A 60,948-nucleotide genomic window follows, 5' to 3' on the forward strand; every position below is an offset into this window, starting at 1 on the left:
ATTGTCGTATGTTCAATTTTTTCACCAGATTGCTGTGGTTTTTAATCACCCGGCAGCTGGCAGAGATATAGGCAGCCGCCTCGTGTTTTTAAAACAGGCGTCACGCAAAGCCGCTGCCTATGCACTCAATTTCCACACCCTTGCCGCTGGTAGCGGGTGGAGCGACCCTGCCTTGTTGACTGTGTACCGCCTGGGTTGAATGACCGGCTCCAAATGGAATTAGCATGCCGAGGAGAATCGCTGTCACTGGAGGACTACATTCAGCTCTCCATCACTGTGGACAACCTGCTTCGGGACTGTGCTTATCGGAGCCCCTCTGTCGTCCACGAGCCTTCTACGGTTCTCAACCCGCCCAAACCCATGACTTCCGAGCGCTCTTCCACAGCCGAGCCCATGCAACTTGGTCGCGCTCCACTAACCCAAGCAGAACGAACCAGACAGTTGACACTGAATCTCTGCCTGTACTGCGGCACCCCGGGTCACCGCATTGACTCCTGCCCAGCCGGTCCTCGGCGTTCCCTCTCCAGAAGCCAGGTGAGAACATCTGTCTTTCTCAACGTTACCCAGAAACAAGTCTGCCTCCCAGTAATGTTGAGTTTTAACGATGTCTCCTTTTCTACCCCAGCCCTAGTGGATTCCGGGGCAGCGGGAAATTTTTTAGACGATGGCTTGGTCCAGAAGCTATCCATCCCACTCAGTCCGGTCGTCCCCCCCTCAGAGTTAACTCTCTAGATGGGGCACCCCTCGGATCGGGCCTCATTTCCTTCCGGACCATGCCATTGTCCCTCCAAGTGGGCTTATTTCACACGGAGCTAATCCAATTTTTTATAGTACACTCACCCAGAGACCCTGTAGTTTTAGGCCACCCCTGGTTGGCGCTTCACGACCCCCACATTTCCTGGCGCACAGTGGAGCTGTTGCGCTGGACCGACCACTGCCTATCACACTGCATTTCCCTTCCTGTGTCCTCCACCTCCGTAGAGAGCCCCGAAGTAAACTCCTCTGTCACCATCCCTCCTGAATACTCTTCTTTTGCTGATGTGTTCGAGAAGACCCAGGTTAGTCTCCCCCCCACCGTAGCGTGGACTGCGCCATCGAGCTCCTTCCAGGGTCCCCACTCCCCAAGAGCCGAGTCTACCCCCTAACATTACCCGAAACTAAAGCCATGGAAGACTACATTGACGAGGCACTCAAACTAGGCATCATCCGGCCGTCCACCTCCCCGGTGGCGTCCGGCTTCTTTTTCGTGGGCAAAAAGGACGGCGGGCTTCGCCCCTGCATCGATTACCGGGCCCTAAACAAGGCCACCGTGAAGTTTGCCTACCCCCTACCTCTCATCCAACCGTCCCTCGAACAGGTCAGTAAGGCGAAGGTATTCACCAAACTCGATCTCAGGAGTGCGTACAACCTTGTGCGCATCCGCAAGGGGGACGAATGGAAGACGGCGTTCATCACCACCAGGGCGCACTACAAGTATTTGGTGATGCCGTACGGCCTCGCCAACTCCCCTTCAGTGTTCCAGTCGTTTATGAACGACGTCTTCCAAGACATGCTAGACCTCTTCCTCATCGTCTACATCGACGACCTGTTAATATACTCCGCTACACTCTCTGAACACACCGTCCACGTCTCGAGGGTGTTACAGAGACTACGAGAGCACGACCTATTCGTGAAGGCAGAGAAGTGTGCCTTTCACCGCCCCTCCGTTTCCTTCTTGGGTTACGTCCTGTCAGCAGGAACTATGGAGATGGAGACCGACAAAGTTGCCGCAGTCCTATCTTGGCCCGAACCTAGTACGCTCAAGGAGCTCCAACGGTTCCTGGGTTTCGCCAATTACTACTGGCATTTCATTAGAGACTTCGGCAAAATTGCCGCACCCCTCACTTCTCTCACACGAGGCAAACCGAAGTACCTCACCACTCTCCCGTTCGTGGTAGAGGTAGATGCCTCTGAGGTAGGGGTGGGGGCTGTACTCTCCCAACCACACGGGACTCCTGCCAAGTTATACCCGTGTGCGTTCTACTCTCACAAGCTGTCCTCCCCCGAACAGAACTACGACGTTGGGAATAGAGAGCTGCTGGCCATCAAGCTGGCCCTGGAGGAATGGCGCCATTGGCTGGAGGGCTCTAGGTTCCCCTTTGTCGTTTTCACCGACCACAAGAACCTAGAGTACCTCCGCACCGCCAAGAGGTTAAACCCTCGACAGGCCAGGTGGGCTATGTTCTTCACCCGATTTCACTATACCGTGACTTTTCGTCCGGGCTCCCAGAACCTCAAGGCGGACACACTTTCTCGCCTGTTCAGCCATGGCTCGGAACCCCCTGAGTCAGAAACCATTCTCCCCACATCGTGCGTCGTTGCACCCGTTCAGTGGGAACTGACGGAGGCCATCCTGCAGGCTCAAGGTGACGAGCCCGCACCTCCTCAAACCCCCCCCAACAAGGTATATGTCCCCACCATTATTCGCCCTCAACTGATGCAGTGGGTACATACTTCACTTTGTTCTGGCCATCCGGGAATTACCCGGTCTACCGAGCTGCTCGCTAGGAGATATTGGTGGCCCTCACTCGAAGACGACATTCACGACTTTGTCCTCTCATGTCCCGTCTGTGCCCAGTCCAAGACGCCTCGTCACCTTCCTGCAGGTCTCCTCCAGCCGTTACCAGTACCTGACCGACCGTGGTCCCATATTGCTATGGACTTCATCACGGACTTTCCCCCCTCCGACGGCCGGACCGAGATCCTTGTGGTCAGACCGTTTTTCAAAAATGTGCCGCCTGATTCCTCTGCCCGGGTTGCCCAACGCGACACAACTGGCTGACCTGGTGATCACCCACATCTTCCGTAACTTCGGTATTCCCGAGGAGATCACCTCTGATCGGAGTACCCAATTCACGTCTCGCTTCTGGCGAGATTTTCAGCGACAGGCTGGGTATCCAACTCAACTTCTCCTCGGGATACCAACCCCAAACCAATGGCCAAACCGAGCGTCTCAATCAAGAGATAGGCAGGTACCTGAGGGCCTACTGCACCCAAAACCAGGGCAGTTGGCACACCTACCTCCCCTGGGCCGAATACGCCCAGAACAGCCTTGTCAGCTCATCGACACACCTCACCCCCTTCCAATGCGTCCTGGGCTACCAACCACCTCTGTTCCTGTGGGAAGCTGACCCCAGCGACGTTCCGGCGGTGGATGCCTGGGCCCAGAGGAATGCCCAGGTCTGGAGAGCCACCCACGACCGGATACAATGTTCCGTCCAAACCCAGAAGGCTAAGGCAGACCGCCGACGCCGTCCTGCCCCCCTGTTCCATCCGGGTCAAAGGGTTTGGCTCTCCACCCGAGACATCCGTCTCCGGCTCCCGTCAAAAAAACTCAGTCCCAAGTATGTCGGCCCTTTTAAAATTATGTCACACATTAACCGTCACATACAAATTACTTTTACCACCCCGCTACAAAATTTGTTCTGTGTTTCATGTTTCCCTTCTTAAACCAGTGCACTACAGCCCAATGTTTCCACCCACGGCAGCCCAGATACCCCCTCCACCACACGATGTCGGTGGTCAACCCGCCTATACGGTCCGGGCTCTGCTGACTCCCGACGTCGGGGAGGCGAACTGCAGTACCTGGTTGACTGGGAGGGCTACGGACCTGAGGAGCAGTCGTGGGTACGGTCGAGAGATGTCCTGGATCCAGCTCTTAAGCTGGACTACCATCGCCAGCATTCCGATGGTCCCGCACCACTTCCCAGAGGTCGCGCTCCTCGCAACCGAGCGCGGCCGTCAGGAGCCGTCCGTAGCAGAGGGGGGAGTACTGTAACGAACCCCGCTCCTTCGGTTCGCCCCGCTCTCTCGAGCTCACACGCTCGTTCTGCTCCCTCGAGCTCACACGCTCGTTCTGCTTCCTCGAGCTCACATGCTCGTTCCCAATCTCCCCCCTCGGGCTCACATGCCCGCTCCCAATCGCCAGAGTATTGAATACACCTGCACTCGTCTCAATCACCCCTTCATTGTATACACCTGCACTCGTCCCATCACCTAGTTATTCGTTTCACCTGCACCGCTCATTTGTTCCCCTATATTTATCACGACCCTTTCGTCTCACTCGTATTGGTTATTGTTTAGTTACCCCTTCGCTTTGCCAGCTCTAGTGTTCCCCTAGCTCCCCTGTTTATTCTACCTGTTAGTATTACTCGCTATTCTGATTCTGATTACCCGGCTTCGACCTTACGCTTTCCTCGACCACTCTATTTGTAGATTTGCCCCTTTGCCTTATCCTGATTCCCCGGCTTCGACCTTACGCTCCCCTTGACTACTCTTCTTCTGGATTTTCCCTATTGTACTTTTGCCTGCTCTTAATAAAAGCAGTTTTCATCTACATTGTGACTGTCTCTTCTTGTGCGGGTTACAATGGGGGATGCAGCTTTTCAGTATATTCAGTAATTCAGCATAATTTGGTTGAATTCAAGGTACATGAACATTTGGAAGCAGCATGTCAATTTCTCATGTGATCATGTTGGACATTCAGCCACAACACTATATCCTTATGGTGACTTTTGCACAATCACAATCCACAATTTCTTCATAAATTGCTAAATTATAGTTTCCATATTGTATTATAGTATATTTTCTGTCCCAACAATTGTTTGCTTTTGTTGCTGTGGCTTTGTCGATCATTGTATTTTTGCATATGGAAAAAAATAACCACTGCATGGAAAGAAATAAAGATTGCCTAGTTTGTCCAATTCACTCAAATTGTTAATTTCACACAAAATTCCCCCTATTTGAGCTAAGACGTCATAAGTTCCTGTGCATTCTGCCATGGCATATTCGTTCTGAGTCACTGTGATGCCAAGATCTTCAGAGCTCTGGTCTTTGGTACTGACCTAAAGAGAGAAGGGACAGCAGAACAGCCTTCCAGTCACCAAGCACCCATCTTAAATCTTACACCCACACAGTGAATGTACAGAGAAAAATTACCCTCCTGACTCCACCCTATGTTTACCACAAGGCACAAGTTTCCTATTTGTCCCTCATTCCCTTAAATTTTCCAGTGTGGCCAGAACACAGATTTTGTGAAATAAATACTTTGATATCTTCTATTTTTCCATTATATTTCTCTTTCTCCCTCTCACTCTCTCATTCTCTCTAAGTCTCAAATATTTTCCACAACAGCTCGCCACCGTCCTTCACAAAGCTGTCATTGTGGAGTGATGATGGCGTGAGAGGGTTTCATGAATGCCCCCCGTAGAGTCAGGCCACAGTGGACCGCTCTCACAGCACACAAACACTGACGATGACTCACACTTCCGAGGCGACCTTTTGCTCTCAAAGCATTGTTTATTCTGTACATCATCTTCAAATCTGTTCAAAGGGAAGCTGAACATGTCAGTGTCTCCAATGTGCATTACATTTTGCATTAAATAAATAATAATCAGGTAATATTGATATACTAAACGTCTATTACAGTGCCTGCAAGGCAGCACTGTGTTGATATTCTTCAAGGAAACTGGTTCAGGTATCTTCTAAGGCCCTAACCCCAGGTATTTTACTTTAGGTGTCCTAGCAATGTTGCAAGCAGTAGCTTTCCTACAGGAAATGCAAATCTAGCTTTTTTTCTTTTTGTCTTGTTTCACACAATGATGTGTTCTTTATGTTTTATGTTTTGTGACCCATGAAATGTGTGTCTTCATTTATCCAATATAGAACCAGCAGACAACCACCTGGTCATTATTGCGTAAACATGCCTCAGACATGTGCAGAGTGCCAGAGGAAGCCTGAAAAATCTGCGTAAATGCCCCCAGCCAGTCATGGCATTTCAACACAACATGATGCAACCTGCTTTCTGGGGACACAGGAAGAGTGAACGTGACAAAACCACAGAGAAAAAGGAAATGGAGAAAAAATGGATAAAGAGAGAATGAAAAGCTGTACCGCTCAGTCAGGAAAGGTCAATTACGACCCTAAACCACAGGGGACGTGTGTTGCCCAGGAAGTCCCTCCCGACCCCCAGCACAGGGAGGGTGCACCACAACACTCACAACCCTCTCGTTGCCATGGCAGCATGACATTTGTCACCATTCAAATGAGGCCCGGACCTGGCTAAACAAGCCAGGCCAAAAGCCCTGTCTCATTTTGCCTAAATAAACCTAGAGCAGAATATAAATTATAGAATTATAAAACCATTATAGCAACATGAATTAAATTACAACCAATAAGCAGTATGTAATGTGGGTGGTGTAATGAAGGTGTTTTTCATAAACTGGCTTTAAATCAAAAGCAATTAGTGAGATTTGTTTTGTAAAGTTCAAGCATTCATGGTGCTAACAGAGGAAACAACATCAAACACACACAGACTCCAAATGAGTCATTAAGGAGTGCCAGAATCACAGAGATATAAATATAATGAGACCATCGGGTCATAAACACCCATATTCCACCAATTACTGCAGTAAACATATAATTATGCTGATTGTATTGGCACATAAAATGATTCTAGGAAAGAAATTTGTTAGATGAGTTTGTCATTATGGTTGTATATCCAGGTGGTTTATTAAGCGTTAACTAGATAATTTAATTTAAATAATGCAGTAAGTATATTTATTCTGGTCTCATTGATTAATGTTTGAACTGTACACAACAACACAGTCAGAACAATTGAGGACTATGTTCAAAATGTAAATGATGACCTTGTTGCCCATTTACAGAAATGTTCCATCTAAAAGTAAACGGACCAGTAATAATGCAAACCTTTTTCCTCACCTTTTATGGACATGAAGATCATGAAAAAACAATATTGCCATCTAGTGGTGACGAAACTTTTACAGTACATACACTGAATATGTCAGCTGTAGCGTTAGGGATATTATTATGTGGTGCGATTTTATTTTAAAACGTTTAAATGAGACTTTAACTAGTTTAAAAAGATATACAAACAATGTTGTACAATAGTATAAAAAATTAGGCATCTTTTAAAAATGTAGTTTAAAAAACATGTATCAAGTTAGTAGAAATGTAATATTTGTGAACATGTTGGTTTCATACATTTTTGAAAAACATTTATAGCCTTTTCTATAAAGTGGTGTAAATTAACCATCTAGTAAAAGCATACTTTACTTGTACCAACTTTTTACACAACAAATGTTCAAGCATATTTTTCAAAGTAATTTTTTTTTCATTATTGTTAAAACAAATCTTATTTAGTGTTTTTTTTTCTTCAAAATAATAAAAGAGGTCTCCATGCAGTTACACCACTTAGAGATATTTTTTTGTGTGCTTTAACCCCCAGAAAAAAAAAGAAAAAAAAATATAATATAATAATAATAATATATATATATATATATATATATATATATATATATATATATATATATATATATATATATATATATATATATATATATATATATATATATAGCATAAAGCATGTTCATCATAGTATAACTGTATTATTAATTGTAATTAATAATTAATAATAGTTTTGTGTATATTGCCTTTTTGTTTTTGAATGACAAAACAATTAACATTACATAATTGACCCATACTGTATATATACATATGCACAATCAGTTTTAAGCAAAGGTTTTTGGACTGATTTTATTTTATCTCAACAGATTAAAACAATGAAATTATTTTTTCAGTTTGGTCAATTAGGTAGAAAGACAGACTTCATAACATGAATGCAGTTACTAGTAGGTGTCAGGTAACATTATGTGAATATAGAAAACAAAGCAAATTAATTATCAGACTGCAAATCTATGAGTATGTCAAAAAACAAACAGCTGATATGTTTATCATTTTTCTAACAGTATTTTGAAAAGCTTGTGTATCATTTACAAAGCTATGAAGCCATAATTACAATGGTTATAAAGTTGTATCATATTCAAAAGGGCTGTAGCTAACAGGGTAAATGGTGGGGTCGATTCTAGGTACCCACAGGTGCAGGGGCCCACTATAAGGGCCCAGAGCAATATACAGTCAAAGGGCTCAGAATGCCTAGCTATGACCCTGCATTTTACACAGAAACACAAATAATGTCTTTGATGCTGTATGTTTGTCTATAACTGCATGCTTATCCATTCACATGATTTGAACTGCTTGAGCCAGAGACCCAGATCAGTCAAGCAGACCTCATGTTTTTAAGAAGTGCACTCATGATTGAAAAATCAAATTAAGCACTCTTTTCAGACAAATGAATGCCATGAGTCTGTTTAATTATATTGTCTTGTTTGTTTGAAATCTTAATGAAAAAAAACTGTACTGGTTTCTAACAGTTAATGTGCTTGCAGGTTAGAGATTGAAATAAAGCTATGCCACAAAATACTGTTCATGTGTTTGTGTGTGTATGTAAGCATATGTTATGTCTTTTAACTATAAAGAAGCTTAACGACCAGAAACTTCCGAACAAACCATATGAAAACATACATAATGACACCCCATTTCTTTCATATGTCTCAGACAGCATACATTAGTTATACATCCAGAATGCATTCAAACTCATCTATTCTCTGCTTTGTGTTTCCTCTCTTAATCTTCCTGTAGCTTACAGTGTTGTACCTGCACATAGCAGGCAGTTGCCGTTGTTGGTTGTTTTCTTCCTTCTCGTATTCCTGGATTGTCATCTGAACAGACGGGAAACTCTCCATATCTAATTCATCCAATCCATCCTCCTCTTCCTCTATCATTTCCTCATCTTCCTCCATGACTTCCTCCTCTTCCTTCTTATTTTCCACTCCATTCTTTTCTGAATCATTCTGACTTATATTTGTTGCCTCTGCAGATATTTTACTCTCTTGGGGTGCTTCTGTTTTTCCAGCTGTTTGCTGTTCCTCAGCTTTTACCGTGTCCTTGCTGTTCAGCTCCATGTGTATACTGTGATTGCAGTGGCTGTTGATGATAAGGAAAAAGTGATGCTTTAAAGATTGACACACATTATTCTTCAGTTTTACATATTCTTTTCTATAAAACATCATGTGACTTCAATTAATTGTATTTTTTAACCTTTAAACATAAAGACCGTTGGTCTTTAGTGACCCGGGATCTCATTCCACCCCTTTCTGCTTCATCTATTTTTTGGAGTTGTGCCCGCACTTTTTTAAGTATTCCCCAATCTTTGTCTTATAAATGGTGTAACATACACACACACACACACACACACACGCACACACAAACACACACACAAATGCCAAAATTGCTAAAACTATTTTTTATTATGGCTTAAGTACCAAAAGTGTATAAGGTCATTAAAAACCCTAGGTATATTACCATTATTTTTTTTATTATTTTTTGCACTTCCATAAATTACATTTTTATGATTATTTCATATCTGTATAAGTTTAGTACCACATGATATCTATTTATTGATTACAAGATAAATCATTACTATATTCATACAAATAAATATGATATCATGCTGATTTTCTGTGCAAAAATGATGAATTATCAATATCCCATGCGTGTACACACACATATTATACATGATAGTGATTGACTTGATTTACATGTGACATTGCTATTTTATGAAGAAACACCATGGAAGAAAACAATAGCAAGTGTAATAAATGAACAGTATGATTTGGCTATTGTCATTTGGGTTACAACTGAAATTATGTTAAGTTGTGAATCTATTTAGACTCAATAAGTGCCTGGGAAAATGCAGCTAATTTTCAATAAGTAGCTCAATATGTGTTTGACATCCAGTTGTGTCTCAATTTCAATGTGAAAGCAAATTACGAATATGTAATAGTGTTTGGTGAAATTCCCATGCATATAAGAGTTAAACTAAACACCCCCAAATATAATGCACCAAGTCCAGTCCAATTACTCAGTGCATGATAAAACTAAGCTAAAAAAAAAAAAAAAAAAGTATCTCTCACATAGCATATCTACAATCATTCATTTTTCCGTATTGATCTAATAATTGCTTACTGTCGTAAGCTGTTACCACAAATATCTATTTCTACTTGATTTAACACATAAACATAATTTTTTTATATATTTTTTGCTGGTTTAACCTACATTTTCAGTCATTCAATTTTATAAAACCAGTTAATGAAGATCTTTCCAGACAAACAATTCTTACAATGTAAGTTTCCGTATTCATTCAAAATTGGCCATAAAACCAAACAGCAGTCACTATCTGTGATTTACTGTAGTTTAACCCAATGGTTTGTCATGTTCAAAATAAGAAAGGACTTAATTCTCAAACAGGACAGGACAGGACTTGGCAAAAGATGCAAAGTTGTTTTGTGGAATTTTAATTTGATTTGACTAAACAAAGTGGCTGACTCCTATGCTGGAATGAGCACTGCCAGTACACAATTCTTCCTTTAAGTTCCAACAATGAGACACCTTATATAACATGCCTGAGGTTGTGGCTTGTGGTTACATAAATGCAGAAATAAAACTCATATTATTGTACACGATCTACTGTGGAGTTTGGACCCAAAAAGTATTTGAATACTTAAGCCACACTTGAATACAACTCGTTACAAAACAAAATATTAAAGCAATTGCCATTTATTGTTGGAAAAAACCAGCAAAAGCACACCTTCCAACCAAATCTTTTCACAAAATGAAGTTTGTTAGGTTTGAAATGATTAACTAAAGATATAATGTTCAAAATAAAGACAACTAATATTTGGACACTTTCTGGTTTTCAAACTTTAGTGGAACATGCCCATAGTAAATATGATGAACTAAACCTGTGGTTACATTGCTAGAACACTTAAAAGTGTGAACCTCAAACTGACATCCATTAAATCCACTGACATCCATTAAATTGTTCAATTGCAAAAATGGCTCAGAAAGTTACGTTTGTTATTTAATGCAATGACATTCAGACATTTTATGTGGGATATACAATATATGACCAAAGACTTTTTGAGACTAGTGACATACAATGATTAAAAAATTATATTTAAGAAAGGATTTTTGATTGTTGTATTTATTATATTATTTATAATTGTATATTATATAGAGTATTATTCCTGCTCTCTTTTAGGCTGTGTAATTTTGCTTAGCAGTAGCCTATCAATGAGTAGTTTTCCCCAACAAACAGACAACTCTTGATGTTAAACATCGTATTATATTGTAGTTTGAAAAAGTAAATTGAACCACCTGAGAGAGAATAGTGAACATGCCATTTGCATTGCCAGTACAAAGGCAGAAACCAAACACCACTACAACGCAACCTCAAAAACCCTTATTGTTCTTATTTAATATTCCTTACCTTGTTCAATTTGGCTCTGTAGGGCTGTATGAGGTTTGATTGTGGGGTCTGACTCCGGTTCCTGCGATTGGTGAACTAGAATGGACCCTGAAGGAGATAGATGCTCAGAAGTAGTCTCCTGTGGCAAGCAATCTGTGCATGGCTGTGTCTGTTCCTCCCTCTCTCCACGACTGAACGGAGCCTGGCTGGCATTGGGTGACGCAGCCTCATTCTCATGCCTATTTGCAAAGCCAACGAGATTCTCAACCTCATTGTCTCTTTTGACCCCAAATTGTGGACGTGAACTTTGGTTTGCAGGATTGATGGGCTCATTAGTAGAGATAACATATTTTTGCTCCTCTAGTAATGGGCCCAGATGGTCAAATTCTAAAGCGATGCACTCTTTTTTTAAGGTCAGAGGGTTTTTTCTCAAGGGTTACAACCTTTGCCTCAGTTTGGAAATGTTCTAAATTTTGAAAATGTGAGATGGCTTTGGCTCTCGTCTACTGCAAAGTTGTGTTCACAGTAGGTTGATTCACAGCCAGACTGGTGGATGTTAGTTCTTCCCATGTCTTCTCTCTCTGGTGTGCCAGTTGCAATATCTTCCTGTACAGTGCTGATTCCATCATCATCATCCGGCTCAAATGAATGTGTGTCCTCTTTATCGCTGTCATCCTTCATGACAGACATGTGGCTTCCAGAATGTTTTCCAAACTTAGGATGTCCCCAAAGCCACCAAGTACTCCTGAAGCAGTGAGCTCCAGACTCTCTAAAATCTCTTTGAGGTGCCAAAATAAGTTTTTCTTTTGATGGGGTTTTTCACTTTTCTATACTAATCTTAGCAGTATCTTTTGCTAATCGTGTAATCGCCTACTCAAAGTATTGGGATTCAGCCTTGTGTACTCCAAATATACAGTATGAGCAAAAGTGAATTGTCCTGTTGTTGATAAACCATTTAATTTAAGTTAGGGGAGGCCATGGCCACACCCAGAATTATTTAAATAACCAATAAGTTTTTAATCTAATTGGGTCCCCTTGAATATCCCTGTTGTGATACATTAGTGAGGGTCATCTCAAAGGAGCTTTTCATTAAAGACCTGTGATTGAAAACTAAACCCTCTTAAAAGAACTTTAGTTTTCTTAAAATGCCAAAACTGTGTGTATTTTTGTTGGGGCTACAGAAACAAAAGGCACCATTCACAAAGTTAAATCTCATTACTTTGAACATGCAGAATAAGTTGTTTTACTTCAATTTAACCAGTCATGAGAAAATACCACACTCTTCAAAGTATTATACCAGTAATGTGTAATTGGATCAACATTCCCAAGATTATTCAAATCTACAAGCTTACACAGGCTCTAATATTTTACATCAATCTGGTTGAGTTTTACACTGACATCGAACAAACACTCATGGAGCACTTTATTAGAAACACCTACACATCTGTTATTCATGTGATTATCTAATCAGCCAATCATGTGGCAGCAGTGCAATACACAAAATCATGCAGATACGAGTCAAGAGCTTCAGTAAATGTTCACAAAATTATGATCTCAGTGATTTCAACCGTGGCATGATTGTTGGTGCCAGACGGGCTGGTTTGAGTATTTCTGTAACTGCTGATCTCCTGGAATTTCCACACACAACAGTCTCTAGTTTATACAAAATGGTGCCAAAAACAAAAAAACATCCAATGAGGGTCAGTTCTGCTGACGGAAATGCCTTGTTGATGAGAGAGGTCAACAGAGAATGGTCAGACTGGTTCGAGCTTCGGTAGCTCAGATATCCACTCTGTACAATTGTAGTGAGCAGAATAGCATCTCAGAATGCACACCACGTCCAACCTTGAGGCTGATGGGCTACAACAGTATCGGGCACTTTATTAGGACCATAGTGTTCATAATAAAGTGCTCAGTTAGTGTATATTGTGAAGAAGTTATAAAACTTCAACAAAATCTTTCACTAAGAACCTAAAGACTGTGCGGTAATATCAGGGTTTCAATGAGGTCAAACACAGAATGAGGTCTCTGTTAATCAAGACATCTGTCAGTTTTATAAAGTGATGAGCATGCTACGATTTTGTCTTTGAGAAAGGATGTACTGTTAATGACGTGTCATTTCCTGCCAGAGTTAAGATCTGTGTGGTAAAATGTGAACTGCATCCGTTTTTTTTACCCGACTGTGATGATATCTGGGAAACCTACATGATCAGCAGATGAAAACAGCACACAAATCAACTTATGCAAACCACAGCCTACAAGATCAAGTGAACTGTAAAAAACAGCCAAACTGAAACAAGTTTGTTCTAAAAAACACTTCAACACTTTAGGAGTTTCTTTTAAAGCTTTATTAATTTGACAGAAAAATAATAAATAAAAATGTTATTTTTTAAAAATATAAAAACATATTTTTTTGCAAAATATACTGTACATAAAATAAAAAATGTTGTATAGCAAATAATAAATAATGATACCACTAATACACATACTGTACACAAATGCAGTACAATAATACAAAAAGATTAAAAATGTTTTTAAATTACTTTCTCTCATTCCAGCTTAAATGAATGTTACAGGTTCATACAAGTTAAGCTCAACCGACAGCATTTGTAACATAATGTTGATTACAATTTACCACAGAAAATAATTTCGACTCGTCTCTCGTTAATTTTCATTTAATAATCAAAAATTGGTTACAGTAAGAAACAATGGAATTAACATTATACAACATGTTACCATGTATTTTAACATGCATTTTAGTGTGATAAAATATCTGTACTACATGATTTTAGAGTAATAAAACATTACTTTGTCATGACAACAAAGTTGTAATATTGGATATAACATTACACAAGGTCAAGTCCACACTAATACGTTTTAGTTTGAAAACGCAGCTTTTTCTCTACGTTTTGGCCTTCCGTCCACACAGAACATTCTTTTCTTACAGTGAAATCAAAGCTTTTTGTAAACACTCTTTCAAGTGGATACATTTGAAAATGCCGTCTTCGCGTTGTAGTGTGGACAGGGAAATGGAGATATCTGAAAATGATGATGTATATGTTGTCATGTGACGCAGTCATGTGATCCATTCAACCAAAAACAATCAAGATGGCTGCCCATGTTGTGCCTGCTACTTTGATAGCACTGTTAAAGTTAAATGTTACTTTGTACAACCTTCACATTGCATTCCTTCAAAAGGCAGCAAGACGTTTACTTGGAATTGCTGTCCGGCACTCGAACAAGAGGACAACCCTTACAAAAATCGAGAGTTCATTGCAACTTTGTTGCAAACTTGCCGCAAATTCGCCACTGATCATATTCACATGCAAATAAGATTTGCAGCAAACTTGTGGCAAATTGTCCATTGTTGCCAAAGGTTTGCTGCAGGTTGGACACTACCTGTGAAGAGATGTAAACTTCTGGCAAACATTTGCAGCGAATCACAAGCTCATTTTCATGTGAAAATAGTGAGTGGCAAATTTGTTGCAAGTTTCTGGCTAGTCTGCCAGAACTCTAGATTTTTTGTAAGGGAATTGCTTTTCAGACCGTACATGGAATGGCAAATTTTGCATGTGCATTAAGGAGATTTAAGAGGTTTTATACGTTTCAATATGGACAAGCAAAATACTTGAAAATGGCAGAGCGTTTTTTTTTTTCAAAGGAGAGCGTTTCGAAAACGATAGTGCCATTTTAAAATGTATCCGGATTTATGTGGACGTAAACCATTTTAACACCTAAAATGTTACATCTTGTGGCTATACTTTTGAAACTGTGAATTTTAAAGTGTATGGACTGGCCCTTTTCACATCCACTGTAACAGTGTTTTGTTTTTAAATACACACGATGAGTCGAAATAATTTTCGATGGTAATACATGTTATGCCACAAATGCTGTCGATTAAGCTTAACTTGTATTATATTTTTGTAGGGTCATTCATGAGCAATTTGTAGGTTGAATCCAACACCGTTGTGGCTGTTACTTTTGTAAAAAGATCTCTTGTAGGGACCTTGATTCTTCTTGCTGGTCTCCCACAAGTTCCATTTTCAAGTCTGTACAGGATAGTTCTGCCATTCTAGCTGCCTCCTTATCAAACAGTACCATCAGCAGAGGGTATCAGGGGATCCTGTAGGATGGTAGGGGGTTTCTGGATGCCTTCCATGGCACCTGAAGGCAGAGGAAGAATCATTTTAATCCACTTTGCTTGAATATAATAGAAGGACTTTGAATTAAATAGCGATGGTTTGTAAACTGTAAACATTTTAAGTAAAAATTTAAAATATAAGTTTATTACTACAGTAGGTGCTAGCTTTACAACAGTTTCACTTGAGAAAAGGGTTTACAATTGTCAGCAAAGCATCTTTCTGTAAAAGTAGCTTTTTTTCATATCAGCACACTCACTGCCCACATTGTTACCACACACACTTGAACATCTTATGATGCCCTTGTTGGGATCATGAGGGCAGACCATGATTTAAGGTGAAACAATCTGCCATTCTCACACACACGACCACACATTAACTCACCTCCTTGCAGACGCACTTCCTGTGTGATAATTGTCTGAAGCTCTTCATGTTTCTCTGTAAGCTGTCGCTGTTGTGTGGTGTGAAAGTGTGGAGGAAACACAGAGAAAGGGAAAAAAAAACTGTTAAGCATGAGAAAACTGAGGCTTCATTCACAATTCACACATTTCCCCAAAAACAACACATTTACCGTAAGGAAACGCGTTTGCGTTTTACTTTATGACAGCTAGAGTAATAGCTCAAAACAGAGTCAGGACAAGAAGGATTATGAAGCGTTATAAAAGAAGATTGAAAGGGCCCAAGAAAGGGTGTAGTGTATTATTACTGTAAGAAGATATTTAAGAAAATCACCTGCAGGAGATACAGCTTCCCAAACAGTTGTCTATGTTTTACTGTAGCACCCCTGATAATCTCCATCCTACAGTGAATATAAGAGAAGACATTCTGTTCAGACAAAGAAGTGTATTCAACACAACCTGATACAAAACTGTACTCTTGGTTATTAAAACTGCTGCTACAAAAGTTTTTAGACTGCAAATCTACAAAAAATGAGATAGGAACTGTTATACTGACAACTAATTGGACATTATCTTACAAACTTTCCGATATAAAGGCTTGAAATGACTGAAAATACTGTTTTGTAAACAAATATAAATAGTGCCAAGGCATGAATCATTTATTTTTAATAATGTTTTTAATACACTAGGAAAAGGAGCCAACAAGTGCCCAGCATACATGGAAACTCCTTCAATACTGTTTAAAAAGCAAGCTACAGTACAGTAGGTGGCACCTTATGAAATTGGTTGAGAGTATGATTAATAAATGCTATAAAAGTATTATTTATTTTTAGTTCATTTAACTAATGTTCTTAACGAATGTTAACAAATGGAACCTTTTTGTAAAGTGTTACCATTTTGATGACTTCTATTTTAAAATTACTATTATTTTAAAATGTGAAGCATTGCAATAAATTTAAATGTTTAGGCGTGTAGTAGTGTGTATCTGTCCAAAAATACGCTAAAGATGACAACTGTAGTTAAAAGCAGCAGTTAATTGTGTTTAGTCTTACTTTAAGAGGCAGGACTTTTGAATCAGATCCTTGATCTGCTGACAAGGGAATCCTGTGGTATGCACACTGTTGACTGAGACAATAGCATCACCTGAGAGGTGGGAAAGAGAGAGAGAGAGAGAGAGAGAGAGAGAGAGAGAGACAGAGAGAGAGAGAGAGAGAGAGATAGGCTTGTAGTAATAAGTATGACATTGGTGCTAGACAAAGAGCAAGGCAGGTGTCTCGATAACTCACCTGTTATTAACCCATAACACTCTGCGAGACTGTTCTCTTTCACCCAACACACACATGTGCCCAAATCCTGCTCTGCACTGACCGTTCCCTCATCACTGCTTGTCTATGGACAGAGAGTAAAGATCTAATCATCTGCGATCTAATTATCCTGTGTAATGTCCTAATGACTGGTGAAAAGAGGATGAGTTGAGAGAGAGAGAGAGAGAGAGAGAGAGAGAGAGAGAGAGAGAGAGAGAGAGGTGTAATGAGGTTACCTGGATGTCAAACCCAAAAGTTTCATTTTCTTTTCTTCTTAAAATGACACTTTTCCTGTTAACAGGTAGAGAGAGAGAGAATTTTAAGAGATATACAGTCTGAATTTGAGTTTTGGTTGTAGGTTAAAAGAAAAGACAAAATAAAAATGAAACACTGAGTTTCTTTACCATATGCAATGCTCTCTATTGTCTCTGGACTGCTGTATCTAAAATATAATATTACATTTTGTTAATTCAAACTGTTTTTAGGAGAATAAACATTTCAACAACATTAAATAGGTATAATGAATATTTCATTTGAATGAGTCAATGAGAAACTGAATGAAAATTTTGTTCACTTACGTTTCGTTTATGAGTTTCATCTTTGTTTTTGGTTGTTTTGTGGTCATTCGTGCTCTTCTGTGTTTTGTGTCCAGTGTTCAACAAGTTGTTTGTCGCGCAGCTACCCTTTCCCAAAAGTTTTCTGATGTATTGTACAGATGCTGTCATCTTCGGAGCGCGTGCTGACATTTCTGATAAGAGTTTCGCTCCTCCGGCTTCTTTTACGCGCATTTCTGAGCGGATGTCACGTGATGATAGTGAAGTCCCTGGGGCTAATCTGCAAACTTTTTACTTACTGTTAATCTGTCAGCGTTGTGAAGAAATTTGACGCTTGATTGAAGCAAACAAATGATCAATCAAAACATAGGCTTACATATAATATTAACGTTTCAAACAAAAAGTGGCCAGCTAGCCTGCTGTGAGTGTGTGTGTGTGAGCGTGTATTTATCACTTTGTGGGGACCAAATGTCCCTATAAGGATAGTAAAACCCGAAATGTTTGACCTTGTGGGGACATTTTGTCGGTCCCCATGAGAAAAACATGGGGACCGACAAAATGAGTTTTTTGAAAATGTAAAAATGCAGAAAGTTTTCTGTGAGGGTTAGGTTTAGGGGTAGGGTTAGGTTTAGGGGATAGAATATAAAGTTTGTACAGTATAAAAACCATTATGTCTATGGAAAGTCCCCATAAAACATGTGTGTGTGTGTGTGTGTGTGTGTGTGTGTGTGTGTGTGTGTGTGTGTGTGTGTGTGTGTGTGTGTGTGTGTGTGTGAGCGTGTATTTATCACTTTGTGGGGACCAAATGTCCCCATAAGGATAGTAAAACCCGAAATTTTTGACCTTGTGGGGACATTTTGTCGGTCCCCATGAGGAAAACAGCTTATAAATCATACTAAATTATGTTTTTTGAAAATGTAAAAATGCAGAAAGTTTTCTGTGAGGGTTAGGTTTAGGGGTAGGGTTAGGTTTAGGGGATAGAATATAAAGTTTGTACAGTATAAAAACCATTATGTCTATGGAAAGTCCCCATAAAACATGGAAACACAACATGTGTGTGTGTGTGTGTGTGTGTTATTAATATTAAACGATTACGTGTGCGATATAGCTTTTTGGAAATTTTAAGTAAATAAAATTAAATGGTTCAAACAAAAAGTCGCCAGTTAGTCTGTTATTTCTTCTCTGCCAGCAAAAAAAAAAAAAGTTCTTAAATAAGCCATATAGCATCAAGCACTCGCTCTCTTCACTGCTCTTAACTAAAGACATTTTCAAGGCACTCGACACTGTTTTGAACTAGTAGTGGCAATCCCTTACGACTCAGTACACTCGACATTGTTGAGTGCCTTCTTACACAACCTAATTGAAACCTCTCTACAATAACTCCAATATTCTAATTTTGGTTATGGTGTTTGAGTCCCGCCTGTTTTGGCGAGAAACTGTCCGCTATAAAAACTTTTTCAAACTTTCTTCTTTCAAGACAGCGTTTGTCTAGAAGCCCTCTCTAGCTTTGTTTCAGACCAGCATGAGAGTTGCATTTTCTGTCTCTCATGGAGACAGACTGTCCTCACTGTGAGTCTCAAGTCGCTTCGCTCACGAATCGCCCTCATTCTGAGGCTGCTGTGATACCCAAGGATTCATAAGAGGAGGCAAGGTGGGGCCTCGAGGTCGAGCAGGATTCGTTTGAGGTGGATCTCGTGCTGGCACATGCCCTGAGAGCCCCTCAATCTACACGAAGTGCATGTTTCCCGATACGCTATGTGCGAGACGAACTCCAGCCCTCTGAAGGAGCGTTCGGCCTCATCTCGTTCAGTGGATCTGAAGCTGGGGACAATAAGGAGGATAATGACAATGTCATGTCTCTCGCTGCATCAGGCGAGTGATCAGTGGATAATGCTACCACCCCTCCCCCAAGCGAGGGTGAGGACTGTGTACTCGCCCTTACAAGGGCGGTCGAAGAACATAACCTTGTGTGGTCTCCCCCAGAGGAACCTGAGCAGTCTCACCTTGATGTGTGGTTCTTGCAGTCCGGACACCATCAATCGGCCATGTTCCACAGATCTGATCCTTTTTTTCCTAAGTTCATAGCAAACTATCTAAGTCCTGGCGCACGCTACGGGATGCTACATACTTAGTGCCACGAAAGTCACACCTCAGGCCATCGGCAAGTCCATGGGCAACCTGGTCGTTCTGGATCGGCATAGATGGCTGACTCTCACGGAGATGAGTGACAGAGAGAATACCTCTCTGTTGGATGCTCCAGTGTCTCCAGCTGGCCTCTTTGGCAGCGCAGTGAGTACGTTTGCAGAGTGTTACGTCACTACCCAGCAGCATTAACAAGCTATAAGACACTTTATGCCCAAATGGAGCATAGCACAGATGACTTGCCCTCGTTCTGTTTCAAGCCAGCAGCTGGCTAAAAGACCCATACCTGCTACCTCAGAGCCAGCACCTGCCACCACCAAGCCATGGCCCAGATGGAAGCAACCATACCAGCACCCACCTTGCACCGACGCAGCAGAAGTGCTCCTGATGGGCAAAATGCTTCAAAACGGAAAACGGAGCCTGTGGTTCCCATCCTGTGCTCCATATAAGTCTTGATTAGAGACACAGAGCACTGTTCCCCATCACCCCACTGCTGTTTTGTTTTATAAAATGGAGTATTGTTGTTCACAATGTTTTGTAAAATGTTGTTCCTGTGTCCTATGCAGTAAAAAATACTAAACAAAATGCAATCAAGAATACAGCACTCGTTGTAAATGCACAAGATGCTTATACATTCACAAAAAAGAGCACTTTATTAAATGGAAAAAGCACACATATTATGCGCAACCGCTCCCCTATAGTGAGTGTCGCATCATATCATACGTGAGCAAAACAAATTGCCTTCTGTCCCATTATGCGGACGTGTGGCAAGCCCTAACGGGTATTTCAGATTGGGTGCAAAAGACGATCAAACATGGTTACACGATCCAATTTGCTCCAAAAGATCCAAAATCTCATCATGAAAAATATAAGTTTGTACCAAATTGTCAAGCAAATTATTTACAAAAAGGGTTTTACAGCCATTATTTTCTTGTTCTAAAGAAAGACGGCAGACTTCGGCCAATCCTAAGACATTTAAATTATGCACTCACAAAGTACCCATTCAAAATGATGACTCAGAAATGGATCTTATCACATGTACGCCCACGATTGGTTTGCGATGATAGATCTGAAGGATGCGTACTTTCATATCCAAACTGAATGATATCACATGATTTTTTTTAGATATGCGTTCGAAGAAACAGCATATCAGCACAAAGTCCTGCCCTTCAGACTGTCTCTGGTTCCTCGCACATTCACAAAGTGAATTCACGCAGTTTCGCCCCTATAAGACTGACTGGTGTACGCATCTTGGACTACCTTGACGATTGGCTGTTACTGGAGCAATCAGAGTCTCTGTTATGCCAGCACAGAGACTTACTGCTTCAGCATCTTCACAGCTTGGGCCTCAATGTACTGGGCGAAGAGTTCAGTTCAAACTGGGGAGAACACTTCCACTGAAGCTGTTTCATATATCTTAGGGATTTATGGCGGTGGCATCCGCCATCATCGCACATGAGACCTCTTCATTGTTGGCTGAAGCACCATGTGCCACAATATGCTTGGCACAAATGGGCGCATGCACATCACTATATCCCACTGCTATATTTTACCAGCGAGGTGTCATGCTGGGGCAAGTTGTCAGGTGGAAAGTGGTGAACACGGATGTTTCCAACACAGGTTGGGGGGCAGTGGATAGGTGCGAGGAGGGTGTGGGACATCAACCGCCTAGAACTATCAACTGTATTTCTAGCCTTAAAGGCTTTTCAGTCAGAAATACCAAGCTGTCTTGTCCTGGTTTGCTCAGACAACATGACAGTTTTGGTATATATAAACTGCCAAGGCGGAATTAATTCACCACCACTGTTGAGACTGACACGTTGTCTCCTCCTATGGAGTGTGCATAATCTCCGACATATGTCACAGGCCAACTTAATTATGAGACGGACCTACTGTCACGCCAAGGGGCGAATGGAGACTTCATCCTCAAACTGTATTGAGGATTTACGAAATATTCAGCAAAGCAGAAATCAATCTATTTGCCTCAGTGGAGAAAGCCCACTGTCCCCTCGGGTACTCGAAGTCCCAAGCCCCGCTGGGAACTGACACAATGGCACACAAATGGCCAGCAAAATGCAAATATGCAAAGTCCAAGAGGACAAGCAAACAGTTCTAAAAGTTGCGCTGAAATGGCCCAGCCAGCCATGGTTTCTGGAAAAGATGGAGATGCTGTACAGTTCGCCATGGGAAATACCACTGAGAAGGGATCTCCTCTCTCAGGCGCCAGGCACAATCTGGCATCTCCAGCCCCAACTATGGAACCTGCATGTGTGGCCCCTGTACTGGGTTCACTACACGTGCCAGAACTGATACGTTCAGTCATAAACACCATTTTACAGGCCAGAGAACCGTCCACGAGACGCCTCTATGCAGTAAAATGGAATATGTTTACTGACTGGTGTCTCTTACATGGCAAGGACCCAGTAAACTGCCCCATACATGAAATTGTAATATTTCTTCAAGAGCGATTAGATGCAGGACTCACCCCATCAATACTCAAAGTGTATGTGGTAACTATATCTGCATATCATGCACATGAAGCCGGCACCTCTATAGAGAAGCATGACTTAATCATGACTTAATCATCAAAGTTTCTTAAGGGAGCAAGGCGATTTAACCCACCTCGGCTGGCTACAGTCCCGACTTGGGACTTAACTATAAGCTCTAGCAGGGCTCCCCTTTGAGCTTTTGGACTCTGTTCATTTGCGCATGCTCTCCATTAAGACATCACTACTGCTGGCTCTGGCTTCAGTAAAACAGTTAGGTGACCTGCATGCACTATCAGTCGACAATTCATGTCTGGAATTTGGCCCCAGACTTTCAAGTGCCACTGTCAAACACAGGAAAGGCTATGTGCCTAAGATCCTAACCACGCCCTTCAAAGCGCAGGTGGTTAAACTTCAGGCCTTCTTCCCTCCTCCAGTTAATTCGGATGAGGAACAATCATTACATTTGTTATGCCCTCTGTGTCATGCATAAGTTGAGCATACTTGCCAGTTCAGACTGTCTGATCAGCTCTTTGTATGCTATGGAGAACGCACAAAATGAATGTCCGTCTAAAAGCAAAGACTCTCGCACAGGATTGTCAATGCAATTGCCCTGGCTTATGAGTTGCAGGTTAAGACTTGCCCAGTTGGAGTTAAAGCACACTCAACTAGAGGCATGGCCTCCTCATGGGCATGGAAAAATGGTGTGTCCTTACAAGACATATGTTTTGCAGCAGGATGGTCCTCTCAAAACACATTTGTAAGGTTTTACAACCTAGACGTATCATCTCTTTCTTCACAAGTCTTGCTATTCATTGGCCAAATATACATACTTAATATATTAGTAGTAGTATACTATATGAACTATAGTTCATAGATTCGTTATGAGTGCTCCCCTCCTGGCCAACAGGAGGATCACTCACTGCTGCATGCTCATGTTGGTCGCCGTCCCACAAGACAGCGGTGCCACGTTTCCTCTATTATGTCATGTAGTGCAGTGTGATGGGATTCTGTTCCCCATATGCGTTACTATGCATTGTGAAATGTACTGAGTCGTAAGTGAACGCCTCGTTATGTCCGTAACCTCGGTTCCCTGAAACGACGGGAATGAGACTTTGCAAACGCTAGCCACACTACAAGGCACATCGTTCTTGAGGCACGAGCAATGCACTCCTTGATCTCAGTCAGAAATGATGAGGAAATGGTGTTTGTGCACCTGTTCTTATAGCGGACAGTTTCGCGCCAAAACAGGCGGGGCTCAAACATCATAGCTAATAATAGAATATTGTTATTGTTGAGAGGTTTCAACAAGGTCATGTAAGAGACTATTTAGCAGAGACGGGCCAGTTCCCAACTGCAATGTACATGCTTATTAGCCATACAAACCAAGATTTATTTATTTTTTGCATAATCTGAGGTAAAGAAGCCCAGTTTATGATCAGAATCAGAATCGGAATGAGCTTTATTGCCATGTGTGCTCACGTACACGTACCAAAAAAGGAACTTTTTTGTTGACAGGAGAAACATTACAGTGAGACACAGAATATAAAACAAGGTAAGAATACCCACAGTTTTTCTGAGCAACAACTGGTCTGCATTATGATAATTCTACTTGCCTGTTTTGTATTTCAAAATGTGCGATACGGAGAAGAATGATAATGATATTATCTTATCTCTGACCATTGCTTCATGTCATCTACACACTCAGATGAGGCACTGTCTAAAGAAAAAATTGTCATATCTACCATTATTGACAATATCGAAAGAATCGGCATGTTTTTTTTGTGTTTTTTTTTTTTACAAATGTAATACCTTAAACATTACATTACCTGCAAAGAATGCTGATGCGAGTGAAAACACTGGAGACCGGAAATTGAAAACAGTCGAATCGTGGAACACTATTGTGTTCAGGAAAAAGGTGGATAAATAGACATATAACATAGAATGGCATATATGCATGTGTAAGTGGTAATGTATGTCCAAGGTAGGTGTATGTACAATAATTTAATTAAATATGAGTGAATTTACATGTGTACATGAGATATTTATTTACATTATTGCACTATGGGGAGTCCTGAAGGCAGTTTAATTGTTCATGTAGTAAATTGACTGAGGGTAAAAACTGTTCTTCTGCCTGGATGTCCTGGCGCTGAGTGCTCTGTAGCGCCAGAGTTTCCTTACTCTGGATACGTACAGGTCTTGAAGGGTGGGCAGGGGGCACCAATAATCCTCTCAGCAGTCTATAATGCCCATTGTAGTTTCCTTCTGTCTAATTTGGCAGCTGAACTAACAAACCAGTTATAGATGTACACAGGACAGACTTAATGATGGCTGAGTACAACTCAGAGTCAGCTTGAGTCAGCAGCTCCAGTGGCAGGTTGAAATTCCTCAGCTTGCGAAGGAAGTACAACCTATGCTAAGCCTTCTTCACTATGGAGTCTATGTAGGTGTTCCTCTTCAGGTCCTGAGAGATTGTAGAGCCCAGGAACCTGAATGACTCCACCACTGCAACAATGCTGTTCAGGATGGTGAGGGGGGGGGGGGGCTCTCTTATCATTAATCTGGGAGATTTAGGGGGCCTGGGTAGCTCAGCAAGTTGACAGTTCATTTTGTTGCTGAAGGAGCAGATATTCACCAGATGAACAACTGGCAGCAGCATCCTAAAGCCGCGTCCTGCAAAGCTTCACAAGCATGCTGACTCGCTTTACCCGCTTGTATCTCTTGGAGCACTTGTAGAACACCATTGCACCTCCATTTAAGATGTCTAATAAAACGTCAGAATACTCAAACACTAGCAAAAAAAATGATCAGGTATGCTCTGCCGAATATTCAGCAGTTCGTCCCTGGCGAAACTGATTGGAAAAGAGTGACAAAAAACGTGACAAACAAACAAAAGTAAAAAAAGGAGCATGGAGGGCGTGGCCGGGCCTTAGGGGGATAAAGATGAGGTGGCAGTTCGAGAGAGAGACAGACACACGCGGCCGCTGTTCAGTTATGTCATTAAAATTATGTTGTCTGTTCTGCCAGTTCCCGCCTTCTCCTTGCCCATCCTGTGAATCCCTTTACAATCAAACAATGTAACACCAATGACATTTAAAGGAGCACTCAGTTATACTTTACACAGAAAAGGTTTGTAATCTATTTTATGACACAAAATACATTTTTACACACATATCCTTTATGTCTTGATGCTATAATTTTGAAACAGTGAGTATTTTAATGTTAGCCCCATTCACTTCCATTGTAAGTGCCTCACTGGAATGCAGAAAAGGAGGGACGAGTCAAAATAAAATGTTTGTGGTAATCAATATTATGGCACAAATGCTGTCGATTGAGCTCAACTTCAGAACATTCCTTTAAAATGTAAATTATAACCTTTTCAACATTGTGGGAAAATCACTATATACACATTTGAGCAGCCTTGGAAGATCTTTTCCACAACAGTTTGTATTTTCAAAATTCATATTTTTAACATTGATAACTCCAAAGACATGTCAGTGACACGTTTTTTAAAATTATTATTTAAATTATTAATTATTATTAATTAGTTAGTTTGTTTTGCTTTTTCACACACTTGTTAGGCCTTGCTTGAACTGAGAAATCAAAATGAGTAAAAAATAAACATTAATAACTGTAAATATCATAGATGTTTTGTACCAGATGAAAGGGACAAGGATTTTTTTCAGGCATATAATATAATATAATATAATATAATATAATATAATATAATATAATATAATATAATATAATATAATATAATATAATGATTATGCTAAATATTATGAACGCAGTCGCCTTCGTAATTAGTTTGTAAGAAATAAAAACATACCATCCTAGTTTATCAACACTTAATCCCTATGTCTTATGTCTCAAAAACCATGGCATGTCATGCAAAGACTTGTGCTTCTCATGCAAATTCTGAAGGAGCTGTGTTTTTCCACGTTCTTGAAGATTAATCCTTTTCCAGTAGGCGGCAGTATCAGGAGTCTCCCGGATTAGCATGCAACAGTTCCGTCTGATGAAGAAGAGGAATCTAGGCGTCCCCCTTCTGTGTGCTGAACAACGCAACGTAGGCTTTGTCTTTTCCTCCATGAACTATATATGTATATATATCATTGTATATCTATCATATATCTTTTAGTAGCTTTAGATATATATATAAAAAAAAATAACAGATCGATTTTGTGAAATAAGAATTGCTCTAAATATAATTTAAAATCCGCAATATCTGTGATTTCTTTAGAATCAATGAGAATTGGCTTGATTTGCTTTGGTAATGCTTGTGGTCCTGATGCTGCTTTTGTTACTAGGCGACCAGGCTGATTTACGAGCGAACGATGAACAAGATAAAAATCCTAAGAGAATCTGCTAGAAATAACCACGCTGTTTCAATATAGTTATTGATTATAGCATAATATCTGAATTAAGACTTTTCGCTAGTCAGATGGCGGCAGATGCAGCACTCATGCCTAGTGCTAATTGTCGAGCTGTTAGACAATTTCGAAACGAATTGAATGACTATAGGCCATCTTATTAGAGTAAATGTAAAAACGTAATCAATATATAATTCCTAATATTGCAGAGACATCTTAACATCACTGTCGACGAAGACCCGAAAAATGGATGCCGAGCCCAACTACCGCCGGACAAAACCGGGTAATGCCCATTCTGAGCTACACCGCTATCTCCTTCCCATCTGTATTTATATCTGTATATAAATGCATGCTGGTTTGTTTTACCATTATACACCATATCTTTTATTTTCTTCTTTTTTTGTTGCTGAAAAATGTAATTAAGCAAATAATTGTTTAGGTATATTTTTTGACTGTAGGTGTTAGGTCCAATCAACATGAGAGTACAAACGGAAGCTCTGGACCCGCATCACAGATTCCGGGTTTGTCAGCAAGTGCCGATATTACACCTGAAGAAAGAACTAAAGGACGCCGTGTAGGAATTCAGTCCACTGACTCGGACTATGTTAAACTTGCAAAACAAGGGGGACAGAAAGGTAAATTCACACCTGTGTGGAATATCTTTATTTTATGCTTGCCATAAACTTTTCAGTGACTTGTTTGTAATGGTATACTACATAATACTCTACTATTTTTGAAAGGAATGCAGTATGTAGTACTTATTTGCATGAAACATCCGGATGAAATGCTGCATTTGCCATAATGTGCTGTAAATGTCCAGAGACAAATTAACCAGATCCATTCAGCCACGCCCTTCTTGAATAATTTGGATAAATATGACTAGGCCATTTTCTCATATAGAATAATTGAATATTCTTTTAACACATTTTGAAGGATACTAATTTAATATAAGCACATTCTTCTGTCAGCTTGAGTGGTGCACTTAATTAATACTGTAAAATATTTCATGCAATCTTTTGTTTTGCAATTAATCTCTTGCTAGGCGTGGCTAATATGAAAACAGGCACAGACATTAAGGGATATAGGCACACGCCAATGTAAAACCAGTCTGACCTTTTTCACTATAAAGAACTGGTCTCTACAGTCCTGTTCTTACAGAATGCTGACTCACTGTTGCTATGGCTATGAGCAAATCACTCAGAGGATCTTTGATCTGTGGTTCTTACCCCTGCCCAATCATCTTCATCATAAGATAAACAGGAAATGGAGTCATCTTACCACAATCAGTCATTTTATTATTTTCCTTCATACTTCTTTTGTGACTGGGTATGGCACGGGACCCATCATTTTGGTGGTAACTCGTGAAAGGAACAGTGGCACGCTCCTTCCATCCGTAGTGCTAGGGTCTTTTCCTTGGGCAAGATAAGAATAACCCTTAAGCCTCCCTTAATAGGGTTACAACCTTCTCTTCATTTTACTTTGATACTCATCCCCTGTGAGGACCCAGGGTAGAATAGGTCCCCAGCACACCCTTGCCGTAAGTTGCAACCCTTGTCTGTGGAGGAAGAGGTCCTGGTACTTGAGGAATGCGGTTATTTGTGGCTTTCCCAGGTCCAACGCAGTGCTTTGGCTCTAACTTCATATAGACGGGAGGTTGGAAGGGCCCAGTCCAATCAAGCTGCTAGTCATGACTTGCCCTGGATAGTGTTTGGCATTTCAATCAGCCATATCTTCGAAGGCGATGGCTTAGGGTCAGTCGAGTAAGTTCTTGCTCGAGTATATCATCTCTGTATATCTGGTGCATATCTGCAGGAGATCCGTGGCTCTGTGCATCCCCCTGTTGGGCTCCGAGGTAGGTGGGGAACAGAGATGATGAAACCCAGTAATACTAACATGGCTAACAAACAAACCCCAAAAAGATGTATGTTGGATCAGAAATCGGATGATGATTCAGAGAATGGTTGTGTGTTCTCCCAAAAAACTGTAAACTGGCTGAGGTTTATTCTACTTTAATCTTTATCACCTTATGCGCCCCTTACCAAGTTATCCCCTTTCGCAATACAGAAAGGAATCTCGGGTATAGCAGGGACTGTCAAAGTGGTGAAGAAGTTGAGGTCTGGTCAAATCCTTGTGTAATGTGCAAAGAAAGCTCATGTTAATAATCTAATGCGTGCTAATATTTTGGCTGTGGTTCCTATGAAAGTCTCTTATCACCCACATCTAAATAACAGCAGAGGAGTAATCTGTACGAGATCTTCAGGATATGGATAAGGTCGAAATAGCCTTAGAACTAACACAGCAAAGAGTAACATATGTGAAGAGAATCACAATTAAAAAAGAAGAACAAATAATAAAAAGGTCGAATTAGCCTCAGAACTAACACAGCAAAAAATAACATATGTGAAGAGAATCACAATTAAAAAAGAAGAACAAATAATAAAAACACGTATATCATGACTCTTAACAAACCCAACTACCAGAAAGAATCTGACTAGGATATTTGAGTGTTCCTGTTGATAGCTTCTTTCCTAATCCTTTAAGATGTTTTAATTGCCAAAAGTTTGGTCATGGCTCTGCTGGATGTAAGAACAAGCCAATTTGCTGTAATTGTGGAGAAGGACATGCAACTTGTTCAAAGCCATCAAAATGTATTAATTGCAAAGTCAAACATCGAATAGGGCTGGGACGATTCATCGGCGTAGTCAACGTCATCGATTACAGAAATACGTTGTTTGCATAACATGCGTCGGTGCGTCACAATGGAATAATTAAATAAAAACGGCCATGCAGCCCTCTATATTGCGAGTAAATCACTCGCATATGCGAGTAAATGTCACACTATGCGACCAAAAACGTCTGTTATTAGCCACTGGCAAGTACATTTTAACATTTCACTCGCCAGTGAGTGCGGAGGGAAAAGCACTTGTCTCATTCACTTGAACTCCAAACATCTCAGGGAACCGCACCATGGATGTCACGAGCAGCTCTCTTGAGAGTGTGTCAAGATGAACCACTTCTCAAGCGCTCTGATGTGCACGCAGTTTACAGAGACGTGCGCAAAACTCCCGTGAAAATATAAACAAGGTATAAATGGATTCGTTTTATGAACGCAAAGCGATCCAGTTTCACTTTACGGCCATGTAATGTCAAATATCCGTGGTCATTGTGGGTTTATTCACACAGTGTTATAACATGCAGTGAGACAAAGGAGATGCCCTGCCCAATTTCTGTGGAGATGATCAAATGCAAGAAACAGAATCTCAAAGTCTTCCTTCATGAGAAGTAAGGGCTTGTGAGTTAACCAGAGAACCTTAAAATAATGTGTGAAAGTGAAGAATTTAAGGCAGATATTTTTTACTATTGCATAATATAATATAATAGCTATACAGGTTAGCTGGGTTACAAAAGAAGCAAAAGAAAACAAAACATTGAAAGTCCAATGGATCAAAAGTCAATCCGACAAATAAGAAAGATGTATTAGTTATTTAGACATATTTTGATAATTAAAATATTCTATGAATTATTTAATAATTTTATTTGACTGTCATTCATATGTTTTTGAAGCCTGAAAAGGAAATCATATACCCTTATTTTATTACATGACCCAAGCTAAATTTGTATAAATTACTTTGTTGTGTGCATGAAGCACACATAGTGAGTTTGTATGATAAATAATCGTCATATTCGTGAAACGCCTAAAACAGACAATTAATCATCGTAGTCCTAAAACAGTAATCATAGTCATAATCACAATTATTTGTTTGACAATTCATTTTCAGCCAAATTTCACAGTCGTGACCCCTAATTTTCATTATTAGGTTCCTACCTTGTGAATAGTTTTTTTTTTAAATGTTTCTGAAAGTTGATTAAGAATGCAAGTTTTAGTTATTCCTGTTAGAAAAACATTTAAGTGTTACTCAAGTTGCACTAATTTTACTGTAAAATAATTTTATGTTGGACTGCTAAAATCGAGGTTGCACAATGTTTTGATATTCCCCATGAAAGTGACTTGAATTTTACATTTAGTTTAATTTATTTTGTTGTTGGATTGCTAAATGTAGAATGCACTTTCCTTTTACTCGGAGGAATATCAAAACATTGTGCAACCTCGAGTTTAGCAGTCCAACATATAATCTCTCCAAAATAAAAATTAATGTTGGGCTGTAAAATGGAGATTACCAGTTAAAACAGGGCTATTTTTGTTGCTGAATAATGCCCTGCAGTGCACACTTTGTTTCTTGTACATTTGTTTGTGTTTAAGAGAAGATAATTTATAAAAATTTTGAAATATTAATGAGACAAGTTTTTTTTATATTTATTTTGGTTTAATTAATTTTTATATTAATCAAGAAATAATAAAAAATCATTCGAAAAATTGGTAAATTAGTCTTTAGATTAATCGACTAATCGGAAAAATTATTGACCGATTAATCGATAAAAAAAGAATCATTAGGTGCAGACTTACCATCGAGCCTCGTCTAAAGATTGTACTATATGGATCAAAGAAAAAGAAATCCAAGAAGTAAAATGCCTTAAAAGATGAGCTAAGTGGAAGCATGCAAAGAGGTTGAGAGGATGACTAACTTCACATTTAAAAAATCCTTTGCCTCTGTAGCTCAACTGATGACAAATGCGGTTGAATGCTAAACAGATATCAGTTGGCATGGCACTTGCTGTCTGTACAAGTCAAGTCAAGTGGTTTTTATTGTCGTTTCAGCATACGATAGCATCTTGCAGTTGATGGAAATTTGTGGGATGCACATCCAGGGCACGAAGCTCCCGTTCCACCACATCCCAAAGATAATCTATTGGGTTGAGATCTGGTGACTGTGGGGGCCATTTTAGTACAGTGAACTCATTGTCATGTTCAAGAAACCAATTTGAAATGATTCGAGCTTTGTGACATGGTGCATTATCCTGCTGGAAGTAGCCATCAGAGGATGGGTACATGGTGGCCATAAAGGGATGGACATGGTCAGAAACAATGCTCAGGCAGGCCGTGGCATTTAAACGATGCCCAATTGGCACTAAGGGGCCTAAAGTGTGCCAAGAAAACATCCCCCACACCATTACACCACCACCACCAGCCTGCACAGTGGTAACAAGGCATGATGGATCCATGTTCTCATTCTGTTTACGCCAAATTCTGACTCTACCATCTGAATGTCTCAACAGAAATCGAGACTCATCAGACCAGGCAACATTTTTCCAGTCTTCAACTGTCCAATTTTGGTGAGCTCTTGCAAATTGTAGCCTCTTTTTCCTATTTGTGGTGGAGATGAGTGGTACCGGTGGGGTCTTCTGCTGTTGTAGCCCATCCGCCTCAAGGTTGTGCATGTTGTGGCTTCACAAATGCTTTGCTGCATACCTCGGTTGTAACGAGTGGTTATTTCAGGCAAAGTTGCTCTTCTATCAGCTTGAATCAGTCGGCCCATTCTCCTCTGACCTCTAGCATCAATAAGGCATTTTCAGCCCACAGGACTGCCGCATACTGGATGTTTTTCCCTTTTCACACCATTCTTTGTAAACCCTAGAAATGGTTGTGCGTGAAAGTCCCAGTAACTGAGCAGATTGTGAAATACTCAGACCGGCCCGTCTGGCACCAACAACCAAGCCACGCTCAAAATTGCTTAAATCACCTTTCTTTCCCATTCTGACATTCAGTTTGGAGTTCAGGAGATTGTCTTGACCAGGACCACACCCCTAAATGCATTGAAGCAACTGCCATGTGATTGGTTGATTAGATAATTGCATTAACTCTTTCCCCGCCAGCGTTTTTAAAAAAAAGTTGCCAGCCACCGCCAGGGTTTTTGACGATTTTTAATGGCCCGCAGAATATTTTCTTCCATGAATATATGAAGATGCTATATATTAAAATAAAGATCTGGGCCTCTGCTTTTAGGCAAAAAAAAAAAAACGATTTTATTTTATCTTCATTTGTTCTTTTTTTATTGCGACTTGAACAGAGGTAGGTTTTGTCAAAAACAACATTTCAGACAAAAAGCTGAGAAAAGGCATGTTTATGTCTGATATTTTGAGCTTCTCATACTCCACTTCTTCATGTTTGAGACGATCGCAGTCTGTTTCTTTGATCAAAGAGTTGCGTACTCTTTCAAAACATGCGTCTTCCTTACCGTATAACACCTAAAACACGGAAACCCGGAAAATTCCGTGTTTGGCGGGGAAGCGTTTTTTCATAAAACACGGAAAATTCCGTGTTTGGCGGGGAAAGGGTTAATGAGAAATTGAACAGGTCTTCCTAATAATCCTTTAGGTGAGTGTATATATATATATACCTAGTGCATGTGCAAACATGTGCAAAAAGTACGGGAAAAATAAATTTCTGACAATAAACAGGACAATAGGCACAGTGAGAGACAGTGCAGCGCTGACCAGTACACAGTAGTGCAAAAAGATGACATTTTCTAAAAACGTAAACATAACATAGCAGTTATTGAGGTAGCAGACAGTTATAAAGTGACAGTAATTAAAGTGCAACTCAGGACACGTGTGTGTGTGTGTGTGTGTGTGTGTGTGTGTCAAACCAGTCTCTGAGTATTGAGGAGTCTGATGGCTTGGGGGAAGAAGCTGTTACACAGTCTGGCTGTGAGGGCCCGAATGCTTCGGTACCTCTTGCCAGACGGCAGGAGGGTAAAGAGTTTGTGTGAGGGGTGTGTGGGGTCGTCCACAATGCTGGTTGCTTTGCGGATACAGTGTTTTTTGTAAATGTCTTTGATGGAGGGAAGAGAGACCCCGATGATCTTCTCAGCTGTCCTCACTATCCTCTGCAGGGCTTTGCGGTCCAAAACGATGCAAGTCCTAAACTAGGCAGTGATGCAGCTGCTCAGGATGCTCTCAATAGTCCCTCTATAGAATGTAGTGAGGATGGGGGGTGGTGGTGGAAGATGTGCTTTCCTCAGCCTTCGAAGCAAGTATAGATGCTGCTGGGCTTTCTTGGTGCTAGAGCTGGTGTTGAGGGACCAGGTGAGGTTCTCCGCCAGGTGAACACCAAGGAATTTGGTGCTCTTGACGATCTCCACAGAGGACCCGTCGATGTTCAGCGGAGAGCGGTCACTCTGTGCTCTCCTAAAGTCAACAACCATCTCTTTTGTTTTGTCGACATTCAGGGACAGGTTTTTGGCTCTACACCAGTCTGTTAGCCGCTGCACCTCCTCTTTGTATGCTGACTCGTCGTTCTTGCTGATGAACTTGACGATGTGGTTCGAGCTGTGCACTCAGTCGTGAGTCAGCAGAGTGAACCGCAGTGGACTGAGCACATAGCCCTGGGGGGGCCCCAGTGCTCAGTGTGGTGGTGGTGGAGATGCTGTTCCCGATCCGGACTGACTGAGGTCTCCCAGTCGTTCAGTGCATCTGGAAGGGAGGCATCTTTGTCACAGGCAACTGATGTTGTCCTGTAGTTGGTGATGGCCTGGATGCCCTGCCACATGCGGCGCGTGTCACCGCTGTCCTGGAAGTGACTGTGGATTCTCTGGGCGTGTGCGCGCTTTGCCTCTCTGATTGCCCGGGACAGTTTGGCCCTAGCTGTTCTTAGGGCTGCCTTATCGCCTGCTCTGAAGGCGGAGTCTCAGGTCCTCAGCAGCGTGCGCACCTCCGCAGTCATCCACTGCTTCTGGTTTGAGCGTGTGGTGATGGTCTTGGAGAAAGTGACATCATCAATGCACTTAGCTGATGTAGCTGGTCACTGATGCTGTGTATTCCTCCAAGTTGGTAGAATCGCCATATGTTGCAGCCTCCCTGAACATGTGCCAGTCAGTACACTCAAAACAGTCCTGAAGAGCAGAGATGGCTCCTGCTGGCCAGGCTTTCACCTGCTTCTGAAGCGCTTTTGTGCGTCTGACGAGCGGTCTGTATGCTGGAATTAACATAACATGGGGTCTGAGTAGCCGAGGTGGGGGCGGGGCTCCGCCCGGTACACGCCTGGGATGTTTGTTTAAACAAGATCAAGCGCGTTCTCCCCTCTCGTTGCAAAGTCCACATACTGATGGAATTTAGGGAGCACTCTCTTGAGATTCACATGGTTGAAATCTCCGGCGACAATAAACAGTCCGTCGGCGTGAGTGTTCTGCAGTTCGCTCATAGCCCCATACAGTTCACAGAGCGCTTCCTTAGCGTTAGCGTTGGGAGGAATGTAAACTCCGGTTATAATAACAGTGGTGAATTCCCGTGGTAAATAAAAAGTTCTGCATCTAACAGTCACAAGCTCCAACAGTAACTAGAGACTTCCATAGAGTTCTTGCACCATTCCATGTTGATGTAAACACACAAGCCACCACCACAAGTCTTCCCGAAGAGAACTGTATTTCTGTTGGCACGAAACGAGGCGAGCCCGTCGAGCTGAATGGCGCCATCCAGAACTCTGTCGCTGAGCCACGTCTCCGTGAAAACAAAGACGCAGCAGTCTCTAAACTCATGCTGCGTAGCCTGCTGGAGTCGGATATAGTCAAGTTTATTGTCCAGGGAGCAAACATTTGAGAGCTGGATAGACGGGAGAGCCGGCCGCTAGGGTTTGTTTTTAGCCTAGCATGGACCCCCGCCCTCTTGCCCCGCTTCCGCTTCGCACTTCCGCTTCGCACACTGCTTACGACGTCCTCTCCCCCGGCCACCGGCATCAGGCGACGCAGAGGACTGGAGGCCTAGTCTCCGCAGCAAGCCGAGTACGCGTAGCACCTCCTGTAAGTCACATGCAGCTTGGTTTTTGCTTGGTTTTTGAGTCTTATATTTCAGTAGTGTCTGGTGATGGTAGACACGAACACCGGTTGCTCCGATGTCCATGTGCCGCAAAAGTCGGGCTTATTTAACAAAAATAGCACCATTTTGAATCCGGAGTGGCCGCTGCGTGCTACCGATCGGCCTGGTTAAATAGAGACAACCCACAACTAATTATTAAAAGTTCAACGTCCTCAAAAAATAAAGTGCATGAAACCCAAACTTCAAGTCAGACTCAAACCAGTGAAGATCAAAACTTGATAATAGAGAACTCTCTCTTCAAAAGGAAAGAAGTCACAGCATGGCACAAGGGCACATTAATCAATGGCCAGTCAGGAAAGTAGGTCTCGGAAGATTGAACGCACAAAGGACATTGATATGGAGGGACTATTAGCCCCCCGTAGCCATAGTGCTTCCCCTAAGGATAGGAGTAGAGGGCATATTCCCATTCTACCCACCTGATGGGTAGTCACATTATTCAGTGGAACTGCCGAGGAGTAAATTTTGCAGAACTTAAGAATCTAACTGCTTTACTTAATCCTCTTGCTGTTTGTCTCCAAGAGACACACTTATCACCAAACAGGACCTAAATTTGATGACATGTCCTCCAAGTAAACAGCCTTGATTTCTGTTTTTGAAATCAGTGTGTTTGGGGTCGTTATCATGCTGGAATACTGCCCTGCGGCCCAGTCTCCGAAGGGAGGGGATCGTGCTCTGCTTCATTATGTCACAGTACATGTTGGCATTCATGGTTCCCTCAATGAACTGTAGCTCCCCAGTGCCGGTAGCACTCATGCAGCCTGAGACCATGACACTCCCACCACTACACTTGTCTTTGTACTCCTCACCTGGTTTCTGCCACACACGCTTGAAACCATCTGAACCAAATAAGTTTATCTTGGTCTCATCAGACCACAGGACATGGTTCCAGTAATCCATGTCCTTAGTCTGCTTGTCTTCAGCAAACTGTTTGCAGGCTTTCTTGTGCATCATCTTTAGAAGAGGCTTCCTTCTGGGATGACAGCCATGCAGACCAATTTGTTGCAGTGTGCGGTGTATGGTCTGAGCACTGACAGGCTGACCCCTCCACCCCTTCAACCTCTGCAGCAAAGCTGGCAGCACTCATACGTCTATTTTCCAAAGACAACCTCTGGATATGACACTGAGCACGTGTACTCAACTTCTTTGGTCGACCATGGCAAGGCCTGTTCTGAGTGGAACCTGTCCTGTTAAACCGCTGTATGGTCTTGGCCACCGTGCTGCAGCTCAGTGTCAGGGTCTTGTCAATCTTCTTATAGCCTAAGCCATCTTTATGTAGCGCAACAATTCTTTTTTTCAGATTGTAAAAAGACAGGCAAAACTGCTAAAAATACATAGATTTGCCCCTTGAAGGTCTCTGCGTTGTTCTGTCTTTTCTGAGCACTGACTCCAATTTTATATTAATCTGACTCCAATTTTAAGTTGACCTCTGATTTAGATTAAAGTTCTAAATTCTTTCTGATTATTCTTTTATTTTAATCATTTAAGTTATTGATTACTCTGAATCCTCTTCTATTCATTTACCTTTTGATCAGTTTCTAATGAGATTCAAACTGATAGTCTTTAAGTGGCTTCCTCCTACATTAAAGCTTCAGTTATGATAGAAATGATTCTTAAAATGGGATTCTCCTGCTCGGTTCCTCCAGAGCGGTTTCTCCTATTTTAAAGACCCAGTATTGATATAAATGATTTCAGAGGAATACAGAATAAATCAAAAAGTAACAATTTATTTGCCAGGTAGGATTTAAAACACAAGTTAAAGAAACAAGTCAAAGAACATACCTGGCAGTTGAGAAAAGTACATGTAATTGCAAAGCATGGGAAATCTGAATGCAGATTCCTATTATTACAGTTACACACATTGAGGTGTGGGATCATCTGACTACAGAGAACCTTGAGCTCTGGGCCAGCCTTCCTTAAATATCCAGACAGAATACACATTGTGTACCAAATGGTATTATCCTTTGTTCAATGAGAATTTGGGGGTGAAAGGGTTCTTGGCTTCCTGGTGTTAAACCTTCAAGGAGGGGATAGGCCTCCAGAATTATTCAGTATTTGGCATAGACCTTATAACTTTGTTGTCATTAAGTTTTATAAAGCTGGGGACAAAACACTATACCAGACGCACTCGAGACATTTTAAATGATACCAAACATGTTACAAAAGTTACATTATTTGTATACATCAGATATGGTGCATACAGATCTTAGGTGAGTTTGGGGTGATTCTGGGCTTAAAGGGAATGGATGAGGAGGAGGAGAGGGAGAGAATGGGACAGATGTGGAAGGGCGACAATGAGGTGTGATTTTTCAGTCTTCGCTCAGTGGGGTGTGGTGCCTCAGGAAGCATTTGCTATTTGCCTTTGAATGCAAACACATTGGCACCCCGCCTTACAAGATCCTCAGAGTGTTCTTTGCCATGAGGTGCCATGTTGAACTTCCAGTGACCAGTTTGAGGGATTGTGAGAACTATGACACCAAATGTAACACACCTGCTCCCCATTCACACCTTAGACCTTGTAACACTAACGAGTCACATGACACCGGGGAGGGAAAATGGCTAATTGGGCCCAATTTGGACATTTTCACTTAGGGGTGTACTCACTTTTGTTGCCAGCGGTTTAGACATTAATGGCTGTGTGTTGAGTTATTTTGAGGGGACAGCAAATTTACACCTGTTATACAAGCAGTACACTCACTATTTTACATTGTAGCAAAGTGTCATTTCGTCAGTGTCACATGAAAAGATGTAATCAAATATTTACAAAAATGTGTAGGGTGTACTCACTTTTGTGAGATACTGTACGTCACACATAAAACTCTGAACCCTCAACGAAAATTCTTGGATCTTAACACACCATCAAAAATCATGGGTTTGTGTCCCCATCTTCCACCAGCAGGTGGGTGTGTCTTTAAGACCAAGCCTATACAATCTAGAGGGGGTCCAATAGATCAATTTCCTTCAGTGGCAGCAAACACATTAAACTGTGATTCTTACAAACATAATTCAGTGGAGAAACTAGTTTTGTACCTGAGGGGTAGGGGGACAGGCCTTTTGAATGTTTGTGCAACACAGGATGCGATCACGCGATTTGGATCGACCACTCGCTTTATTGTCAGAAATACGTGTATACAACCATTGAATAGTGATTAGATCTTTGTTCAAACATCAGCCAAAACTGTTGGATACTTTCTTTATAACAATAAGGATGCACTTCCAAAGAAAAAATTTAACTCCTCATCTCCTACAGCTGAAGCAACTACATCCAATACGTTTTCCTTTGTTAATGAATCCTTATAAAATGTAAGTTAAGTGATTACTTAGTTTCTGCACAATTAAGCTTGTCATTCTTCGTCATTACAAAATTTACCAACAACATGTGGCATTGCGTGCATGATTACATTTGAAAGCACACTCAGCTGTGTATATGTGTAATGCTGTTACCCCTTTAGACCGGTTCTCTGTATAATATTGTATAATATGCAGTTTTATTTGGTTTTAAGCCTATTTGTAGTTAACTGTAATTCCCCGTCTGTCGCTCAGTCGACGTTGTGTCACTGAGTTGACACTAGGGGTCGCTCCTGCGGAGCCCGGAGATCTCTGATTTTGAGAAAAGGCCAATGAGAATTGGCGTGTGGAATTTGCATGCCATTCCCCTTGACATACGGGTATAAAAGGAGTGACGCTGCAAATACACATCACATGTCTTCTTCAGAGCCGAGAGAGCAGTCACAGAGCTGAATTCCTCTGCTGTTTCATTCATCTCTAGAAGCTGTTGGTTCTACGGCGCTTTCCAGCGGTCCTCCCCCTCGCATACTACGTTGTGCTGAGCACACACCCCTGGGCGCTTCAGCAGCTGATAAAAGAGCTTACGGAGTGAATAACTTAATTTATATATATTTATATTCTACATATACATATATATATATATATATATATATATATATATATACATATATATACACTCACCAAAAGGTGAGTGTATACACAGAAGTTTTGATGCATTTGGCCCAAGTATACATTGTCTGTCTGGCAGGGTGGGGTATTAAGACAGTCAGATCATAATAGACACCCACCTACAAGCAATGGGCTTACGTATAACTCTCCATAAAACTATTACTTTGTGTTCAATTTATATACCCCCTGATGTTACCATGACCTTACAAGACATGAACATATTGGCTGATCAGTTGCCACTCCCTTACATCATTATGGGTGATTTTAAAAGTCATAGTCCATTATGGGGAGGAAGAGTTGAAGACTTTATTAGTAATAACGCTCTGTGCCTCTTCAATTATGGTTCAAATACTTACACCCGGGATATGGAACATATTCTGCCATTGACCCGAGATATTGCTTGACTTCTCGTGCAAAACTTGGGATGACCTATGTGGAAGTGACCACTTCCCTTAATACTCACTAGACATCCAACAAAGAACCCCAAGATGGCAACTCAAAAAAGCCAATTGGTTCATGTTTCAAACCATGTGCTATGAAAAATTTAACATGAGGATTAAAAATAACCAAGACCCAGCAAAAAGCTTTACAGACACTTTCATTCAAATAGCAAATGAAACTATTCTTAAGACATCATCAAAGCCACATAGTAAGTCAAACCCATGGTTCAACGACAACTGTAAAAAGGCTATCAAATCCTGGAAAAAAACAACAGAGAATCTTACAAAATGAAAAAGGTGTCGGGCACAAAGAATCATTAATGAGGCAAAAAGACAAAGCTGGAGAAATTTTGTATCAAATCTTACACCATCCAAAAAGATCTGGGATTTGATTCAGAAGATGGAAAATTGGGGAGGTGGTCCACAAGTTCAACTTATTAAACATCAAGGCACCCTATTAACTACAAAACAGCAAATAGCAAATAAACTGGCAAACTAGAGTCTTTTGAGAAGAACTCCTCACTAGAAAACTGTCAACATAATTTAAATACAATAAGAATACAACAAGAACAGAAACCCCTTGATTACTCCTCAAACAATATGGAACCATATAATCATCCTTTCACAGTGGGCTTTAAAGCACAGAGAGCTTTAAAGCATGCTCATAATACAGCAGTTAGACCAGAAAAAATTCAATATGAGTTTTTGAAGCATATGCCGCCTACAGTACTAATGCTCCTTCTGAAAATGTTTAATACCATCTCGAAAAAGGGAAATGTTCCTTCATCCTGGCAAGAAGCAATAATTATACCCATACCGAAACAGGCAAGGACCATTCTGATGCTAACAATCACTGCCCAATAGCACTGACCAGCTGCCTCTGTAAAATTATGGAGAGAATGGTCAATGACCATCTAGTGTGGATACTATGAGCACAAGATCAGTAAATTCCTGTGTGGGTTTAGAAAAGGAAAAAGCACATTGGATCACCTCATTAGACTGGAATCAATTGTATGGGACAGCTTTATTTACATTTATTAAAAGAACATGCTGTAGGCGTTTTGTTCGACCTGGAGAAGGCTTATGACCTATATAGTGGAAAAATAAATGATTTAGAAAAGTAGGGTACAAAAGAAATTGGAAATGCAAAATGATCATGCTTTTTTCCATATCATTCCTTGATGTAAATAATCATCATAGTGAGGTCATGTGACAGTGTTCCAGTTTAATAGGTTTATTGTTAGATTAAAAGTTTACAGTAAATACTGTGCAGTATAAAGTAGGTAATGCGTTAGCATTTGATTGCAAACATTCTCATAATTATAATCCTGCTTCTCTTTTATTGTTCTGTAGGTTTGCTGAGCCACGATGACCCTGTGGAAGCAAAACCCAGTTCCTACCAACCTTCTAATTGGTTCTCTGGCTCGCCAGATGATCAAGAGAGGTGAGAATTAGTTAGCCCATATGATGCGGATATGTTCGAGGCCTTGGATGAATGTCATCTAGATTCAAAGAGTGATCCTAGTCCTTTTATAAGGGATCTTCTGAATTTATTGCCTTATTTAAGGCAATACATTTACAGTAAAATGTTATAAGGTCATGGCCTGGTGAAAGAAGATATAAAGTTGTCAAATAGACCTGGTATTTAACGCTTTCTAAATATAGCATGGCATGTTCCTTGCGCTATCATGCAAAGCTGTATATGATAACCATATCTGGTCCATATTTAGGGTGACATGATAAAGGATGTAAATTCTTCTAACAGATGGATTACAGAGATTGTTTAGAGAGATGCAAGGATCCACCCCAAACCATCCAGTATGGAGGTGTAAAACTGGGGTTCAATCGTGTGATTTTATGCTTGCAGCGGAGGTAACGCAACTACCCCTGATGGATTCAGCAAGGGTCAGTTTAAAGGGGCCGCACAACAGCTGGATCCCCCTTTTGGAACTGATGAATGTTCAACCTGGGAGAGGGAGTCTGACGATAGCAAGGTGAATGGATCGGAACAAACAGTGACTGCCTGCTCATGCACGGCCGTCACTTAAACAAATTTCCCCTACTTCCTTCTGCCACCATATTATAAACAGTCTTTCAGTTGCCATCATCCTTTTAAGTTTTTCAAAATGTTTACCATGCATCTGTAAAATTCAAAAAAACTGTAACTGGGTGGGCACCAAGATTCATGCTGTCGTTTTTGTTTTTCATTGTTGTGATTTTTGTTTTTAATTTTTGAATACTTTGAATAAATATGACTAGGCCATTTTCTCATATATAATATTTGCATAACACATTTTAAAGGATACTAATTTAATATAAGCACATTCTTCTTCCTATTTCATGCAATTATTTGTTTTGCAATTAATCTCTAGTTAGGCTTGGCTAATATGAAAACAGGCACAGACATTAAGGGATAAAGGCACACGCCAATGTAAAACCAGTCTGACATTTTTCACTATAAAGAACTGGTCTCTCCGGGCCTGTTCTTACAGAATGCTGACTCACTGTTGCCATGGCTATGAGCTCACTCAGAGGATCTTTGATCTGTGGTTCTTACCCCTGCCCCATCATCTTCATCATAAGATAAACAGGAAATGGAGTCATCTTACCACAATCAGTCATTTTATTATTTTGCTTCTTAATACTTTTATGATTATTTTTTTATTTTTATGAAATTGGATCTGTTCCAAAACTTAGTGAGCTGCCTAGCTGTCTCCTGCCTACATTGGCAGCTGTCTTCTATGGCAGCATCCTTACTAAAATGATGCCTCGTAAGAAAGAAATTTTGAACACTTTTCATAGGCGGCAGCTCTGGGCATACAGTGTACGCTATGCGTAACGCGACTCGCAACTGATTTTTTAATACAGGTGACGCGATACTCTAATGAGCATAAAAATGCATAGTAGACACACATTTGTGGTAAAATAGCCAGTTTTCTATTAAACTAAACGATTTTAACGATACTTTTCAGTATTGAATGAATTGTAATATTTATAATCCAAATTTCTCTTGCTTCGACTGCCATCTTTGATTTATTTTCCACCGAGCTCATCACTGTGCATTTTGGGATCGCCTACCTGGGTGAAGGAGAAAAGGATATAGCTGCAAGCAGAGCTCCAAAAAGGGGCGGGAGCGCTAAACCGCCATTAAAGATATAGGGAGCTCCTAATTTAAACCTTTCCCTACCTTAACCGTGATTGAAAGTGATGCCCCCTTTTTGGAGTTGTCGCAACCCCCTTTTGGGATAACCACACCCCCTTCTGAAGTAACCCCACCCTCTTTTGGAGATTCAACCCCCATTTGGAGGTCTCTGGCCTGCAGCTATACCTACTTGGGGAAGAATATATATAGAAAAATAAAGTAATTTCTATGTTACTACATTTGTTATGAACAATTTTTATTGATTCCATGCAGCAAATCAAACCACATGAAATCATAACTTTTCCACCCCACACAAACAAGCACCTCAGTGGTCAAAAGCCAAATGACAAAGACACACAAATAGACAATAAAACAGCAGAAAATACTTAGAAACATAAAAAAAAGAATATTAAAAGCATACTTTCAAAAACAAAAAGTTTGCAACCGATATATCCAAAACCACTAGTCTCTTTCCGCTGCCCCTCCACGAGAGCCTTCCAAAAAGGCTAAATAGCTGCCCCATTTCTTGTTGTACAAATCCGGGTTGCCTAGCCTTCTACATGCCTTCTCCTCAAATGCCGCTACCCTGCCCATCTTCATGTACCACTCCTGAAATGAGGGTGCTCCAGCCGACTTCCATCCCCTAAGGATGACCGGTCTACCGATCATAACTTAAAATACAAAGTCTGGGGCAAAAAATTATTTGATTGCCATATACAGTATCTCACAAAAGTGAGTACACCCCTCAGATTTTTGTAAATATTTGATTATATCTTTTCATGTGACAACACTTAAGAAATGACACTTTGCTACAAAGTAGTGAGTGTACAGCTTGTATAACAGTGTAAATTTGCTGTCCCCTCAAAATAACTCAACACACAGCCATTAATGTCTAAACCTCTGGCAACAAAAGTGAGTACACCCCTAAGTGAAAATTTCCAAATTGGGCCCAAAGTGTCAATATTTTGTGTGGCCACCATTATTTTCCAGCACTAAACCTGTGCTTCACAGGTTGCCACTGGAGTCCTCTTCCACTCCTCCATGACAACATCACTGAGCTGGTGGATGTTAGAGACCTTGTGCTCCTCCACCTTCCATAGGGTTTAGGTCTGGAGACATGCTTGGCTAGTCCATCACCTTCACCCTCAGCTTCTTTAGCAAGGCAGTGGTCGTCTTGGAGGTGTGTTTGGGGTCGTTATCATGCTGGAATACTGCCCTACGGCCCAGTCTCCGAAGGGAGGGGATCGTGCTCTGCTTCATTATGTCACAGTACATGTTGGCATTCATGGTTCCCTCAATGAACTGTAGCTCCCCAGTGCCGGTAGCACTCATGCAGCCTGAGACCATGACACTCCCACCACCACACTTGTCTTTGTACTCCTCACCTGGTTTCTGCCACACACGCTTGAAACCATCTGAACCAAATAAGTTTATCTTGGTCTCATCAGACCACAGGACATGGTTCCAGTAATCCATGTCCTTAGTCTGCTTGTCTTCAGCAAACTGTTTGCAGGCTTTCTTGTGCATCATCTTTAGAAGAGGCTACCTTCTGGGACGACAGCCATGCAGACCAATTTGATGCAGTGTGCGGTGTATGGTCTGAGCACTGACAGGCTGACCCCTCCACCCCTTCAACCTCTGCAGCAATGCTGGCAGCACTCATACGTCTATTTTCCAAAGACAACCTCTGGATATGACACTGAGCACGTGTACTCAACTTCTTTGGTCGACCATGGCAAGGCCTGTTCTGAGTGGAACCTGTCCTGTTAAACCGCTGTATGGTCTTGGCCACCATGCTGCAGCTCAGTGTCAGGGTCTTGTCAATCTTCTTATAGCCTAGGCCATCTTTATGTAGAGCAACAATTCTTTTTTTCAGATCCTCAGAGTGTTCTTTGCCATGAGGTGCCATGTTGAACTTCCAGTGACCGGTTTGAGGGATTGTGAGAGCGATGACACCAAATGTAACACACCTGCTCCCCATTCACACCTTAGACCTTGTAACACTAATGAGTCACATGACACCGGGGAGGGAAAATGGCTAATTGGGCCCAATTTGGTGTACTCACTTTTGTTGCTAGCGGTTTAGACATTAATGGCTGTGTGTTGAGTTATTTTGAGGGGACAGCAAATTTACACCTGTTATACAAGCAGTACACTCACTACTTTACATTGTAGCAAAGTGTCATTTCGTCAGTGTCACATGAAAAGATATAATCAAATATTTACAAAAATGTGTAGGGTGTACTCACTTTTGTGAGATACTGTACGTCACACATAAAACTCTGAACCCTCAACGAAAATTCTTGGATCTTAACACACCATCAGAAATCATGGGTTTGTGTCCCCATCTTCCACCAGCAGGTGGGTGTGTCTTTAAGACCAAGCCTATACAATCTAGAGGGGGTCCAATAGATCAATTTCCTTCAGTGGCAGCAAACACATTAAACTGTGATTCTTACAAACATAATTCAGTGGAGAAACTAGTTTTGTACCTGAGGGGTAGGGGGACAGGCCTTTTGAATGTTTGTGCAACACAGGATGCGATCACGCGATTTGGATCGACCACTCGCTTTATTGTCAGAAATACATGTATACAACCATTGAATAGTGATTAGATCTTTGTTCAAACATCAGCCAAAACTGTTGGATACTTTCTTTATAACAATAAGGATGCACTTCCAAAGAAAAAATTTAACTCCTCATCTCCTACAGCTGAAGCAACTACATCCAATACGTTTTCCTTTGTTAATGAATCCTTATAAAATGTAAGTTAAGTGATTACTTAGTTTCTGCACAATTAAGCTTGTCATTCTTCGTCATTACAAGTTCTGAATTTACCAACAACATGTGGCATTGCGTGCATGATTACATTTGAAAGCACACTCAGCTGTGTATATGTGTAATGCTGTTACCCCTTTAGACCGGTTCTCTGTATAATATTGTATAATATGCAGTTTTATTTGGTTTTAAGCCTATTTGTAGTTAACTGTAATTCCCTGTCTGTCACTCAGTCGACGTTGTGTCACTGAGTTGACACTAGGGGTCGCTCCTGCGGATCCCGGAGATCTCTGATTTTGAGAAAAGGCCAATGAGAATTGGCGTGTGGAATTTGCATGCCATTCCCCTTGACATACGGGTATAAAAGGAGTGACGCTGCAAATACACATCACATATCTTCTTCGGAGCCGAGAGAGCAGTCACAGAGCTGAATTCCTCTGCTGTTTCATTCATCTCTAGAAGCTGTTGGTTCTACGGCGCTTTCCAGCGGTCCTCCCCCTCGCATACTACGTTGTGCTGAGCACACACCCCTGAGCGCTTCAGCAGCTGATAAAAGAGCTTACGGAATGAATAACTTTATATATATATATTTATATTCTCATATACAAATATATATACATATATATGCACTCACCTAAAGGATTATTAGGAACACCTGTTCAATTTCTCATTAATGCAATTATCTAATCAACCAATCACATGTCAGTTGCTTCAATGCATTTAGGGGTGTGGTCCTGGTCAAAACAATCTCCTGAACTCCAAACTGAATGTCAGAATGGGAAAGAAAGGTGATTTAAGCAATTTTGAGCGTGGCTTGGTTGTTGGTGCCAGACGGGCCGGTCTGAGTATTTCACAATCTGCTCAGTTACTGGGATTTTCACGCACAACCATTTCTAGGGTTTACAAAGAATGGTGTGAAAAGGGAAAAACATCCAGTATGTGGCAGTCCTATGGGCGAAAATGCCTTGTTGATGCTAGAGGTCAGAGGAGAATGGGCCGACTGATTCAAGCTGATAGAAGAGCAACTTTGCCTGAAATAACCACTCGTTACAACCGAGGTATGCAGCAAAGCATTTGTGAAGCCACAACACGCGCAATCTTGAGGCTGATGGGCTACAACAGCAGAAGACACCACCGGGTACCACTCATCTCCACTACAAATAGGAAAAAGAGGCTACAATTTGCAAGAGCTCACCAAAATTGGACAGTTGAAGACTGGAAAAATGTTGCCTGGTCTGATGAGTCTCGATTTCTGTTGAGACATTCAGATGGTAGAGTCAGAATTTGGCGTAAACAGAATGAGAACATGGATCCATCATGCCTTGTTACCACTGTGCAGGCTGGTGGTGGTGGTGTAATGGTGTGGGGGATGTTTTCTTGGCACACTTTAGGCCCCTTAGTGCCAATTGGGCATCGTTTAAATGCCACGGCCTACCTGAGCATTGTTTCTGACCATGTCCATCCCTTTATGGCCACCATGTACCCATCCTCTGATGGCTACTTCCAGCAGGATAATGCACCATGTCACAAAGCTCGAATCATTTCAAATTGGTTTCTTGAACATGACGATGAGTTCACTGTACTAAAATGGCCCCCACAGTCACCAGATCTCAACCCAATAGAGCATCTTTGGGATGTGGTGGAACGGGAGCTTCGTGCCCTGGATGTGCATCCCACAAATCTCCATCAACTGCAAGATGCTATCCTATCAATATGGGTCAACATTTCTAAAGAATGCTTTCAGCACCTTGTTGAATCAATGCCACATAGAATTAAGGCAGTTCTGAAGGCAAAAGGGGGTCAAACACAGTATTAGTATGGTGTTCCTAATAATCCTTTAGGTGAGTGTATATATATATATATATATAAACACAGTTAAAAGAGTATATTTCTCTAAAAGAGTGGCACAAACAGTGAAGCGTCTTTTTCAAGATGTCTTTCCGTTTGTGTGTGTTTCCTGGTTGCGGTCGTTCTCTCTCCCCGTCTGATGGCCACGATCGCTGCCTCTTGTGTCTGGATGCTACCCACGCAGAGTCAGCGTTCATGGATGGTTCATGCTCTCACTGCGAGAGCATGGCCATGTCTACATTGCCGTCGCGGCTCGCTCCCCGACTCGGTCCTTCTACCTACGGGTATGAGGCGGTGTCGGCTAGCGCTGGGGGCGATATGGGGACCTCAGTGGGAGCCTCTCCGCCGGGTACAACCCCACGGACCTCCCACTCCCCGCCACGCTCGTATGCTCCAACCGAGTGCCGGGGCGCGGTTGCCGGTTCGCTTCATAGCAGACCCGCAAACTCGTTTGGAGCACCTGACAACGATGAGATCTCGATCGCAGCATCAGAGAGCGGGTTCGTCATCTCTGACGCTGAAGACTCGGCTGAACTCCCACCCTCGGGTGCGGCGGCTCAGTCGCAGGCTGACGCGGAGCTGACAGCCATGCTTGCCCGGGCAGCCGCGAGTGTCGGGCTGGAGTGGAATCCTCCGCCTCCCCCCGAACCCTCGCGGCTCGATGATTGGTTCCTGGGGCCAGAGCGCCGCTTCCGTCCACGCTCCGCCCCCGTTCCTTTCTTCCCGGAGGTGCATGAGGAGCTTACGCGCTCGTGGCAGGCACCTTTTACTGCCCGCACGTGAGCAGTAAGCTCTTCCGCTCTCACCACCCTCGACGGTGGTGTGGCAATGGGCTATGCGGCAATTCCCCAGGTGGACCAAGCGGTCGCGGTGCACTTATGCCCGCAAAACGCCTCCACCTGGTGGAACCGCCCGAGACTTACATCCAGGGCCTGTAGGCTGACGTCGTCTCTGACGGCTAAAGCCTATAGCGAGGCAGACGGAAGCGATACAGCACATCCTGCCCAGGCGGAGCTACAGACCCCGCACCCCGTCTGCTCATCGCCCAGCGCGTCCCCCTGCGGTACCAACACCAGCCCCGCCACAGCCGGCCCCTTGGGGCTGGCCCCGACGCGGAGCTACCCGCAGGACGGCGACGCCTCACGGCCGGCCGCCAAGAACCCTAAGAAGGCTTCGAAGTGCCCCTGAGACGAGCAGCCCTGGGACTCCGGAAACTGCACTTCGGGAGCTGGTAAGCAGACCACTCCCTCCCCCGCTGGAGGGGCAGGTGGAGAATCCTTATTTCCTTTTGAAATTTATTTCACTGCACTCCCAACGGGCTGCGGTACCCACATTTTCAAAAAAAGAGTGGTTTCCTCATCCACCGGGCTCTACTTCTGGTCTCCCCGGCTGTCGTTATCGTGACTGCCGGCCACCGGTTCTCTTTGGCAGGTACAGCTCTTTGGAACCGGATCTTCCGCTTCCACGCGGCCAGCCGTGGCACAACCCCGCCCCCGGGCCAATGGCCTCCACGGGCTACGAGGATGAAAATCTTCCTCCCCCGTCCCAGGCTGTTCCGGGAGTGGTCACATGGAGCCAGGTAAGTGCTTCGATGTCCCTAGACTCAGCACCCCGGGCTCTGCCCCGTCGCGAAGCCCCGCCTGCTCTGAGCTTGGGGGCGTGGCTCACGCTCCCCAACCCGTCGCGTTGGTTGATCAGGACCGGCCGACTCGGCTATCCAATTCAGTTCGCCAGGTGCCCACCAGGTTCAACGGCGTCCAGCTCACCACGTTGAGGGGCGAGATCGCCGCTGCCTTGCGTGCAGAAATCGCCTCCCTCCTACAGAAGGGTGCGATAGAGCCTGTCCCTCCAGCCGAGATGAAGTAGGGGTTTTACAACCCAAAAAAGGCGGTGGGTTGCGGCCAATCCTCGACTTGCGAGTTCTGAACCGGGCTCTGCACAGACTCCCATTCAAGATGCTCACGCAGAGACGCATTCTAGCGAGCGTCCGGCATCTGGATTGGTTCACGGCGGTGGACCTGAAGGCCGCGTACTTTCATGTCTCGATCCTTCCTCGGCACAGACCCTTTCTCCGGTTAACCTTCGAGGGTTAGGCATATCAGTACAAAGTCCTCCCCTTTGGCCTGTCCCTGTCCCCTCGCGCCTTCACGAAGGTCATAGAGGCAGCCCTTGTCCCACTGAGGGAAGCGGGCATCCGCATCCTCAACTATCTCGACGACTGGCTAATCTTAGCTCACTCGCGAGACATGTTGTGTGCTCACAGGGACTTGGTGCTCAGGCACCTCAGCCGCTTGGGGCTTCGGGTCAACTGGGAAAAGAGCAAGCTCGTCCCGGTTCAGAGCATCTCTTTTCTTGGTATGGGGTTGGACTCGGTCTCAATGTTGGCGCGTCTCACCAGCGAGCACGCACAGTCAGTGCTGAGCTGTCTGCGTACGTTCAGACAGAACACGTTGGTCCCACTGAAATACTTTCAGAGGCTCCTGGGGCATATGGCATCATCAGCCACGGTTACACCGCTTGGGTTGATGCATATGAGACCACTCCAGCACTGGCTGCAGACCCGAGTCGAGAGACGAGCATGGCGCCATGGCACACACCGCGTTCTTGTCACGCAGACGTGTTGCCGTTCTCTCAGCCCCTGGTCAGACCTAGCGTTCTTGCGGGCAGGAGTTCCCCTAGGCCAGGTCTCCAGGCACGTCGTGGTCACAACAGATGCCTCCCTACGGGGCTGGGGTGCCGTGTGCAGCGGGCACTCTGTTGCTGGCCCTTGGACGGGCCCGCTACTGCATTGGCACATCAACTGCCTCAAGTTGCTGGCAGTACTACTTGCCCTGAGGAGGCTTTTGCCGTTGATCCGGGGCAAGCATTTGTTGCTCCGTATGGACAACACAGCCGCGGCGGCATATATCAACCGCCAAGGCGGTCTACGCTCTCGCCGCTTGTCACAACTCGCCCACCGTCTCCTCCTTTGGAGTCAGCACCGACTCAAGTCGCCGCGGGCCACTCACATCCCAGGTTATCTCAACAGCACAGCGGACGCGCTGTCGTGGCAGGTTACATCCAGGGGAGAGTGGAGGCTCCACCCCCAGGTGGTTCAGCTGATCTGGAGTCGATGCGGCCAAGCGCAGGTAGACCTGTTCGCTTCCCCGGAATCCTCCCATTGCCCACTTTGGTACTCTCTGACTGAGGCCCCCCTCGGCACAGATGCCCTGGCACACAGCTGGCCCCTGGGGTTTCGCAAGTATGCGTTTCCCCAGTGAGCCTACTTGCACAGACGTTGTGCAAAGTCAGGGAGGACGGGGAGCAGGTCCTCTTAGTGGCCCCTTATTGGCCCTCCCGGATTTGGTTCTCGGACCTCACGCTCCTCGCGACAGCCCCCCCCCCTTGCGAATTCCCTGAGGAAGGACCTTCTTTCTCAGGGTCAGGGCACCATTTGGCACCCGCGACCAGACCTCTGGAATCTCCATGTCTGGCCCTTGGACAGGATGCGGTAGACTTAGGTGGCCTACCACCCGCGGTGGTAGACACGATTACTCAGACGAGAGCCCCCTCAACGAGGCGTCTTTACGGCCTGAAGTGGCGTCTGTTTGCTCAGTGGTGTTCTTCCCATGGTGAAGACCCCCAGAGATGCGCAGTTGGATCAGTGCTTTCCTTTCAGGAAAAGTTTGAAGATGTATGTAGCCGCTATATCGGCACATCACGATGCAGTGGAAGGTAAGTATTTAGGGAAGCACAATTTGATCATCAGGTTCCTGAGGCGCGAGGAGGTTAAACCCCCCCAGGCCGCGCCTCGTTCTCTCGTGGGACCTCTCCATGGTCCTCCGGGGCCTTCGGGGAGCTCCCTTCGAGCCCCTTGAGTCAGCAGAGCTAAAGGCGCTCTCTCTGAAGACCGCCCTCCTGACGGCGCTCACTTCCATCAAGAGGGTAGGGGACCTGCAGGCGTTCTCTGTTAGCGAACTGTGCCTAGAGTTCGGTCCGGCTTAGTCTCACGTCATCCTGAGACCCCGACTGGGCTACGTGCCCAAGGTTACCACGACCCCTTTTAGGGATCAAGTGGTGAACCTGCAAGCGCTGCCCCAGGAGGAGGCAGACCCAACCTTGGCGTTGCTGTGTCCGGTGCGCGCTCTTCACATCTACTTGGACCGCACGCAGAGCTTTAGAAGCTCCGAGCAGCTCTTTGTTTGCTTCGGCGGACAGCGGAAGGGAAGCGCTGTCTCCAAACAGAGGATCGCCCACTGGGTCGTCGATGCCATCACGATGGCATACCACGGCCAGCATGTGCCGCCCCCTGCTGGCCTATGAGCCCATTCTACCAGGGGCGTTGCGGCTTCATGGGCTTTGTCCCATGGCGCCTCTCTAGCAGACATATGTAGAGCCGTGGGTTGGGCAACACCTAACACCTTTGTGAGGTTCTATAACCTCAGGGTTGAGCCAGTTTCGTCCCGTGTGTTACCAGGTGTCACAAACAGGTAAGTTCGGGTCAGCTGGCTGGGTGTATCGCTTGTGCATAGCGCCTTTCCCCTCCCTTGAGGTGAAGAAGTGCGCTCTTTTCCCAGTTGCGTTCGCAGGAAGTGTGAACCCTGGACGTTCTTCCTCCCTAGCCTAGCGGCCGTCGAGTCTTCGGGGCATCACTAGGCCCCCGTACTGAGGTAAGTGCTCCACATGTGCTGATTGTCCCCTTCGGCAACCCCATGTGATGTATATCCCGCAAAATGGTTTCCCTACAGGTAAACCGCACCCTCTGCCCTGGGTCGCCATGTTTGTAGTAACCCCTCCCCACCTTTGGGTAGGGTCTACCACGACGCCGTTCCACACGATGTGTTTCCGTTGCTAACCGGTAAGACCGTGTGTGTATTCCACCTAACCCCCCCATATGTATATTTGGCCCCCAGCCGAACGATTTTGTTCCTTTTACAGGGGAGAATAATAGAGAGAAGACCCCGGCTGGTCCAGCCAGTCCTTATACTTCTGAGCAGTTAGCCGTTCCCCTAGGTGCAGGGGACCGCTTCATGCCTCAGACACAAGGTCGACTGAGTGACAGACGGGGAAAGTCTCGGATACTGACATAACCTCCGTTCCCTGATGGAGGGAACAAGACATTGTGTCCCCGCTAGCCACAATACTGAACCATCCGCTAAAAGTGTCGGGTCTTTGGCTCGGCTCCTCAGTGCGATACCTGATGTGTATTTGCAGTGTCACTCCTTTTATACCCGTATGTCCGGGGGAGTGGCATGCAAATTCCACACGGCAATTCTCATTGGCCTTTTCTCAAAATCAGAGATGCCCTGGGTCCGCAGGAGCGGCCCCTAGTGTCAACTCAGCGACACAACGTCTCGTTCCCTCCATCAGGGAATGGAGGTTAGGTTTTAAATAACAAAAACATACTATATATTGCATCTGACATTTAACATCTGCCATCTGTCTATGTGTACTAATTCATACAAAACACACACTAGACTTCAAATATATGCCGAAAACCCCGCTGCACTGCAACTCACACGATGCTATGCTGATGCATCCGATGTGAATGCTTTAATCTGTTAACATGGGTGTTGGAAAAAATAAGTTCTGCTCATGCACTGCTCATGCTTGCGATGTGAAACAGCATAAGAATTTGGCCAAAACGGCATATCTTATGAGGTAGCATAATTAAACTTTTGGACCAGCCTTTGTGTTTTGAGCATGCTCAAGATGTCTTAAAATGCTTCCTCCGAAGGAAGCTCGCTAGGTTTTGGAACATACCTATTGTGAGTTTATTTTTTATTGCTGGATTTAATTATTAATTGGTAGATGTTGTTGTCAAAACATTTCATCAGCAGCACTTTATACTCTTTATGTTAAGCAATAATCTAGGCTTGATCTTAAAATAACCAACATCTAATGTCATCATGCAGAAGATCAGCCATGCAACATCAGAGATGCAGAAACTCTCCCTAAGCCAACAAGAAATTGATGAGGTCAACAAGTTCAAAAAGTTGTATGTCTCTTTTTAAGTTTTTTGCTAATTTCTTTCCAGATGCATTTTGTTATTTTAGAGTCTCCATAAGGTTTCCAATATTTTATTTTACCCCACAGGTCTCATGAGAAGAAGAAGGCAACTCCAGTCAACATGTCCAAACTGTTAAGCTTTGGTTATGTTGAGGAAAGTAAGAAATCTCCCAATGATGATGATGCTTCAAGTGAGACTTCCTGTTTTTTATTCTTACATCATGATTGGTTTTAGTTTTGTGCTGCATTAACCACAGGAAACAATATACAGTGGGTACGGAAAGTATTCAGACCCCCTTAAATTTTTCACCCTTTGTTATATTGCAGCCATTTGCTAAAATCATTTAAGATCATTTTTTTTTCCTCATTATTGTACACACAGCACCCCATATTGACAGAAAAACACAGAATTGTTGACATTTCTGCACATTTATTAAAAAAGAAAAACTGAAATATCACATGGTCCTAAGTATTCAGACCCTTTGTTCAGTATTTAGTAGAAGCACCCTTTTGATCTAATACAGCCATGAGTCTTTTTGGGAAAGATGCAACAAGTTTTTCACATCTGGATTTGGGTGTCCTCTGCCATTCCTCCTTGCAGATCCTCTCCAGTTCTGTCAGGTTGGATGGTAAACGATGGTGGACAGCCATTTTCAGGTCTCTCCAGAGATGCTCAATTGGGTTTAAGTCAGGGCTCTGGCTGGGCCATTCAAGAACAGTCACGGAGTTGTTGTGAAGCCACCCCTTCGTTATTTTAGCGGTGTGCTTAGGGTCATTGTCTTGTTGGAAGGTGAACCTTCGCCCAGTCTGAGGTCCAGAGCACTCTGGAGAAGGTTTTCGTCCAGGATATCCCTGTACTTGGTCAGCATTTATCTTTCCCTCGATTGCAACCAGTCGTCCTGTCCCTGCAGCTGAAAAACACCCCCACAGCATGATGCTGCCACCACCATGCTTCACTGTTGAGACTGTATTGGACAGGTGATGAGCAGTGCCTGGTTTTCTCCACACATACCGCTTAGAATTAAGGCCAAAAAGTTCTATCTTGGTCTCATCAGACCAGAGAATCTTATTTATCACCATCTTGGAGTCCTCCATGCGGGCTTTCGTGTGTTTTGCACTGAGGAGAGGCTTCCGTCGGGCCACTCTGCCATAAAGCCCCGACTGGTGGATGGCTGCAGTGATGGTTGACTTACTACAACTTTCTCCCATCTCCCGACTGCATCTCTGGAGCTCAGCCACAGTGATCTTTGGGTTCTTCTTTACCTCTCTCACCAAGGCTCTTCTCCCCGATAGCTCAGTTTGGCCGGACGGCCAGCTCTAGGAAGGGTTCTGGTCGTCCCAAACGTCTTCCATTTAAGGATTATGGAGGCCACTGTGCTCTTTATGAACCTTAAGGGCAGCAGAAATTTTTTTGTAACCATGGCCAGATCTGTGCCTTGCCACAATTCTGTCTCTGAGCTCTTCAGGCAGTTCCTTTGACCTCATGATTCTCATTTGCTGTGACATGCACTGTGAGCTGTAAGGTCTTATATAGACAGGTGTGTGACTTTCCTAATCAAGTCCAATCAGTATAATCAAACACAGCTGGACTCAGTTGAAGGTGTAGAACCATCTCAAGGATGATCAGAAGAAATGGACAGCACCTGAGTTAAATATATGAGTGTCACAGCAAAGGGTCTGAATACTTAGGACCATGTGATATTTCAGTTTTTCTTTTTTAATAAATGTGCAAAAATGTCACCAATTCTGTGTTTTTCTGTCAATATGGGGTGCTGTGTGTACAATAATGAGGGAAAAAAATGAACTTAAATGATTTTAGCACATGGCTGCAATATAACAAAGAGTGAAAAATTTAAGGGGGTCTGAATACTTTCCGCACCCACTGTATATGCACTGCATTCAGAAAGTATTTTTTCTCATTTTGTTATGTTGCAGCCTTATGCTAACATGCTTTAAATTGTTTTGTTCCCCCCCCCCCCCCCCCACACACACATCACACTCCATACTAGAGCTGCAACTAACGATTATTTTGATAATCGATTAATTGACTATTCGGCGATTATTGCAACGGTTATTCATTAGCTCTTAACCGTTTATTCAGCTTGTGTCTGACTTAAAAGGTTGTATTAAATGTGCTTATTATCAATAAAGAGGACAAAATCATCTTTTTAAAATACCTCTAAATGACATTCACTGAATTAAAGGAAAACAACCTTTCAGTATAGAAATTCACTGCAAAAAATCCTATTGTTATCAAATGTTTTTGTCTTGTTTTCCATTTTAAATGGTCTAAAACAAGATGCATTTACTTGAGAACCAGCATATAAGATAGTTAGACTTGCTTTAAGATAATGATTCTTAAACATAAGTGTATTTTCTATATTAGTGTATTTTTTTTTCACTTGGTTATACTTTTTTGCAAGTGCAGTAAAGACAATATACTAATGTTCAAGATCTATTCTCTAAAGTCTAAATATATCATATGCTGCTTCTCAGGTGAATGCATCTTTTAGATATTTAAAAATATTAGAATTTTTCATATTATTTTCAACATTTTCAGATATGCAGTATAGCTGCTAAAGAAAATCTATATCATTTTAAATGTTTTAGATATTTATATTACAAAACAAAAACAAATCAAAAACGTATTTTGTTTCAGTGTGTAATGGGGTGAAAACTACCCTCTCTCACCTTTCTGTTCACTTCAATCCATCTTTAGCTAACAAAAAACAAAATACCTCCAATTAATAAAGCTGCGTATTGCCAATTTTCTTCACGATAAGAAATGCACAGTGACATTTATTATGATTCAATAAGTCGCAAGCCATCGCGTTATAATCTAGCTTCATTAAGCATGCGCACTTGAGGGATGAGCTTTCCCACACCAGAGTGCGCATCAGCCGGGTGCAGTTTCAATCTCTCCCCCTTAGATCAGGACATTCACGCAACTCATAGAAGATGCACTGACCACACAGAGAAATGCCAGTTTCAGAGTTTGTAGTTATTTACATGATCTGCTGCCATATTATTTGAACTTAAATAAAGCTAGAACGCATTAAATATAACTGCATTTAATATATAACACCAGGGTGTTTCCTTTAAAGACATTCGACCTGCAAACTCGAAACTCCAGCTCCACTTATTCCTCAACGACAGTGCTTCTATATTTACTTATTTGTTCTTTTTGCATGATAATTCCCTCATACTTTGTGATCTATATCACCTGAAGCTTTTTGGAAAGTTTAGAGTGCATCTGGACTGTGAGCTGTTTTCTTCCTCTCAATCAGGGGCAAACTGCAGTGCTGCTCTTGTGCATCATCATTAGAGTTTCGTATGATCTTGTGTTATGTTAAATGACATCAAACAACTATTTGTCAACGTTGTTGATAATGTCGACAACGTGATAATTGTTTAAATTTTTACAAATATCACATTGAAATTAGTATTCAGACCCTTTGTTTGACACTTGAAATTTAGCTCAGGTGCATCACATTTTTCTGGATCATCTTTGAGATATTTCTACACTTTGATTTGTGTCCACCTGTCTATATAAGCTGAACTCTCAAAGCTGAAAATCCATATCAGAGGAAAACCAAGCTATGAGGTGAAAGGAACTGCCTGCAGAGCTCAGAGACAGGACTGTGTCGAGGCACAGATTTGGGGAAGGCTACAAAAACTTTTCGGCTGCATTGAAGGTTCCCACAGTGGCCTCCATAATTCTTAAATGGAAGAAGTTTGGAACAACCAGGACTCTTCCTAGAGCTGGCCGCGCGGCCAAACTGAGCAATCGGGGGAGAAGGGCCTTGGTAAGAGAGGTGACCAAGAACCTGATGGTTACTCTGGTTGAGCTCCAGAGATCATGTGTGGAGATGGGCGAAACTTGCAGAAGGACAGCCATCAATGCAACACTCCACCGATCTGGGTTTTATAGCAGAGTGGCCAGACAGAAGCAGCTCCTCAGTGCAAGACTCATATAAAAAAAAGCACCTAAAGGATTCTCAGACTGAGAAACAAGATTGTCTGGTCTGATGAAATGAAGATTAAACTGTTTGAACAAGCAACATTTCTGGAGGAAACCAGGCACTGCTCATCACCTCCATTGAAGGAAAGCTGAATGCAGCAAAATACAGAGATATCCTTAATGAAAACCTGGCCCAGAGTGCTCAGGACCTCAGACTAGGCCAAAGGTTCACCTTCCATCAGGACAGTGACCCTAAGCATGTAACCAAGACAACACAAGAGTGGCTTAGGGACAACTTTGTGAATGTCCTTGAGTGGCCCAGCCAGAGTCCGGACTTGAACCCATTCGAACATCTCTGGAGAGACCTGTTAATGGCTGTTCCCATCCAATCTGACAGAGCTTGAGAGGATCTGCAGAGAAGAATGGCAGAAAAACCCCAAATCCAGGTGTAGAAAGCTTGTCGCATCATACCCAAAAAGACTTGAGGCTGCAATCGCTGCCAAAGGTTCTTCAACTAAGTACTGAGTTAAGGGTCTAAATACTTATGTCAGTGTGATATTTCAGTGTGTTCTTTTTTAATAAATTTGCAGTTGTCAAAAATCAGATTTTTGTTTTGTCATTATAGGGTATGACGTGTAGATTGATGTGAAAAAATAATACTTTCTGAATGCACTGTATAATCCAAAAATTGTTATGTGTGTATTTGATATTTTAGGCATTTCTTCTGAGCAAACCAGTACCATTGAACCAGAGGATGACTTGGAATAGAAGACGTTGTTCCCCTAAACCCTTCCTCATGAATTTGTTCTTCTCTCGTATCCACTAGCTATTTTGCTTCAACACCCCTCTCTATGCTTTATGCAATACACATAAACCAATGTCAGTCATTTGATAAACATCGTCCATCATCGTCATTTTGCATCTTTATCTAAACAACACATTTGTGTAATGCTCACATAACCTGTATGGTGCTTGTCAACAGAATAACTACACCCTTAGCAAGGAGGTATATTTGTTAAGGCATGTGCACCATAAAATAAATCCATGATGCATTGTGCATTGATGCCAAGGTGGAGCTGATTTTTTCAGAATTTCATAATATTCATTTGAGGACTCAACTCATTGCACAACCTTGTGCCAAAACCTTAGGAACACTCAAAATATCTCACATGATCCACATATTACACATAGACAGATAGGATGTACTTATGCCACGTTAAACAGCGGTGTCCCACCTCACACTGTCAAAGAAAATGTGTATAAGCTGCTAACCCTTATTACACCCTCCATGGCTGTTTCTAAGTCTGGCTTGAAACTTTTTGAGTGCTCTTATGCCCCTAGTAGTTAGCTTGTTGAGCGCATTCTTGGCACACAAAAGGCCAATACACTAAATGAAATAATATGATGCCCTTAGTAATGATTTTAGAACAGGAAGGGGGTTTAGGGAGTTTGCGATTGTGAATGTGTTATATTGTTAACATTGATGTGATAGTGTTTTGCTGTTATATGCTGTTTAATTTTGTTTTCTCCCTTCTTAATGTTTACACTTGTCATTTAATGTCTATAAATGATATGAAAATAAATTTGCATGTGCATGAAGTGTTTGCTGTTTTGTAGTGATTGCTTTAAAGGTTGGTTGGCCTCATTGCTTTTCATTTTTACAGTTTTGGTTGTGTAATCAGTCAACCAAAAATGCAATGTCATTGGCAGTAGTAGCGCCACCATGTGCAGAGCAAAATGGAACGGGACATCTGTTTACTGTCGGCGCAACGTACGCTTCCATGGTAGACAGCGTCATTGGTTCTGTTGCTTTTGACATGCGTGACTCTCACGTTTAGTGTAGACGGTGTAAGTATTAACTGTTGTGCTTGAGTGTAATATAGTCAGATCCAATGTGCTGGATGTGCGTTGTGTAAACCCTGACATTTATTTAAATAATGATGATGAGCTGGTTCATTCTCTTCCAAATTATTTAAAAAAATGGCTCTGTTTGAGGGGCTGCACGATCAGAACAGAGGGTGTAAAAGTTGAAATTTTAAGGAGGCACTTAGGAAAAAAACAAGCGTTTAAGACAGTGGGCCAAAAACAGGGTGGAAAATTATAATTTATTACTAAATTAATAAATGTATTACTGCAACAAACAAAAAAAAAATAAAAAATACTTTACTAACGTTTTCAATGGGCCTAAGGGAAGATAATATAACTATAAAAAAAGCATTTTATAACCCTTTTAAATATTGATCAGTTTCTCACCCACACCAATCATAGCACTTGTGAATATATGGATTTAACCAATAGAGTCTTAAGGATTACTTTTATCTTGATTTATGGAGCGTCAAAATTATGGCACCCTTTCACATTGTATGGACCTACATATCTGAAATATAAAAATCTGTGTTTTTGTTCAGCAGAGGAAAGCCAAGTCATACACATCTGGGATGGCATGAGGGTGAGTAAATGATGAGAATTTTACATTGTTGGCTGAACTATCCCTTTAAACTCAGTTACTGCATTTGCAGTTTGGAGATTTCTCCAGCAGGTGGTAATAAAGTCCATTTCCAAACTCTGAAAATATAGTGAAACATTTATATGTATTCATTTGGCAGAGGCTTTTATCCAAAGCGACTTACAGTGCACTTATTACAGGGACAATCCCCCCGGAGCAGCCTGGAGTTAAGTGCTTTCCTCTAGGACACAATGGTGGTGGCTCTGGCTTACCAGTTCTGTGCTTAAGCCCACTACGCCACCACTCCAGCAAGATTAATTGTGTCCATGATGATCTGTGATGTAGCCATTTTATGAAACAAATATTTGAGATTTTTGTTAAACTGTACAAAATTATAAACTATATTTTGGTCATTTTTCTTTTCTTTTTTTTCAACTATTATTTACAATTGTATATCTGATCTAATTTGTATTGGTATTTTTCTACCTGTTGTAGTATTTAATTCACTGCTAAATGGGCTGGTAGAAGAAGTTGGAGATAATAAAATGTTTGGATTTGGTATGAATTAAAAAAAAAAAAATTATCACTTTGTTATTTTGAATATTCTGTATATCATATTTCAATAAATTAATAGATTTTTTCAAAATCAACCGGTAGAGGTGCGTTCCGATACAATCACTGATAATACTAGCCATGATTTGTGTGTCAGTAGATGAAAATGATTAATACTTACATTCTCTATAATTTAATGGAGCACAAATCTAAATCCAGCCAAGAACCACATATTTCATGCGTATAAAAAGGAGCATGTCACTGTCATAGATATATGCCGGACATTCAACAAAGACACAGTTAATGCACAAAAGAACGTAAGTCCATATTTCTATTCTTTTAGTCTTTGCATACATTCCATTTACACTACCAACTTCTTATGAATGTGCTGTCTTTGTTTAAATCATTGGTGCTTAAGGGAATGGACTATATCATAGGATGCAGACGATGCCGGAGAAGAACCTCAGA

General features: G+C 42.4%; 3 protein-coding genes across 5 annotated transcripts; 1 reads left to right on the plus strand and 2 right to left on the minus strand.

Annotated features, from left to right (window-relative positions):
• Window positions 1-7,592: 7,592 nt before the first annotated feature.
• Window positions 7,593-11,379, minus strand: LOC127647018 (ermin-like). Its single transcript, XM_052131065.1, has 2 exons — window positions 11,228-11,379; window positions 7,593-8,883 (listed from the first exon to the last, which is right to left on the minus strand). Exon 2 carries the CDS (start codon window positions 8,859-8,861, stop codon window positions 8,469-8,471), a length of 393 nt encoding a protein of 130 aa, XP_051987025.1. The 5' UTR covers window positions 8,862-8,883; window positions 11,228-11,379; the 3' UTR covers window positions 7,593-8,468.
• A 2,258-nt stretch (window positions 11,380-13,637) lies between these two features.
• On the minus strand, window positions 13,638-17,777 carry si:dkey-276j7.2 (cytohesin-interacting protein). Its single transcript, XM_052131045.1, has 8 exons — window positions 17,626-17,777; window positions 17,452-17,489; window positions 17,284-17,338; window positions 17,030-17,132; window positions 16,796-16,886; window positions 16,078-16,144; window positions 15,730-15,796; window positions 13,638-15,370 (listed from the first exon to the last, which is right to left on the minus strand). The coding sequence occupies exons 1-8, from the start codon at window positions 17,770-17,772 to the stop codon at window positions 15,294-15,296; spliced, it is 645 nt and encodes a 214-aa protein (XP_051987005.1). The 5' UTR covers window positions 17,773-17,777; the 3' UTR covers window positions 13,638-15,293.
• Window positions 17,778-23,629: 5,852 nt separating this feature from the next.
• On the plus strand, window positions 23,630-60,444 carry c7h7orf57 (chromosome 7 C7orf57 homolog). Of its 3 annotated transcripts, XR_007970978.1 has the most exons (10): window positions 23,630-23,784; window positions 26,197-26,298; window positions 26,812-26,885; window positions 27,061-27,237; window positions 41,119-41,209; window positions 41,633-41,759; window positions 53,428-53,510; window positions 53,609-53,712; window positions 58,198-59,931; window positions 60,129-60,440. XR_007970978.1 is itself a non-coding variant. In XM_052130763.1 (9 exons), exons 3-9 carry the CDS (start codon window positions 26,849-26,851, stop codon window positions 58,248-58,250), a joined length of 672 nt encoding a protein of 223 aa, XP_051986723.1. In that variant the 5' UTR covers window positions 23,630-23,784; window positions 26,197-26,298; window positions 26,812-26,848; the 3' UTR covers window positions 58,251-60,443. The 3 variants fall into 3 exon arrangements, 2 of the variants coding, with proteins under 2 accessions (XP_051986723.1, XP_051986724.1); XM_052130763.1 differs by having other exon boundaries at window positions 58,198-60,443; XM_052130764.1 differs by lacking the exon at window positions 23,630-23,784 and having other exon boundaries at window positions 26,248-26,332; window positions 58,198-60,444.
• Window positions 60,445-60,948: the final 504 nt, after the last annotated feature.

The sequence above is a fragment of the Xyrauchen texanus genome, chromosome 7 (assembly GCF_025860055.1).
Source record: "Xyrauchen texanus isolate HMW12.3.18 chromosome 7, RBS_HiC_50CHRs, whole genome shotgun sequence".
NCBI lineage: Eukaryota > Metazoa > Chordata > Actinopteri > Cypriniformes > Catostomidae > Xyrauchen > Xyrauchen texanus.

Bases quoted from the DNA above. Each gene is read 5' to 3' on its own strand.
- LOC127647018 (XM_052131065.1), bottom strand. From the start codon at position 8,861: ATGGAGCTGAACAGCAAGGACACGGTAAAAGCTGAGGAACAGCAAACA.
- si:dkey-276j7.2 (XM_052131045.1), bottom strand. From the start codon at position 17,772: ATGACAGCATCTGTACAATACATCAGAAAACTTTTGGGAAAGGGTAGC. The intron at 17,133-17,283 runs GTAACCTCATTA...CTCTGTCCATAG, and splicing joins CTTTTGGGTTTGACATCCAG to ACAAGCAGTGATGAGGGAAC. The intron at 15,797-16,077 runs GTGATTTTCTTA...ACCACACAACAG, and splicing joins GGAAGCTGTATCTCCTGCAG to CGACAGCTTACAGAGAAACA.
- c7h7orf57 (XM_052130763.1), top strand. From the start codon at position 26,849: ATGGATGCCGAGCCCAACTACCGCCGGACAAAACCGG. The intron at 26,886-27,060 runs GTAATGCCCATT...TTTTGACTGTAG, and splicing joins CTACCGCCGGACAAAACCGG to GTGTTAGGTCCAATCAACAT. The intron at 41,210-41,632 runs GTGAGAATTAGT...TTATGCTTGCAG, and splicing joins TCGCCAGATGATCAAGAGAG to CGGAGGTAACGCAACTACCC.